Source organism: Ovis canadensis, chromosome X (assembly GCF_042477335.2).
Source record: "Ovis canadensis isolate MfBH-ARS-UI-01 breed Bighorn chromosome X, ARS-UI_OviCan_v2, whole genome shotgun sequence".
Taxonomy (NCBI): Eukaryota; Metazoa; Chordata; class Mammalia; order Artiodactyla; family Bovidae; genus Ovis; species Ovis canadensis.
The window spans coordinates 25,696,825-25,768,913 of NC_091727.1; the positions used below are offsets into that span (position 1 = coordinate 25,696,825).

At 43.6% G+C, this 72,089-nt stretch overlaps 3 protein-coding genes and 1 pseudogene across 3 annotated transcripts; all 4 read left to right on the forward strand.

The window, feature by feature from the left end:
• The first annotated feature begins 11,886 nt into the window (after positions 1-11,886).
• On the forward strand, positions 11,887-13,659 carry LOC138930635 (melanoma-associated antigen B18-like; annotated as a pseudogene).
• Positions 13,660-17,844: 4,185 nt separating this feature from the next.
• Positions 17,845-18,891, forward strand: LOC138930636 (melanoma-associated antigen B5-like). Its single transcript, XM_070291142.1, has one exon. The coding sequence runs from the start codon at positions 17,845-17,847 to the stop codon at positions 18,889-18,891; it is 1,047 nt and encodes a 348-aa protein (XP_070147243.1).
• A 15,834-nt stretch (positions 18,892-34,725) lies between these two features.
• LOC138930637 (melanoma-associated antigen B17-like) lies at positions 34,726-35,757 on the forward strand. Its single transcript, XM_070291143.1, has one exon. It carries the CDS (start codon positions 34,726-34,728, stop codon positions 35,755-35,757), a length of 1,032 nt encoding a protein of 343 aa, XP_070147244.1.
• A 17,822-nt stretch (positions 35,758-53,579) lies between these two features.
• LOC138930638 (melanoma-associated antigen B5-like) lies at positions 53,580-54,659 on the forward strand. The gene has a single exon (XM_070291144.1). It carries the CDS (start codon positions 53,580-53,582, stop codon positions 54,657-54,659), a length of 1,080 nt encoding a protein of 359 aa, XP_070147245.1.
• The last annotated feature ends 17,430 nt before the right edge of the window (positions 54,660-72,089 follow it).

The following is a 72,089-nucleotide window of genomic DNA, read 5'->3' on the forward strand; positions in this document are numbered from 1 at the left end:
TGCAGCCAGCCATCAGAAGGCCTCAATTTCCAGTCCCAGCTTTCTGTCCTGAGAGACCACAGGTAGATGTGGTAAGTTGGGCAACCTCCGCTTTCTTCTATTGGGTCTCAGAGAGTTGTGGGCCTTACTCTGAGCACATGTCCTCAGGTAAAGAGACAGAAGCTGCAAGACCTCCCAGCATTTCCCAGAGGACACCTGGTCATTTCTCCAGAGGAGCTTCAGGTAACCCTTGATGTGGCAGGGAGGACAGTTCTTTCATATGTGGGTCAGCTACTCTGTGCAGACTGATCTCCCCGGGCCTTTGTCCTTCCAATGCTCCATGATAAAGGGAACTGAAGGAAGGCCCCAAACCAAGTGACATGCCCCTCCCCTCAAGTCCTTGCTAGGAAAGTTTACCCTTGATGTTTCTGCACATGCATGACTGCTTCTTCCACTTGTTGGGAAGAAAATTGTTCACTAAATTCCAGACAATAGTCCAAGCTGGAGACCTTCATTTAGAAGGCTCCCACCAAGAGAAACGACAGCTCTTGGCTGGGGAAGCCTGTCTCCATATGACAGAGATAGAATAGCCTAGGACACATGTAGCTGTCCCAGGTGACTCTGTGGAAAAGAATCCACCTGCAATGCAGGAGATGAAGGTTTGATCCCTGTTCTGGAACATCTCCTGGAAGAGGAAGTGGCTACCCATTTGAGTATTCCTGCCTGGAGAATCCCATGGACAGAGAGGCTGGAGCGCTGCAGTTCATGGGGTTGCGAAGAGTCAGACATGAATGAGGGCCTGAGCACAGACACACAGACAGAGAGGTAGATCTAGAAGTCTAGGAGGGGAATAGAGATAGAGAAACCTAGGAACCATTGGTAGACCTTTGTAAGTTAACATTGTTGAAGAAAGGGATTAGAATGTAGTGGAGGAAGGCAGGTTTGTTTAAACATAAAGCCATAAATAATACAAGATATGTTTCCCAGGCCTTTAGGTAAAAGAGGAATGTCACGGCCCTTCTATCCATTTGAAGTTCTACAATAATCCAAGTTTGACCTCATAGGGTCAGATACTCTCCTGCTCCAAATGAATTGGGATGGAGTGATGTAAGCCTGACCTCTATCAGAGAAGGCAGTCTTTGCTAGTCCTCCACTTTCCATTGATTATAGAATGTATTCCACTTAATCCTCCAAGTAGAGCTCTGTCACCTGCCTGCTTGCATCTCTACAAGCATCCTATATAAATAAACATATTTATTGCCTAACATTTGCCTCTTGCTGAATTCCTTCTGTGCTGAGACACAAACAACCTGAGCCACCCTAAGTCCAGGTACCAGGTAAGTGATTCTAATTAAAAGACCATCGCTGAAGAGTTGCCCTTAGGATTCCAGTGAGGTCCCTTACGTCCAAGTCTTCCTTGCCTTTAGGAAAAACTCTGAACTTTGAAAGACTTGCCAGGGAGACTCTGCTGGCTTGGCAATGCTTAATTTGCCCACAAAAGCCCTCTCCCTTCTCCCGATGATACTAACCATCAGCCAGCCCCTGAGCCCTGTTCACAGGAACTCTTTCTGGGCAAAAGAGGGAGCCTCTTGGATCACAGACCTCTTCTTCACTATTCTCAGCATTGAACACCACTGCTCCCGGCCCCCACCACCAACGTTTTGCCCTCTAACCTGGGGCTCCAGACCTCCTTAGACTCTAATCACCTCAGGAAGTCATACGGCCCACCAGACTTCCATAAGAATCCGAGTTCCCCTCCCCATGCAAGATCTCAGTTGGATAAAACAAGATTAAGGAAAATTCTCAGATGACCCCAAAAAATATCTAGACAAGTTTAGACATCTATGACTTTTGAGTTAACCCAGAAGGACATTTATATCATCCTTGCTCAGACACTCTCTCAGGCAGAAAGGACAACTATATACAGATTCAGCCCTCAGCTCTGAGACAGCTATCACATGGCAAACGCCCAAACATTTCCCATGGGAATGATGGCTGTTCCCTGTTCAGAAACTCATTGGGAGTATACTACTTGAGCCAGGTTAGCAGCCAGGGATGCTCTGTCTTCCTCTTCCCCACCTGAACACTGGTGGTCAAAGCACACCCAGAGAGGCTCCCTGTTCTGCCCAATGACCACCAGTAGGTTTCCAGCCATGTCAGGACCAAGCAAGACAAAGTGCCAGCACGGGGTGGCACAGGTGCACCAAGACCTAAAAGGTAACTAATGTAACCCAGGGTTCACGATGCCATATTTATAAAAATAGCACTGTGGTTTCTGTCTTCCCTCCCACTCCATGGATTTTGCCTGGGTACTCATGGGTAATTGCCTGCACACTAGGAGAAAAGTTATATAACCTAAAGCTGTCCATCAACTTGTCAGTCAAATGACACAGGACACACATGACCCTACCCCATGGCAGGACCCCTTCTGGTTTCCAGACAGCCTGCTCTCATCCTTCTCAGGAGTGTAATTTTGCTCTGCTTCATAAAACTGATACTTAAAACTGCTCTGTTTCTCTAATGAATTATTTCTCTTTGCTAGGACAAAAGCAGGATATCAGTGTTCTGCTGGTGAAATATGGATCACATATTTATTACTGTTTATCAGGATCCAGTTAAAGTTTTTATATTTTATAATGCAATTTTAGAAACTTTTCATTCCTGTGTGATCTAGAACAAGAAAACACAGCAATGGAAGAGGAATTTCCATGCAAATTTGAAGAGACTCTGTGGTAAAAATAACTTAGGTCAAGTAAAAAAGAAAAGAGAAAGCAAATTTTGGTAACTTTTTGGTTTTGTTAAATTCTTTTAATACTCCTTTTTAGTAAAAGTATGTCCTTAGATTATTCAAGATTGTGGGAGAAATTAAATAGTAATAAAGTAGACACCTTTACCATTGTCACTCCTATTTCCAATTACTAATTGAGTATCTACTCCTTGGAATGCTCCATGGCAGAACTGGAGATGGTAATAAAAAGAAGCCTGAGTGACTGTCCATAGAAGTTCAGTGTCTACAAGTTGCCGCCATATCAAGCAGATGGTGAGGTACCCTTTGAGACCTAAACATGTGACAAGTTGAAACAAGGGATGAGAACAAGAGGAGGTTTCAGATTAGAGCAGTCAAAAGTAAATGCTTTGAGGCGAGGAATGTGGGCGCTTTAGGACACTGCAGTTCCCTTGAGGATGTAACTTGAAGTTAGGTGGGTTGGTGGGCTAAATGAGGCTGAGTGAATTGAGGGCAGGGAGTGACCCTGAAATAGGGGGTTTAAGTTAAGAAGCTGAAGAACCGAATGGAAGATTACCCTTGATTTTTACTTCAAGACTGTGGGTAAACAGACACTCTCCACCTGGGACAGGAATACAATGGGTTCTGTGCTCCTGCCCCAGTATAGGGAAACACAGTGCACAAACTGGGGATTTAACCCCACTGCCTCCAGGGTGTTTTCCAGAAAGAAGGATGGTATTTCCTTGAACTGAGATATCTCATACCCACTGTAACAGCACTCTCCACACTGGGGTCAGAGGCCACTATGTTACAGAGATGTTCTACTGCCTATTTTAATTTGGGGAACTTCAAATGAAGGCTGCACTTTTGGTACTGGTGAAATTAATGAAAATGGGGGGGGTGGTTTTGATGAAAACGCAACTGGAAGGGAAGATCTTCGTCCTTAACACAAATTCTAGAAGTTCTGAGTAGCATCCAGGCAGGAGAGATTCCTCTACATTCAAATGACATAATTACAAATGGGGAAATTTTATACAGTTTTAATGTTTAAGCAGAACTTTGTTCACCCCCAAAGTGTCACGTATTTCTGATATCTCATGCAATTAAAAAAACATTCTCCAACAGTTGATACTATGGTCTGTGGTCATAATTATCAGAGGAATAAATGTCATTCTTTGAAATCCATTAGTGCAAGAGCTTTATAAACACAGATATATTACAATAGTTCTACAAAATAGGGTTTAGAAGACTCACTTTGCAGATTATGAATTTGGTAATATTCTCAAGTTCACAAGACTTGTGACAGAGCTAGAAATAGACATTTGGTCTGCATATGTCGAGAGGCCACACTGTTCCACTCCTCCCAGCCTGAGGCAGACCTAGTGTCCTTCAGTTCTCCTTCAGGACTTCTCCTGAAGTTCTCATCTCACTACTCCAAACTATTTCAGAGGCTTCTGTTTCAAGCTGGCGGTGTAGCAGGATGTCTGTTCGTCTCTTCCTGCACCATAACTGCAACTAGCTGTTGGACAACTATCAACCGGAGGACGCTGGAACACACCGAAAATGATACCCCACGTTCAAAGAAAAACTGGAATTATGAAAGTTCTGTACCTCACATCAAGGAACCCAGCCTGCGGTTCTGACAAAGGGACTTGGAATTCCCTGGTCATCTGACCTTGAACGGCAGTGGGGTTTGATTACAGGACTCCTACAGAAGTAGGGGAAACAGACACACCACTCTTGGAGGGCACAAAGAAAGTCTCGCATGCACCAAGACCCAGAGAAAAGGAGCATTTACTCCACAGGAGACTGAATCAGACCTACCTCCAAGTGTTCAACAGTGTCCTGTGGAGGCATGGGTCAGCTGGGGCTCACCACAGGGATGGGGGCACTGGCAGAAGCAGTCCTAGAGGTCCTCCTTGGCGCAAGCCTTCTTACAGGTCAGCATTAACTCTGCAATAGAGACCACAGACCCATAATTCAAAAAGTGACAAGCTCTCTAATGTTCACTGTAGGGCTCTTTACAACAACCAGCACATGGAAGCAACGTAGATGTCCATCGACCGATGCAAGTATAAAGAACCTGTGGAAGGTACATGCGATGGAATATTGTTCTTGTTATTTTGTTGCTAAGTTGTATCTGACTCTTCTGAGACCCCAAGGACTGTAGCTCACCAAAACCCTCTGTCCTTGGGATTTCCCAGGTAAGAATACTGGGGTGTGTTGCCACTTCCTTCTTCTGGGTATCTTCCTGACCCAGAGATTGAACCCATGGCTCCTGCATTGGCAGGCAGATTTTTTACCATTGACCCACCAGGGTAACCCAGTGGAATATTTCTCAGTCATAAAAATGAACAAAATTGTGCCATTGTTAGAGAGGCAGATGGACCTAGAGAGCGACATACAGAGAAGGAAGTCAGAAAGAGAAAAACAAAGATTGAATATTAATGTATATGTGTGGGATCGAGGAGAATGGCACAGGGGACCCTATTTGCAAAGCAGAAATCAAGACAGTGATATAGAGACCAAACGTATGGTGCCAAGGGGGAAAGGGTTAGGGTGGGAGGAATTAGAATATTGGGATTGACACATACACACTACTGATACTATGTGTAAAATAGACACCTGTTGGGAATATACTGTATAGCACAGAGAACTCTCCTTAATTCACTGGGATGTCCTCAATGCAGGGGAAATCCAAAGTGAGAGGGTATATGTATATGTATACCTGATTACTTTTAGTATGGAATAGAAGCTAACAAAACATTGTAAAGCAACATACTGCAAGAAATATTGAAAAAAATAACAAGAGTTAGACAAATACCTTCTTTGTCTTTGCTGCCATTGACTCTTAACAGTGACTGTAAGTGTACTTTTATTTAAACACTCCTTGATTTTCCAAAGAACAATGCAAAGTAAATCAGATTTTTCCTTCATAGGCTATTATTTAACACAGTGTTTTTACATGTTAACATGTACCTTACAAAATGTAAATGTCATACAAAGGAAACTAGGATTAATGACTTTATAAATTTCTCTTCTTTACTGTATTTGTTTTTACTTTCCTAGTTAGTATGGGAGAGCAAAACATGCCATCTCAAAATGTCTCTTTTGATACACAGGTCATTCTAACTGAAAACAATCTAGGCCAAAAGATTCAGAAAGGAACTTGACCTTGGGCCTAACTGCCTAAAAGAACTTAGACACAGGTCCTGTTCCCTGAAGAGAACTATGACCAGAGATAGCTGCAAAGATTATGGGCAAGGGGTGGTGGCGAAATCTTGGCAGGGCCTAAAGATGAGAGTCCACTCTGTGGCCCGGGGTCTCTGCCTGGCACAGAAAACATTCATTTACCAACATTCCTTTCCCCTTCTCCATGTGAACTGCCTTCCTACCCTTTCAAGTCCCAAACAACTGCCATTAACATTTTCTTCTGTCTTTGGCTCTGGGCTTTGTTCATGTTGATGAGTTATTCAGTTTTCCTGGGTCTCTCTCATGTCTATGTGTTATTATACTTTTATTTTATCCTATTCATCTGTCTCACATCAATTTAATTCTTCGACCACCCACAGAAACCTAGAAGGGCAGAGGGAAATTTCATCCTCCTGCATATTAGCTACATCTCACATATTTCTTTCTGTGTTCAAAATCCTTAATGAAGTATTCAATAACAAACTAATGGCTATGAATGTCATGAATGATTTTAGTCATATTGATATAAGAACATATTTCTTTATGTTTTTCTAATTTTCATTTATTTATTTACTGAACATTACCCCCGCCCAACAGAGGAAGAGTCAGTTTTCCTCATAGCCAGTCCCTCCCATCAACAAGCTTCCACAAGCCTCTTAAATTCATTCTTCAGAGGGCAGACAGAAGACCTACAATGCCCTATCCTCTAGAACGAAAACCACAATCACACAAAGCTAACCTAAATGATCCCGTGGATCACACCTTTGTGTAACTCAAAAGCTACGGGCCAGGATTTGCAGGGCCACCCAAGGCGGATGGGTCATGGTGGTGAATTCTAACCAAATGCGGTCCACTGGATAGGAGAATAGCAAACCACTTCAGTATCGAGAACCCCATGAACATCAGAAAGGAAAAACAAATGATACCAGGAGATCATACCAGGGGGAGATACCTGAGCCCCGCAGGTCAGTACATGTCTAATATGGTATTGGGGAAGAGCCCAGTAATAGCTCCAGAAAGAATTAAGAGACTGGGCCAAAGTCAAAATGACGCTTAGCTGTGGATGTGTCTGGTGGTAAAAGTAAAGCTCGGTGCTGTAAAGAACAGTACTACATAGGAACCTTGAATGTTAGCTCCATGAATCAATAGAAATTGGTCAAGCAGGAGATGGCAAGACTGTTAACATTTTAGAAATCAGACACTAACATGGACAGGAATGGGTGAATTTAATTGAGATTACCATTGTATCTGTGGGCAAAAATCCATTAGAAGAAATGGAGCAGCCTCATAGTCAAAAAAAGACTGTGAACTGCAGGTACTGGGTGCAGTGTCCACAAGGACAGAATGATCTTGGTTCATTTCCAAGGCAAAGCATTCAGCATCACAGTAATTCAAGTCTATATTCCAAACACTGATGCCAAAGAAGCTAGAGTCCAGTGGTGCTATGAAGATGTACATCACAGCCTAGAACTAATATCCCCCCAAAATGTCCTATTCATAATAGGGGACTGGAATGAAAAAGTAGGAAGTAAAAGGAGTACGTCAATGATGTATATTGTAACCCTGCTTATTTAACTTATATGCAGAGTCCATCATGAGAAACCCTGCACTGGAAGAAACACAAGCTGGAATCAAGATTGCTAGGAGAAATGTCAATAACCTCAGATATGCAGATGATACCACCCTTCTGGCAGAAAGTGAAGTGGAACTAAAGAGACTCTTGATGAGCGTGAAAGAAGAGAATGAAAAACCTGGCTTAAACTCAACATTCAAGCAACTAAGATCATGGCATCTGGTCCCAACACTTCATGGCAAACAGATGGGGAAAAAGTAGAAACAATGGAAGATTTAAATTTCTTCTCCAAAATCACTGTGGATGGTGAAAGCAGCCATGGCGGTGTTGGTGGTGGTTTAGTCACTAAGTCGTGTCCCACTCTTGCGACCCCATGGGCTGTAGCCTCCCAATCTCCTCTGTCCCTGGGATTCTCCAGGCATGAATACTGAAGTGGGTTCCCATTTCCTTCTCCAGGGGATCTTCCTGACCCAGGAATTGACCCTGGATCTACTGCACTGCAGGCAGATTCTTTACCAACTGAGCTATGAGGGAAGCCCCAAATTAAAAGACACCATGAAATTAAAAGATGCTTTTTCTTTGCAAGAAAAGCTATGACAAACCTAGATCACATAATAAAAAGCAGAGACATCACATTGACAAAAGAGGTGTGTCTTGTCAAAGCTATGATTTTCCCAGGGGTCATGTGTGGATGTGAGTGCTGGACCGTAAAGAAGGCAGAGCACTGAAAAATTGATGCTGTAGAATTGTGGTGCTGGAGAAGACTCTTGAGAGTCTCCTGGATAGAAAGGAGATCAAACCAGTCATTCCTGAAGGGAATCAACCCTGAATATTCATGGGGATACCTGATGCTGAAGTTGAAGCTCCAAACTTTTGGCCACCTGATGGGAAGAGCCGACTCATTGGTAAAGACCCTGATGTTGGGAAAGATGGAAGGGAAAAAGAAAAGGAGGCAGCAGAGGATGAGAAGTTTGGATGGCATCACTGATTGGATGGTCATGAGTCTGAGCCAACTCCAGGAGATGGTGAAGTATAGGGAGCCTGGTGTGCTACGGATCATGGGTCACAGTCAGAGATGACTGAGCAACTGAACAAAAGCAACACAGAACTGCAAACCAGCAAAAGTAAAATATATTGTAAGCAATGGACAATAGTTAATAACACCATATTGATATGAGTTGCTCAGTTTTAACAAATGAACTTGTATCACTTGAACCAATCCAAGATGGTAATAACAGAAGATGCTAAGTGGGGGAAGAGACTGGCTCTATAGGAACTCTGTACACTATCTGCTAAATTTTCTGTAATCCTAAATCTGTTCTTTAAAAAAATGCAGATGCTCACAAGACAAGATGCTCACCACTCATCATGAAGAAATGCAAACCAAAGCTACAATGATGCATCACCTCACACCTGCCAGAAAGGCTATCATAAAAAAAATCTAGAAACAGTAAGTGCTGAAGTGGCATGGAGAAAAGGGAACCCTCTTGCACTTTGAGGGGGAGTGTAAATTGATATAGACACTATGGAGAAAAGTATGGAGAGTCTTTTCAAAACTAGAAATAAAACTACCCTATGACTCAGCAATCGCACAACTGGGCATACACACTGAGAAAGCCATGCGTGAAAACATGCATGAACCACACTGTTTATTGCAGCACTATTTACAATAGCTAGGACGTGGGCGCAACCACCTCAACTTCCACTGACAGATGAATAGATACAGAAGTTGTGGTAGCTATATAAATGGACTATTACTCAACCATAAAAAGTCACAAATTTAAGTCAGTTGTAGTGAGGTGAATGCACCTAGAGTCTGTTACAGGAAGTGAAGTAAGCCAGAAAGAGAGCAAAAAGTATTGCATATTAATGCATTTATATGGAATCTAGAAAATATCACTGATGAATCTATCTGCAGAGTAAGTATAGAGACACATGCAGAGAAAAGACGTGGACACAGCAAGGGATGGAGAGAGAGGGACAAACTGAGAGAGGCTGTGATGTATATACACGGCCATGTGTACCAGAGATAGCTAGTGGGGAGATGTTCTGGAACAGAGGCAGCTCAGACTGCTGTCTGTGACAACCTAGAGGAGTGAGATCGGGGTGGTGTGAGGGATGCTTATGGAGGCGGATATATGTATACTTATGGCTGCCTCATAGTGTTGTACAACAGAAACTAACACACTAAAAAGCAATTATCCTCCAATTAAAATTTTTCATAAATGCTCTACTGATTTAAAATGTAGAAAAAATCTGGACAAGGACACATAGCCAGTACAGAGTTATATACAACAATGCCAAATGAATAAGAACAATGAAAACCAAATGATAACATAAGAATTTATCCTCGAATTAAAACTCTTAGGAAACACGCACAGGAAATATTCAAACGTATAAAGAACTTCAGCTATCTCATATAAAATAGATCACCATAGCAAAATCAAGAGTCTGGCCTGGAAGAATCAACAATTACTTAGGTCAGGAAATAGAAAATACACCATAAATAAAAGCAACCATACAAAAAATGGACCTACAAAGAAACCTCAGAACAATGAATGCATTCCACATAGAAGCAACAAAAAGACCTTCCTGACAGCCTTAGGAGAAAGAAGTCTCAAACAGAATAGTATGTTCTGTGTATTCCTGAGGAGCACATATTGTAAGACTGTCGATGTTCCTTAACTCCTGTACAGATCTACTCCAGTCAGACCAGCTGAGACCACAATCAAACATGGCTGCTGTTTCCTGTACCCAGAATAAACCATGAAAAACTTATAAAAGGAATAAAGACAACTATTAACAGAAACAAAAACACAAAACTAAATAATTCCCGAGGCAAAGTAAGTCTCTAACGAACTTAACCCTATGAGTGCCAAGGTGAAGGAGTACTCAGAGACTGACAAGGGGTGTGCAGCCTACAAGGGAAGAAGACAACAGGATCAGCTGGAAAAGGCTTTAAAGTTCAGCCCTTGATTCTTCCACTGTGCCCTGGGGCCATGAATCGCTACAGCCTCACTGAAGGAATCTGAGGTAGCATCTCAGAGCTCCCATGCCAAGACCATGGGGAACAGAAGTTTGAGTTGGATGTGGCATATGGCCCAGAGGTCATGAAATAACCAGCACAAGCTTTGCTAATGGATGACAACTGGCCCTTTTAAGTGATCACCTTAATGGACTATCACACAGGGACTAAAAGAGAAAATGTAGTACCACAAAAGTTGTACCAAGGACAGAAATTCACCTCAGAACTTTCGAGCAATGCCCCTGCAGTCGACTAAGAGCCCACAGTGAGAACCGTCAGGCTAAGGAGCTCCTTCACTTCTCTACTGGGATTGTGTGGGGCATGGTTGGGGACAGAGGTGGATTCATACCAGAAAGGGAAGGATTTCCAGGCCCTGCCAGCAGTCAATATGAAGATCCTGAGTGAGATGTGAGGGGTTCCACACCACAGAAGGCAGTCTCCCATCCTTCCCTCTCAGCTCATCTTACCTGCAGCAGCCATTTCCTAGAAGCCTCAGGCAGAAGTGTCCAGGGGAGATGTACGTGCACTTCTCACCAGGAGTCTCGGGACGTGATGTCTTCGATGTGAGGCCTTGGTCTCAGGTCAGCAGATGGCACGTAGCCCACCACCTACAGGGGACAAGGGAAGACACGGAGATTGGACAGAGCATCACTCAGCCCAGACGACGGGGCCCGAAAGTGCCCTCACTGTCATTCTCAGGAGATCCAGGAAGCCAGTTCGGCCAGGCCAGAGACAATCCTGCTGGGGTGCTGACGGAAGCTAGAGCCTGGAAAGGAGGCCTGTAGACTCCACTCAGTACAGGAAAGGTCTCAGGATCTGCTGTGATTCAAGGAAAGGTGCACATGCCAATCCTCCGGGAAGCTCCCCTGGAACCCCGCCCACCCTGGCCCCGCCTCTGCTGTCCGCCTGGAACACAGAAGCACATGACAGGAAGTGACGACCACGCACACACGCTGCGGCTGCGAAGCCATCTTGGAGAGCTGATGTCGTCTTAGAGAACTGCCGTGCAGGGTGCCCAGACGGAGGACTCCCAGGTCTCACAAGGTGTCCAAATGTGAGGTGACGTGAGTTACAAGTGCGGGGACACACGTCCGGCACGACCAAGCCTTTCCCTCTGAAAAGAGGGGGCCGGACAACCCCCGGCCTTCCTGCCCCTGCTCTCCCCTGGAAGATTCGGGCCTGCATCTTAAGCCCCAAGTCCAGCCACGTCACCCAGGTGCTCTCCGAGAGGACGGCTTCGGTCCGGGGCTGGTGGACTCCAGTTCTGCTCAGTAGAGGGAAAGCCACTAGCCCTGTAGCTAAAGCAGGGACCCTCGGGGGGTACTGACGGTCTCCCCAGCCCAGAATGGCGGCCATGTGATACCCCCACCCCCCGCGACTTGGCCTCGGAGCATGCGGGTAGGGTCCGGGCAGCTCTAACGGCTGCGGGGCACCCTCATTGTTATCTCGGATGTGGGACAGTGACGGAGGAGGGGACCTCGGTCCGAGGGGTTGGTGGCTGCTCAGTACAGGGAGAATGTCAGGGCTTAGGAGGAGCCAGGGTGAGGACCAGCCTCCCTGACACACGGGCCAATCATGACCCTCCCCTGTGGTCAGCGCTTCCTCCCGGCTACACAAGGGGAAGGGAGGCTGCGGTCTGAGTGGGGAGGTTAGAGCTTGCTTACAGAAGGGCGGGTCCCGGGACCCTTAGGTGGGAGGCTGAGTGCTCCCTCCTCTCCTCCAGAGTCACAGGGAAGGTGGCAGCATCAGCTTCAGAGCAGAAGAGGGATCGGGGCGGGTGCTAGGGGGTCATTCCCCGTTTTTCATCCTAACTCTGAATGTGAACTGAAAGGACATGCCTCCCCTGCCAGCCCCCACAGGCCCCCGTCTAACGCCCAGGCAGGGCTGTCTGGCTACCCCCCAGGGCTCGCTCTCACTTCCTCCTTAGGGGTCTCAGGGGACAGGCTGACTAGGAGAACAGGACACATGTGGGTCCTAGAGCAGTGGCCTCAAGGCTCCCTACAAAGCGGACTTGGTTTAAGCCGGGAACGACTCTCCCTGGTGAAGGTGCTCACAACAGTTCTTTGTCCTTCCTCAAGGGGCCCTCGTTGCTTGCCTTCCTACGGCACGCCCGCCTGCGTTTCCTGACCTGTGTCATCATGCCTCGGAAGCACAAAAACAAGCATCATTCCCGTGGGAAACGCCATGAGGTCGAGGGGGACACTCAGGAGGCCCAGGCCAGTGCTGCAGCCCCAGGAGAGGAGTGCCTCTCCTCCCCCTCTTCTGTCCCTCAAGGTTCTCCCCGGGCTCCCCTGCTGCTGGCAATCGCCAGGAGCTTCAGGGAGCCATGGCCCCTAGCTCTCCTGATGCAGAGGCTTCCTGTGCAGGATCTGATCAAGGTGCCCAGGGCCCCAAGTAGGAAAGTGCAGATGCCGCCCGAGCAGCCCTGCTCGCTCGGAGCATTCACAAAGATCCTCTGATGGGGAAAGCCAGCATGGTGGTGGATTTCCTGCTGGAGAGGTACACCAAGAAGGAGCCCATCACACAATGCCATGCTGAATGTCATCGGAAGGAAGTACAAGGAGCACTTCCCGGAGATCCTGAGCAGAGCCTCTGAGCGCGTGGAGCTGGTGTTTGGCCTGGAGCTGAAGGAAGTCGACTGCAGCAGGAACATCTACGCCCTCCTCAACAAGTTCACTCTCGGGGTTGAGGAAGGTTCAAGTGATGAAGAGGAGCTGCCCAAGTCTGGTCTCCTCATGGCGCTCCTGGGCATCATCTTTATGAAGGGTAACCGTGCCACCGAGGAGGAAGTCTGGGATTTCCTCAATGTGTTGGGGATCTATGCTGGGAGGAAGCACTCCATCTTTGGGGAGCCCAGAAAGCTCATCACCAAAGATCTGGTGCAGAAGGGGTACCTCAACTACCGCCAGGTGCCCAATAGTGATCCTCCACTCTACGAGTTCCTGTGGGGCCCGAGATCTTATGCTGAGACCAATAAGATGAAGGTGTTGGAAGTTCTGGCCAAAATCCAGGATACGGTCCCGAGTTCCTTCCCAGACCTCTTATGACGAGGCTCTGAGAGATCAGGCGGTTAGAGCAGGGCTGAGAGGCATTCCCATTTCTCCAGCTATGGCTGAGGCCAGTGCCCCTTCCAGGGCCAAGTCCTACAGCTCCTCCCACATCTAGGGAGGGGTCAGGGCACTTTGTCCCCTTTGAGTTGGAAGAGAACAGTCCACCTCCAAAATAGCGCAGGGTAGTAGGGGTGGGGGGAACAAAACCCATGTGTTCTTTACAGTTTTAATAGTATGGGAGTTTTTTAACAAAATATGCATGTTTTCCTTTTATCCATATGAATACTATCTAGTCAAAAATAGATGATTTCGGTAGGTAGGTAGAGGTGTTTTATACAATTTTTAAATATTACTACTCTTCATAAGGTTTATTTTGCTTCAGAATCTAGGTTTATTAATGTCATGGAGTCATGTTTACTGCTATTAGGTTTATGACTAGGAGTTCGTCATTTGTAAACAAGCTGAAAAGACTTCAATATTTTCCCTATGGTCCAGAATGAGGTAATACAGCATTGGAATAGGATTTTACTTGGAAATGTGTAAGAATCCTAGAGATAAATATTTGGGATCAGAAAGCTTTCAGAGTAAACGCAGGTTTCTTCTTCATTTGTCTTATTTGTCCTCTTTCCTTGTAAAAGCTGATAACATGGACTTAGATTTGTGTAGCTTATTCAAACTGTATGACACTTAAATCATAATAAAATAGAGTCTTTGCTCATTATTTCTGTTTTCTGCCAAATGAATTAACCATCTTCTGTTTAGAAGGCTTTCTTATAGTACTGGGTTGGTAAGAAAATGAAGACCAAGCCACTGCCCATGGAATTTTGAGTCTAGCAGCAGGTACCATCTATGGAAGGTGGTGAGCTAACTCTAAGGAATCAACAAATCATAAAGTTAAATGGGGAAGGTGTGGAAGAGGAGGTTCCAGCTGAGAGCAAGCATGTCTAAGTTACCTGATTAAGGCAGCATTGGGTCTTGGGAAACGTCTAGTTCCTCGGTGGGAGGTCATTTTCAGTCCAGATGCATGATGGGCTAGATGAAGCTGTGGGAGTGATGCCAGAACTCATACCATGGTTCTCAGAGGTGATGCTGTAAACCTGGAATATATCTCAACCATATGTTCACCATTATTTGGGGATATCCGAAAACTATAGGGAATCTCAACTTAGGGAATGGAAGGGGCCCTGTGCACTTGAGCCAGGGGAGTGTACACTCACACTACATGGTTTCATCAAAAGCTGTTCAGACAGTTTCTGAGAAATAAGGGTGATACCCATTGGAGCGAGATGCCTAGATGTCACTAGACTGTCTCTCTCTTTTGGGGATGGGAGCACCAGAACTTGCTCTGTTAAATGGGCAGTTTAATTAGGTTGTGTTTAGTGTAATTTGGCTAACTTTAAGGGTGGGCTCAATTTTTTCTGTCAGTGGGCTTAATTTAGGGGTGGTTTGGACAAAAAACAGCACCTGAGAGGGAAGTTGTTGGTCCTTGAGACAAATGAACTTGTACTTTCACCCATGCGGAGAAGGTAACCCCAAACACATCGTAAAACAGGTGCTCAAATAGGGAAATACCGCTTAGTTTTACTTGCTTGGGAGCATTAGTGCTGATGTGGATTTGATTATTGTTTGGAGTTGCATATGCTCTAATATAGCCTGGAAATAAAATTATATGATGGAAGTTTGTGATCATTCAGGGTCAAAATCACCTTCGTAATAACTGCCATTCATTCAACGTACCAAAGCTTGTCTCATACTGTGCCAGGTGATTTACATACATCACATGTGTCTGTGGTCCTACACTATAGACTTTTTCAAACACAATTTGCAGATAAAGAAGCTCAAAATCAAAGCTCATAAATGATAGGAGCTGGACTGAACCCCGGCATTGAATTCCTCCAGAGCCCATACTGTGCCACTCCTCCAGGATGAGGCCAACCTTGGGTCACTTCCTCTTTGTGAACATAAGTCAAAAGAGGTATTTCACATGCTAAATAGCAGAATTTCATACCCCAAACACGATTTTGGAATTAAAAGCCCCAGAAATAAGTAACAAAAATATTAAAAGTGAAGTACGAATAAAGAAGGAGACAGCATTCAGTGACAATTTATCTACAAAGGAAATGTCAGTAAACCACAAAAGATCAGGGATGCACAAAATCATTTAATTCAGCCCCTTCCTTTCAGAGAGTAAATCTGTTATAGTGAAGGTTGTACAAGAAGCTGTGTCTGGTCAGTGAAGAGAAGGAAGAGATCAGTGTGTTTTCTCTGATAGCACACCACCTATGCTGGGGCCCCCTCCCGGACTGCAGCTTCCCCATCACGCCTGGGTATCAACCCATTCTCTGTGAGATTTGGTGCAGGCAGAGTAAGACTTTTCAAAGATGTGGCATTTCCCAAGAAGTCTTTCATAGAAGAGACAGGAGTCAAGGTAAAGACAGATGAATGAGGAACTGAAGTCACAGAGAGACTGGCCTGTGTCTGCTCTCAGAAGGCCAAGACAGGGCTGCCAGGCTGCACATTCCCTCACTTCTCTTCAGGGCTTGCAAGGACATGGACTTTGCTCTACATGGGTCACCTCAGGCTGAGAGAAAGTGGAAATCCAGAGTCCCCCAGGAGTCAAGGTGAGGCACCTGAGTCAGGTCATACCCCTACACTGAACACAGAGGGCCCCAAGAAGCCTCAATCCTGATGTCATCCCTAAAGGCACAGGTAGGAGCAGACTCGTGTGGCATTCCCAGACTTTCCCTCTCGGGCATCACAGGGAGGGAGGAGCTTAGTCTGAGGAGAGCTCCCTTATGTAAACAAAGGAGCCCCACACCCTGCCAGGAGTCAAGCTTTGGATGTATGAAAGCCCCTGACCTCAGAACTCTGAGGAAACCGCACAGAACCCTGCCCTTCCGGGCATCCCTTGGATACCTGCTCATTGTTGTCATGACATGCCCATTTCCTTCTATGATGTCACAAGGCAGGTGGGACATGGTCCAAGGGGTATAGCCTAGGGCCAGCAGTGGGATTATTTCCAGGTTTTCCAGAAACCAACTGAATACCCTGAAGACGAAGGGAACCACACACCCCATCACCGTATGATTCATCCTCTGTGCCTCAGAAGACCAGGGACGGGTATGGACAGACGAGGAGAATCTTACTTTCTCCTCGGGGTCTCATGGAGATGCTTGCCCTACTATAAGAAAAGTATAGTAGTAGAAGGGGTGGACCTAAGGGGAAGGGAGGGTAGAATTTCAGGCCACAACAGAGGTCAAAACAAGGACTGAGGGATCATCTACCAATAAAAAGAAGTGATAATCAATCCAGCCCTGTTCCTTATAGCCCTTGAAGAACCAGGGCAGAGTTATCAAGCTGAAGTTCCACCAACATTTACTTATATCAGGTGTGTCGGAGGTGAAACCCTTAGTATGAAGATGCAGATACCATTCCAAGAAAGGGGTGGGGACACCAGGCCCTATGGGGAACGAATGGCAGCAGCTGCTGCTGCTAAGTCACCTCAGTCGTGTCCGTCTCTGTGCTTTCCCATAGATGGCCCCCATGAGGATCCCCCGTCCCTGGGATTCTCCAGGCAAGAACACTGGAGTGGGTTGCCATTTCCTTCTCCAATGCATGAAAGTGAAAAGTGAAAGTGAAGTCGCTCAGTCGTGTCCGACTCAGCGACCCCATGGACTGTGGCCCACCAGGCTCCTCCATCCATGGGATTTTCCAGGCAAGAGTGCTGGAGTGGGGTGCCATTGCCTTTTCCGGGGGAACCAAAGGAAGCACTCTTAATTCGTGTTGAGGACTCCAGAGGCAGGGACAGAAAACTTCCCAGTGCACACTCAGTACTGCGTGATAACTACTGACTGAGGTGATGCGGTGAGGACCTCTTCACTTCTCAGAAATCCCAGGAAGCTTTGTGATGCCAACTACAGAACAGCAGAGGGAATAGGTCCTAGGACTGGCCACTAGTTGGGTTGGTGGTCTTGAATGTGAAATAACAGATGCCTCTGTGTAGGAGACTACCAGCCCCTTCTGTCACCCCAGCATGCCTGAGGCAGGGGTAGCAGGATGCAGCCTAAAGATCACTCTAATTTCCTTCAATATGTTTCCCAAAGGACAGGCTGATTAAGAGAATAGGAACCCTGGGGGTTTTCAGAACAGTGCCCTCAAGAAAACCACAAATGTAGCCTTCCTGATAACCAAGGTGGTATTCCCCTGCTGCAGCTTCACACTCATCCTTCGTCATCCTGTGGGCCCTTATCACCTGCCCTCCTACTCACACTTCTAATCATTGTCCCCCAGAGCAGTCATCATGCCTCGAGGTCAGTCTCATAAGCTCTGCATCCGTGAGAAACGCCACCAGGCCCGATATGAGCCCCAGAGTCACAAGGGAGTTCAGCCCACTGCAGTAATGGAAGAGCTTCCCTCTACCTCTTCTCTTTTAGAAGATAAATCACAGAGCTCATCAGCTACTGGGTCAAACAGCACTTCCCAGGGGTCTTTGGAAGCCCCATCTACTACCAGCACTTTTTCAACTACTGCTGACCCAACATCTGATGAAGAAGATACCAGTCAAGATGAGGAAGATTCACGTTCCTCATCTTCTACCGAAAACACCTACCATGATACTCTGAACAGCATGACAAGTTTGTTGGAGCAGTTCCTTCTGTGTAAGTATAAAATGAAGCAGCCCATCATGAAGGAAGACATGCTGAAGATTATCCACCCAAGATACCATGACCGATTTGCCGAGATTCTCAAGAGAGCCTCTGAACACATTGAGGCTGTCTTTGCAGTTGACTTGAAGGAAGTTGACTCAACCATCCACTCCTATGACCTCGTCAGCAAACTGAACCTGCCCAACAATGGGAGGGTGTGGGTTGGTAGGGGCTTACCTAAGACCGGTCTCTTGATGACAGTTCTGGGTGTGATCTTCGTGAAGGGCGGCTGTGCCACTGAGGAAGACATCAGGAAGTTCTTGAATAAGATGCAAGTATATGCTGGGAGAAAACACTTTATCTACGGAGAGCCCAGGAAGCTCATCACCAGAGACTTAGTGACGATGAAGTACCTGGAGTACCGTCAGGTTGCCCACAGAGATCCTCCATGTTACGAGTTCCTGTGGGGTCCACGAGCCCATGCTGAAACCAGCAAAATGAAAGTCCTGGAATTTTTGGCAAAAGTCAATGATATGGTTCCCAGTGCCTTCTCAATACAATATGAAGAAGCTTTGCGAGATGAGGAGGAGAGAGCTCGAGCCACAGTTCCAGCCAGGCCTGGCACCACTGTCCCTTCCAGGCATGATCCACTGCCATGTCCAGCAGCTTCTCCCACCCCTACCGAAGACGAAGACTTTTAAAAGATCATCCAGATAAGAAAATGTGACATCAAAATAGGGACTTTTGCCGAAATGGGAAGCAATCCCGCAATAAAAGTGCTGGGACAATGGAATGAAAAAATAAAATGAAACAAGTTTCAAAACATGATCAACCTTGATTGTTCTCCATCTTTTCGGTCTTCTGTTTTGTAAAATTAAATAATTTATACCTCGATATGCTTCTTGAAAAATGCAGGAGGTATTAAACCTTAACAAGTTAGACCTCTTCCTGTCTTCATTTACTTTTTGAGCACCTGCTCTTTGAAAGGCTCTATGCTAGTTCTGGTGAGGCTAAGATCAAAACCTAGCCTATCCCCATACAACTTTATAAAGAAGGAGCTGCAATCACATAAGCAAGATCTTGAGATAGCCTTTAGGAATGACAGGAAAGCAAAAAGACTATCCAGGTACAAATCTCTACCTGGGGTAACATACAGATCTGTTAGGCTCTCCACAACAAAACCCCACAGAATGGGTGGCTGAAACAAAGGAAATTTATTTTCTCAGAGTTCTAGAGGCTGCAAGTCCAAGATGAGGGCTGGTTTACCCTGAGGCCTCTCCCCTTGGCTGCCAGGTGGCTACCCTCTTCACTGGCATTCCTTTTGAGTGCATGTATCCCTGGTGCCTCCTTTTGTGTCTCAATTTCTTCTGATAGTTACACTGGGTTATGACCCACACTAATGACTTCATTTTAACTTAATCATCTCTTTAAACACCTTATTTCGAACTACAGTTGCATTCTGAAGTACTCTGAGTTATGACATGAATATGTATTTGTGGAGGGGACACAATTTGGCCCCTAACAGACAGAAATCTAAGGTGTCTCTGCTCTTATCTCAATGCAGGAGATTCCCGTGAACAGACTGGTATTCTACGCACATCATCTCCAGGGAGGTTCTGAGGTGTGAGAGTGAACTCCCTTGGGGTGTGTTGGGAAGAAAGACATTCCTCTCTTTACCCTTTTTGAATTCTTGTGGTTAGACCACTAGTAAACTTGACACAAGACAGGGTAACAGCAGACAAAGAGACAAATTGCAATTCATGTGCACAAGAAGTGTCATAGAAATGGGACCTAAGAAGTGGGCAAAGCAGGCAGCTTCTTTATTTAGTAGACAACAAAACAATTTGTGAGGAATTGACAGGACAAATCCACTTAGGTGTAGGGTACTCACCTAGTAAGGAATCTAAACAGAATCTGTACCCAGGGTAGTAAACTAAAGACTTAACAAGGTTTGTGTATACAGGCTTCTCTTCTCGAACTGCCTATTTCTGGTTAGAAGGGTTTCCCTCTGCCTCCAGATACAGGCAGTACATCCTTCATATGAGATGTATTTCCTGCTCTCAGGGATGCAGAAATTGGGGGGCAGCGGAATGTCCCTCCTCTGTTGGCTGTTTCATAAGTAACTTGAATTCAAAATAATCAATATGCCACTGTGGTATATTTGGGGGCAGAGTGCCCTAAGCCTTGACAGGTCCCTCCTCTGAAACTTGCCTGCAAGTCTCACATGATAAAAGCTGATCTGCTCACTGTGGAGAGAGAGAATGGACTAGTGGAGTCCTCCATTTCATGGCAGCAGTTGCATAATTCTGAGAGCAGGTCAGTTCATTTAAAGAGCGGTATCACATTTCAATAGGTGGTGATGCAGGTGGGCTCCCAAAGCCAGGCCTAGGGTGCAAGCAGTATCAGGTAGTTATTAATAAGAGGCATTTCTATGCAAACAAAAGAAAAGCAGACGTTAATGATTGGACTGGTTATAAACCAGTTTCTGTGCCCAGGGCGTAGTCAGTGAAGTTTTCTAGGTGTCAGGATTGAAGCAACTATTGCAGTTTGAAATGTCTCTATCACAGTTAGCAATATCTCTGGGTGATCAGGTTCACTTTTTGAGTGGCTCGTACAGCAACAGGCATGAAGTCTATTTGAACATGAGCTGTTGTGACAATTTCTCTGATCTTTGCATCAAGTCATCTAGCTTCACGTTGCAAGACTTCAGGAAAATGGCAATGTTAGTTCTCAGTGATTCAAGTCAAAAGAATGGGAGAGTGATCAGATCAAGATGGCAGAGGTGTATCGCTCAGAGCTCACTGTCTCACCACAGACACATCAAAAGGATGGGAGAAATTGGGAATTTTAGTAAGAAAGTCACAGGTAGATATGAGTGGATACTAGAAAAATTCAGGATCCAACCCAGTTTGCAGGTAAATAATAATACTTCAAGGAAAACGTAATATCACTAGAACCTAATATCCACACATGTATAGTACACCTTCTATGGAACCATTTTTTGCTGTCTATCATCTCCCTCATTTCTACCAAAGACAGGAAAACTAAGACCTAATTTGTTTGCAAATGAAGTCTACATTCAATTAACTTGGCCTGATTATTTATCTAAGTACAGTAAGAATAACGATTTGCCATATAGGCGCTTTTAAATCTGCTTTGCTGGAATGGTTTATAAGGAGTCTCCAGAAGGAAATTTTAATAGCCTCTTGAGGCTAGGGAGCCACAGCAAAGACTTGTTGTCAAACTTAGAGATCTGGATGAATTCTTCTCTTCCTGAAGTCCCCAAAACATCCTAAAGTTCCTGTGCCTGCCAGAAGTGATCTTCATTACACACTTGGTAATGCTAATGGGAATTCTGTCAGCAAGTTCCCAGGCTGTTTTTCCAATGGGTTTTTATGGCTCCATGGAAAAAGCAAGAGAGTTCCAGAAAAACATCTATTTCTGCTTTATTGAGTATGCCAAAGCCTTTGACTGTGCGGGTCACAATAAAATGTGGAAAATTCTGAAAGAGATGCGAACACCAGACCACCTAACCTACCTCTTGAGAAACCTGTATGCAGGTCAGGAAGCAACAGTAGAATTGGACATGGAACAACAGACTGTTTCCAAATAGGAAAAGGAGTATGTCAAGGCTGTGTATTGTCATGCTGCTTATTTAACTTATATGCAGAGTCCATCATGAGGAACCCTGGGTTGAAAGAAGCACAAGCTGGAATCAAGATTGTCGCGAGAAATAGCAATAACCTCAGATATGCAGATGATACCACCCTTATGGCAGAAAGTGAAGTGGAACTAAAAAGCCTGTTGATGAAAGTGAACGTGGAGAGTGAAAAAGTTGGCATAAAGCTCAACATTCAGAAAACGAAGATTATGGCATCTGGTCCCATCACTTCATGGGAAATAGATGGGGAAACCGTGGAAATGGTGTCAGACTTCATTATTTTGGGATCCAAAATCACTGCAGATGGTTACTGCAGCCATGAAATTAAAAGACACTTACTCTCTGGAAGAAAAGTTATGGGCGACTAAGATAGCATATTGAAAAGCAGAGACATGAGTTTGCCAACCAAGGTCCATCTACTCAAGGCTATTGTTTTTCTAGTGGTCATGTATGGATGTGAGAGTTGGACTGTGAAGAAGCCTGGCTGAGCACTTAAGAATTGATGTTTTTGAACTGTGGTGCTGGAGAAGACTCTTGAGAGTCCCTTGGACTGCAAAGAGATCCAAGCAGTCCATTTTGAAGGAGATCAGCCCTGGGATTTCTTTGGAAGGAATGATGCTAAAGCTGAAACTCCAGTACTTTGGCCACCTCATGAGAAGAGCTGACTCACTGGAAAAGACTCTGATCCTGGGAGGGATTGGGGCAGGAGGAGAAGGGGACGACAGAGGATGAGATGGCATAAAAAAGGTCAACACAGCAAAATCAAGACACTGGTCTGGAAGAATCAACAATACTTAGACCATGTAATAGAAAACACACCATAAACAAAAGCAACAATATGAAAAATGTAGCTGCAAAGAAACCTTGGGAAAATGTATGCCGTCTACAGGAAGGCAACAAGAAGAATTTCCTGAACCCTTTAGGAAAAAGAAATCTCAAACAGAATAGTATGTTATGTGTATTCATGAGGATACATTTTAAGAATGTCGATTTTCCTTAAATCATTTACAGATTTAGCACCACATCCAGAGTAGCTGAGACCACAGTCACGCGTGGGCGGCTGTTTCCAGTACCCAGAACAAACCATGGAAAACTTATACAAGGAATAAAGACAACTAACAGCAAAAGCAAGAACACAAAACAAATAATCCCTGAGGAACAATAAGTCTCCACTGAACTTGACCCTATGGGTGCCCAGGTGGGGGAGTACTCTGAAGCTGACACTGGTGTGCAGGCCACAGAGGAAACAGAGAACAGGATCAGCTAGAAAAGGCTTTAAACTGGAGCAGTTGATTCTTCCCCTGGGCCATGGGACCATGAGCCTCTACTGCTTCACTGAAGGAACCTGAGGCAGCATCTCAGAGCCCCATGCCACGATCATGGGGCACCAAAGTTTGGGGTGGACATGGCAATATCGCCCAGAGGTCATGCAATAACCAGCACAAGCTTTGTTAGTGAATGACAACTGGCCCTTGTAAATGGTCAGCTTAAGAGACTGTCACACATGGACTAAAAGAGAAAAGTTGTATCACAGTAATTGTACAAAAGGACAGAAATTCATCTCAGAACTTTCGTCCAATGCCCCTGCACTCGACAAAAAGCTCACAGTGAGAACTGTCAGGCTAAGGAGCCCCTTCACTTTCTCTGCTGGGATTGTGTGGAGCATCGTTGGGGACAGGGGTGGTTTTATACCAGAAAGGGAAGGGTTTCCAGGCTCCATGTGCAGTCAATATGAAGATCCTGAGTGAGATGTGAAGGGTTCCACATCACTGAAGCCATTCTCCCATCCTTCCCTCTCACTTATCTTACCTGCAGCAGCCATTTCCAGGAAGCCTTAGGCAGAAGCAATCAGAGGAGATGCCAGTGTGCTTCTCACCAGGAGTCTGGGGATTTGACATCTTCCAGGTGAGGCCTTGCCCTCAGGTCAGCAGACAGCACGTAACGTAGCATTACAGTCAGGGGAAGACAGGGATGGTGGACAGAGAGCATCACTCAGCACACATGTGCCCCAGAGTGCCCTCACTGTCTCAGCAGCTCCAGGAAGGCTGTCAGGCTCGGGCTCCTAAATTCTTCCTGCTTGGTTTACAGAGAGTACTCAGAGGCAAGGATTGAGGCCAGTTGACTGAGATCAGCAGGGACATCCCAAGAGCCACTATGAGTCAAAGAAGGGACCACATCCCCCCTCTTGCCTGAAACTCCCCCAGAACCCCGTCCACCCAGGCCCTGCCCCCGCTGTCCTCCTGGCGCCCAGATGCACATGATAGGAAGTGACGGCCCCCTATCCACGCTGGGGTGTGATGCCATCTTTGAGAGGGCTGCTGTCTTTGAGAGCTGCTGTAGCTGTGCCCAGAGGGAGGAGTCTGAGGTCTCAACAGGGGTCCAAGTCGGAGGTGACATGAGTTACAGGTGCACTGGATAGTTACAAAGATACGCCCTGGCACTCCCACACTTTTTCCATCCGAAGAAAAGGGGACATTACAGCCCCCCGGCCACCTCACACCTGTTCTACGCCTAGAGGCTCGGACCTGGCTCTTAGGTGCAATGTCCATCGGCTACACATGTGGGTTCTCAGGACATAACCTGGGTCCAGGGGTGGTGGATCTGGGTGTGGGTTTGCTGGACCCAGGCTCTGTTCAGTGGAGGAAAGTCTGGGATTCTGGAAGGAGGGACCCACAGGGGGACTGAGTGTTTCCACATCCCAGATTAGAGACCACGCCTAACCCCTTACCCCGTGTGACTTATCCAGAGAGCAACCAGTCAGCATCTGGACAGTTCTAAAGGCTGAGGGGCTCCCTGACTGCAATCGCCGACAAGGGACACTCGGGGAAGAGGGGACCTCATTCCGAAGGGCTGGAAGCCAGTCACCAGAGGGAGGATGTCAGGGCTTGGGAGGAGTCAGGGTAATGACCATCCTCCGCATCACATAGCTGACTCAGGACCCTCCCCTGTGGCCAGCACTTCCTCCCAGCCAAACACAGGGACAGATTGGTGGTCTGTCAGGGTAGGTTGCAGCTTGGTTGTGAAGGGGCAGCCTCGAGACAGCAGAAAGGCAGGTCCCAGATCCCTTCATTGGGGGCCTGAACACTCCCTCCTCTCATCATCTGGGTGACAGGGAAGGTGACAGTGTCAACTTCACAGCAAGAGAGGGAACAGGGTGGGTGGGTTTGGGTGCGGGGGGGATATGAGGGAGTCTTGCCCCAGTTTTCATCATGACTCTGAAATGTGAACTGAAAGGACCTGCCTCCCCTGCCAGCCCCCACAGGCCTCGCTCTAACGCCCAGGCAGGGCTGTCTGGCTGTGCCCCAGTGATCACTCTCACTTCCTACTCAATGGTCTCAAGGGAGGGGCTCACCAGGAGAACACGAGACTTGTGGGTCCTAGAGCACTGGCCTCAAGGACCCCTCAGAGGCGGCCTGGGTTCAAGCCAGGGAGGACTCTCCTCACTGCAGTTGCTCACAACATCTGCTTGTCCTTCCTCTAGGGGCTCTCCTTCCCTGCCACCCTGCCTGCATGCGCCTGTGATCCATAACCAGTGTCACCATGCCCCAGAGGCACAAGAACAAGTAGCATGTCCGTGTGAAATTCCACCAGGTCCAGGGGGACACTCAGTATCCCCAGGAGGCCCAGACCAGTGCTGCTGCAGCCCCCAAAGAGAAGTGCCCCTCCTCTCCCTCCTCTGACCCTCAGGGTTCTTCCTGAGCTCCCCTGCTACTGGAGATCACCAGGAGCTTCAGGGAGCCATGGCCCCTAGCTCTTCTAATGTAGTGCCTTCCTGCACCGGATCCGATGAAGGTGCCCAGGGCCCAGAGGAGGAAAGTGCAGGTGCCTCCAAGGCAGCCCCTGCCACTCAGAGCACTCGCAAAGATCCTCTGACCAGGAAGGCCAGCATGCTGGTGGAGTTCCTGCTGGACAAATACACCAAGAAGGAGCCCGTCTCGCAGCACGCCCTGCTGAAGGTCATTGGCAGGAAGTACAGGCAGCACTTCCCTGAGATCCTCAGGAGAGCCTCTAAAGCACATGGAGCTGGTATTTGGCCTGGAGCTGACGGAAGTCTACCCAAGCAGGAACATCTACGCACTCATCTACAAGCTCAACCTAGGCGGCGATGAAGGTCTGAGTGATGCAGGGGGTGGGGGGTGGGGGGGGTCTGCCCAAGTCCGGTTTCCTGATGGTGCTCCTGGGCATTATCTTCATGAAGGGTAACCACACCACAAAGGAGGAGGTCTGGAAATTCCTCAGTGTGTTGGGGGTCTATACTGGGAGGAGGCACTGGATCTTTGGAGAGCCCAGAAGGCTCATCACCAAAGATACGGTGCAAAAGAAGTAACTGAAGTACCGACAGGTGCCCAATGGCGATCCTCCACACTACGAGTTCCTGTGGGGCCCGAGAGCTTCTCTGAGACAAATAAGATGAAGGTGTTGGAGGTTTTGGCCATGATCCATGATACGGTCCCGACTTCCTTCCCAGACCTCTATGCTGAGGCTCTGAGAGATCAGGCGGAGAGAGCAGGGCTGAGAGGCACGCCCAGGGCTCCCACAATGGCTGAAGCCAGTGCCCCTTCCAGGGCCAAGTCCTACAGCTCCTCCCACATCTAGGGAGGGAGACCCTGACACTTTCTACACTTTTGTGTTGGAACAGAGCTGTCAAGCTCCTAAATAGTAGAGAGTAGTAGGCTGGAGGGAACAAAACTTGTATGCTCTTTACTGTTTTATGTACTAAGGGAGTTTAGGTACAACTCATTTTTTTTTAATATATATCTTTTTTCCTTTATCCATAGGAAAAATATCTAGTGAAAATTGATTTAAATTAGACTACGGAAATCAGGGAGGAGTTTAGTATTTTCAAATGTTAATTACTTTTCATAAGGTTTGTTGTGGTTCAGAATACAAATGCATTAATCATATAAATCACATCGTTTGTTGCTTTAAAGGTTTGAAAGCCACTGGTTGGGTATATGTAAAACACATTGAAGGTATTGAATATGTTGTTCACCATCTACACAAGGTGAGATGACAATGGAACAGAATTTTCTCAAAGAGTAGTCAAGCTGCTAGAAAGTGCAGGTTAGTAGGGGTCAAGCAAACCAAGTTTAAATCTCTATTTTCTTCCTGATTTAAACTAGTAATTTCTGCATATTATCTATCTCATTTTTATCAAATATTTTTACTTCTAGCAGATTCCTTTTCTTCAGAATATTGGCTTGGTAATGATATTCCAGTTTTATTTATTGCTGTTTTAGGATTTTAAAGTTACAGTTTCGGTAGATGTAAAAGAAATTCATGAACCATCTGTATGTCTTTATGATCTGGAAGTAGGTAATATGTTGCTGAAAGAGATTTTCATGGTAATGTGAAACGCGACCACAGAAAATATTGAGAAACCAAAAAACAATTAAGCAAATATAAAGGAAAAAGCTTTTAATTTGTAGTTTGCCTTATTTCCTCTAACCCTTTTTTTTGGTAAAAATAAAATATCCTTTGCCTTAATTTAGCTCATTTAAGAGTATTTATTTCTTTTGTCCCAGTGCACTGCATAGTCTTTGCTCTCTACTGGATAAAAAAACCTCAGATAGGAAGGTGGTATTTTGGAGGTGCATAATAAACATAACTTGCATTAAATTAAAGTCCAGTATTTCTTAATCAGTATGACTCTGCTTTATATGTAGAACATGCATTCCAGCATTCATGCAGGATAGGATTTAGCAGACTCCATTTATAGATGGATAACTTGCAATTGTCTCAAGTTCACAAGACTGGTAAAGTGACCTTTATCAGACAAGTCCTCTGATGTGCACTAGTTCAGAGTCCTTCCCTTTCTTTGCAAGAGCAAGAACTGAGGAAATCTCTTTTCACCAGTGACATATTTGGTACTGTGCTAGGATTGCTGCCATGGTGACCTCAGTGGCCTTGCCCAAACTGCTGGCTGAAGACTCTTGACTTTCACCCTATCTCTCCCATGAACACTTGCTTCCTGTCACTCTCTGCTTGGTTCTCTTTCCATGACCCACAGGGCAAGATCTGGGTCAGCTCACTGTGTCATGGCTCCCCTCAGTTAAGAGCTGCAATGAGGACGCCCAGGCTGTGCACCCCCAAAGAACGCTTGGGTGGCAGTTGACACTGTCCTTAGGCCTGGTAGACACAGAATTTCCAATGGTGAAGGCGCCCATTGAGGCCAAGACTTTTCTCCTCTCATCTTTGTCATTTCCTCTATGGCCCTATCCATTCTGATGTGAGAAGTTTAACTGAGAAAACTGCATGACGTTCAAAATAAGACCAAATAAGTAATCAGGGACTTGATTGGGTGAGTTTCTTCTCTGTAAGTCCTCTAGTCCAATTCCCTCCCTACACGTTCTTAATCCGAGTGTGTTTCCAGGACCAGAACTGCATCAGAGGCCAAAACTGGGGGACGCTGCATCCTTCTCTAGATTTTTGGCATACCTCACCACACCACAACCTTACACTGTGGGCGATCCCCTCCTTTCTGTGGATCTCAAGAAGACGTTACCTATAGAAAGGGCAATGTGTCATGGAACTGCAAGCTGAGGTTAGGAACAGAGAAATGCAAAAACTATTGGCATGAACAACTCTGTCCAAACATCTGCATTGAGAACCTTGACTGACCTCTAGCATGGTTTCTAACAGCACCCTAAGGCCACATTCTAGGACAACTTGGCTACCCCAGAGTTCCTGTTTAGAAAATGTCAAGGCTACCAAAGGAATCTGTTCCACCCAAAATCTGACATGAGCCCCTCATCTTTCTTTACCAAGAGTGTCTATTTAAAACAAAGACCAAAACAAATCAAAACAAAACAAAAAACCCTCACAATTACAGGAAAAGTGTGACATAAATGAACTAGAAATTGATAACAAAAAGACAGCAAGAAAGATAAAGATTATTTGCAGAGTAAACAATAAACTTCTAAATAACACATGGGCCAAAGGAAAATCTAATGAGAAATTTTAAAATAGTTTTACAAAATGAAAAAATAATTATAGCTTATCAGAAGTTAAGTGATACAGCAAAATCAGTAAAGATGTATACACAGCATTGAGTGCCTATAACAAAAAACCCTACAATTAATAACTTAAGCTTCTATATTAGTAAACTTGTAAAAGTAAAGAAAAAGCAGAGGAAGAATAAATCAAAGCAGAAACCACTGACACTGAAAAAAGGAAGGTAATGCAGAAAAAGAACAAAATCCAAAGAAGTTTCTTTAAAGATACAAAATAAAAAGAAGATAAATTTCTCCCCAAGCTAAATAAGAACAAAGGGAGAAAACACAGATTAAATTACTAATAGCAGGAATGAAGGAAGGGCCATTACTACTGATTCCATGCACATTCAAAGGATAATGAGTGAATATTATAAACAACTCTGTGCCTACAAAAATGAAAGGTTCAATTGAGAAACTGCTTGAAGGGATATCTTAGCACCACTTTCACAAAGAAAAATACATACTCTGAATAGGTTTGTATCTATTAAAGAAATTTAATCTATAACTAATAAGCTTCCAATAAAGACAGTAACGGACTCAGAGGTTTCCACTGATGAATTCTATCAAAGTTTTAAGGAAGAAATGATAACAATTCTCTACAATCTCTCCCAGAAAATAGAAGCAAAAGGAACACCTCCTAATTCCTTTTCTATGAGATGAGTATTATACTCGAATATCAAAATCTCATGAAGAAATTAAGAGAAAAAAATTGAACACAAATACCTCCCATAAACATGGAAGCAAAATCCTCAACAAAATATAAGAAAAGAAACCTAACAATCCATAAAGGAATTACATAATATATCTAAGTTGGATGCATTTCAGATGTGTAACATTTGAAAATCAGTGATCATAAATCATAATAACAATAGTCTAAGGAAGATAATCACAAGATCAGATCAAGAGATGAAGGAAAAAAATCATCTGATAAAATCCAACACCCATTCATCATCAAAATTCTCAGCAAACTAGATACAGACAGGCATTTCCTCAGCTTCATATACAACATCTGAAAAGAAATACAGGTAAAACATCATACTTCAGAGTGCGAAGACAGATGCTGTCATACTAAGGTGAGGAACAAGGTGAGGCTATCCCTTCTCACCATGTCTATTCAACACTGTACTGAAAGGCCTAGCCAATGCAATGAGATACAGGAAGGAAGCAAAAGATACAGATATTTGGAAAAGAAAAATGGAATTATAATCATCAACAACAAGAAAACTCCTGGCATTAATAAGCCAGGAGTATATGTTAACAAGTTTAATATATTATCAATATATAACTATTATATAATTATATATTAATAAGGTTAATACATAATAGTCAATTCTTTTCCAATAAAGAGATGAAACTTGCAATTAAAAACTTAACACCATTTACATTACCACCAAAATATATTAGAAATAATTCTTTAAATACATGTATAAGATTTACATGAGAAAAACTCATAAACTGCACTGAAAAAAATTAAAGAAGATCTAAATAAATAGACACACCACGTTCATCGATAGGGAGATGCTGTATTGTTGAGATGTCACTTATTTGCAACATAACTTAATATTTAATAGAAGCCTGTTCAAAATTCCAGCAAGTTAGCTTGTAGATAGCAGCCAACAATTTAAATTTTATGTCAAAAATGAAATGATCCATAATACCCACTGAAGTCAATATGAAAGTTCAAAGTCAGAGAATTGATATTACTGGATTTCAAACTTACTTTAAAGCTACAATACTCAAGACTGTATGCTATTAACAGAATACTAGACAGATCAATGGCACAGAACAGAAAATCTAGAAACAGACACCCCAAACACTCAATCGACCTTTAACAAAGGCGCAAAGGCAATTCAATGCAAAAAGACAGTCTTTTAAACTTACAGTCCTGGGATAACTAGACATCCATATCTAATAAAAATGAATCCACATACAAACTCTAAACCTTTCAAAATAATTAACTCAAAAGAAATCACAGACCTAAATGAAAAACTCACATTAAAAAAAAAAAACTTGCAGGGACATCCCTGGCAGTCCAGTGTTAAAGACTCAACACTTCCACTGCGGGGGGAAGAGGTTTGATCACTGGTCAGGGACTAGGATTTCATATGCCATATGGAATAGGCAAAAAAATCTAGAAGATAAAACGGGGGCAAAACTTGAGTTTGGTAATGAGATTTTAGGCACAACACCAAAAGCACAGTCTATGAAAGAAAATGATAAGCGGAACCTTGTTAATATTAAAAACTTCTATCTGCAAAAGATACTATTAAGAGAATGAGAAAGAAAGGCCACAAAAGGGTAGTTACAAATCTATCTGCAGGGCAAGAATGGAGACACAGACCTAGAGAACGGGGGTATGGACACATCGGGGGAAGCAGACAGTGAGACGAATTGAGAGAGTGGCATGGACAAATGTGCACTACCATGTGGACAACAGGCATGTGGGGGAAGTTTCTGGGGGACACAAGGATCAGCTCTGTGATGACCTCGAGAGGTGAGGTCGGGGGTGGGAGGGAGGTTCATGAGGGAGGGGATATATGTATACTAAGAGCTGTTTCATAAAAGAGAACCTGACACACCATTTAATTATCTTCTAATTTAAATAATTGTTTAAAAAAATCTATGAATTTAAAAACTAGAAAAAAAATCTAGGGAAGTACACATAGCCACTAGAGTTACATACAACAATGCCAAATGAATAAAAGTCAGAAGTAATGAAAAGCAAAAGATCACAGTAACAATTTGATTCTCAAATTAAAATTCTTAGAAAACAGGACAGGAAATATTCAAACATATAAGAGACTTCAAAAATCTTGAATAAAAAAAAGATCACGACAGCAAAATCATCCAGTTGGTCTGGAAGAATCAACAATTACTTAAACCAAGTAACAGAAAAGACACCATAAACAAAAGCAACCATAGAAAAAAATTTACCTACAAAGAAACTTCAGAAAAATGTATACAGTCTTCATGGAGGCAACAAGAAGAATTTCCTGAGAGTCTTAGGAAAATGAAGGCTCAAACAGAATAGTATGTTATGTATATTCACGACAAGCAGATATTGTAAGACTGTCAATTTTCTGTAACTCCTTTACAGAGTTAGTACCACATTCAGAGTAGCTGAGACCACAATGAAACACGGTCTGCTGATTTTTGAACCCAGAAGTAACCACGGAAATCTTATGGAAGGAATGAAGAAAACTATTAACAAAAGTGAAAACATAAAAGTAAATAATCCCTGATGGACAGTAAGTCTGCACTGGACTTGACCCTATGTGTAATGGTAAATAATCCCTGATGGACAGTAAGTCTCCAGTGAACTTGACCCTATGTGTGCCCAGGTGCGGGAATACTTAAAGAGACTGGCACAGATGTGCAGCCTGCAAGGGAAGCAGACAACAGGATCAGCTGGAAGAGGCTTTAAACTTGAGCCCTGGATTCTTCCACTCTGCCCTGGCATCATGAATCTCCACTGCTTCACTGAAGGAATCTGAGGCAGCACCTCCGAGGGCCCATGCCAGGACCATGGGGCACCAAAGCTTGGCTTGGATGTGGCAGTACAACCCAGATCATGAAATCACCAGCACAAAGTTTGGTGTGTGTGTGCTTAGTCACTGAGATGTGTCCGACTCTTTGCGACCCCATGGACTGTAGCCCACCAGGCTCCTCTGTCCAAGGGGAAACTCCAGGCAAGAATACTAGAGTGGGTTTCCATGCCTTGCTCCAGTGGGTCTTCCCGACCCCTGGATTGAACCCAGGTCTCCCGCACCGCAGGCAGATTCTTTAGTGTCTGAGCCACCAGGGAATGCTAGTGGATGAGAACTGGCCCTGTGAAATGATCACCTTGATAGACTATCACCCAGGGACTAAAAGAGAAAAGTTAGTATCACACGAATTGTCCAAAACGACAGAACTTCATCTCAGAACGTTTGAGCAACGACCCTGCAGTTGACTGAGAGCCCACAGTGAGAACTGTCAGGCTAAGGAGCCCCTTCACTTACTCTTCCGGAATGGTATGAGCATGGCTGGGGACAGGGGTGGACTTATACCAGTAAGGGAAGGATTTCCAGGCCCTGTCAGCAGTCATATTGAATGAAGTTTCTGAGTGAGATGTGAGGGGATCCACACCTCAGAAGACAGTCTCCCATCCTTCCCTCTCAGCTCATCTTACCTGTAGCAGCCATTTCCAGGAAGCCTTGGGTAGAAATGGTGAGATGAGACGTATGTGCATTTCATACTGGGAGACTCGGGGGTTCACATTTTTGATATGAGGCCTTGTCCTCGGATCAGCAGATGGGACGTAGCCCAGCATCTACAGCGGTAAGGCAAGGCATGGAGAACGACAGAGCATCGCTTACTCCAGAAGAGGGAGCCCAGAGCGCCCTTGCTGTCAGTCTCATGGGCTCCAGGACGGCTGTTAGGCGTGGGCTCCCCAATTCTTCCTGCTGCGGGTGTTGACACAAGTGAGAGGCATGGAGTGAGCCAGCTGACAGTTCAGGACAGGGACGTCCCAGGACCCCTTAAGAGTCAAGGGAAAGTCCACGTGCCAATCCCAGGAGAAGCTCCCCCGGAACCCCGCCTGTCCAGGTCCCGCCCCTGCTGCCCTCCTGGAGCCCAGATGCGCATGACAGGAAGTGACGTCCTCTTAAGCATGCTGGGGGAGCGACGCCATCTTTTACAGTGCTGTTGTCTCTGAGAGCTGCCGTTGACGGAGGCCAGTGTGTGCAGTCCCAAGTGTCATCGTGTGTCAAGATCAGACGTGACGTGAGTTACAAGTGCAGAGACCCGTCTCTGCACCCCGAATCCCTTTTCTATCTGAAAAGAGGGGGGCACACAGCCTCCGGCCACCCTAGCCGTGCACTCAGACCAGAGGATCCAGCCTAGCTCTTAAGCCCCAAGCCCATCCACTAACCCCTAGGGGGTGTCGAGAAAGAATGCCTCAGTCAGGCTCTGCTGGATCCCTGCTCTGCTCAGTAGAGGGAGAGCCACGAGCCCTGTGGAGTGAAGGAGGGACCCTCGGGGGAATGAGTGTCTCCATACACCAGAACGGCAGCCATCTGTAACCCACCACTCACCGCGATTTGCCTGCGGATCATCCAGGCAGCCTTTGGGAGATCTAAAGGCTGAGGGGCTCCCTCACTGCGACCTCAGACATGGAACACTTGGAGAGGAGGGGACTTGGGTCTCAGGGGCTGGCAGCTGGTCAATAGAGTGAGGATGTAAGGTTCGGGAAGAGTCAGGATGAGGACTATCCTCCCTGCCAAAGGGTGCCTCAGGACCCTCCCCTGTGGTCAGCATTTCCTCCTGGCCAACATCAGGAAGGGGGCCGGTGGCCAGAGAGGGGAGCTTGGAGCCTGGTTGTGAAGGGACAGCCACTAGAAAGCAGAAGGAAGGTTTTGGGACCCTTCACTGGGGGGCTGAGTACGCCCTCCTCTCCTCGTGTGGGGTGACATGGAAGGTGGCAGTGTCAATTTCAGACAGGAGAGGAAACGGGCTGAGTGCGGGATTGGGGGCGTTGGATATGGGGGTGTCTCTCACCAATTTTCATCCTGACTCTGACTGTCAGCTGTGAGGACCTGACTCCCCTGCCAGGCCAAGCTGCCCCAAAACATCTAATGCCCAGTCAGGACTGTCTGCTGCGCCCCAGGGCTCACTCTCCCTTGCTACTCAGCGGTCCCAGGAGACAGGCTGAGCAGAACAGAAGCCCTGTGGGACCTAGAGCACTGGCCTCAAGGACCCTCAGAGATGGCTTCCATTCAAGCCAGGGAGGAAGTTCCTTGCTGAAGGTTCTCACAGTATGTCTTGTCCCTCGTCCAGGTGCCCTCCTTGCCTGCTTTCCTGCCCGCATTCCCACCTGCGGCCCCTGACCTGCTGTCAGCATGCCTCGGAAGCACAAGAATAAGTCCCATGGTCGCCTGAAACGCCACCAGGTCTGGAGGGACACTCAGGAGGCCCAGGCCAGTGCTGCTGCAGCCCCAAAGGAGGAGTGCCCCTCCTCCCCCTCTTCTGCCCCTCAGGGTTCTCCCCTGAGCTCCCCTGCTGCTGGCGATCGCCAGGAGCTTCAGGGAGCCATGGCCCCTAGCTCTCCTGATGCAGGGCCTTCCTGTGCAGGATCTGATGAAGGTGCCCAGGGCCCAGAGGAGGAAAGTGCAGGTGCCTCCCAGGCAGCCCCTGCCACTCAGAGCACTCGCAAAGATCCTCTGGCCAGGAAGGCCAGGATACTGGTGGAGTTCCTGCTGGAGAAGTACACCAAGAAGGAGCCCATCACACAGAATGCCCTGATGAAAATCGTCAGCAGGAAGTACAGGCAGCACTTCCCTGAGATCCTCAGTACAGCCTGTGAGCGCCTAGAGCTGGTCTTTGGCCTTGAGATGAAGGAAATCGACCGCAGCAGGAACATCTACACCCTCATCAGCAAGCTCAACCTCGGGGGAAACGATTGTCTGAGTGGTGAGGGGGGGCTGCCCAAGTCCGGTCTCCTCATGGTGCTCCTGGGGGTCATCTTCATGAATGGTAACCGCGCCACCGAGGAGGAGATCTGGGAATTCCTCAGTATGTTGGGGATCTATGCTGGGAGGAAGCACTGGATCTTTGGGGAGCCCAGAAGGCTCATCACCAAAGATCTGGTGCAGAAGGAGTACCTGAACTACCGCCAGGTGCCCAATAGTGACCCTCCACGCTATGAGTTCCTGTGGGGCCCAAGAGCTTGTGCTGAGACCAGTAAGATGAAGGTACTGGAGGTTCTAGCCAAGTTCCATGGTAGGGTCCCTAGTTCCTTCCCAGACCTCTATGAGGAGGCTCTGAGAGAGCAGGCGGAGAGAGCAGGGCTGAGAGGTGCGGCCATGGCTCCAGCCATGGCTGAGGCTAGTGCTCCTTCCAGGGCCAAGTCCTGCAGCTCCTCCCACATCTAGGGATGCAGGCAGGGCCCTTTGTTCCCTTTGTGTTGGAAGAGAGTAGTCAGGCTCCTAAATAGTGCAGAGTAGTAGGGGTGGAGGGAACAAAACCCATATCTTCTTACAGTTTTAAATGGTAAGTGAGTTTAGATCTAGTTTGTTTTAACAAAATATACATCTGTTTTCTTGTGTTCATATGAGAAATACCTAAGGAACAAAGATTTAAATTGGAAAGGTAAAGAGGTGAAGGAGGTGTTTAGTATTTTCAAATGTTCTTACTTTTGATAAGGTTTATTGTGTTTCAGAATTCAAATGTACGAATTATATAAATCATAGTTTCTAGCTGTTTTAATGTTTTAAAATGTTTAAAATGTTTGGGTATTTGTAACACACACTGAAAGTACTGAATATATTGTTGACAATGCAAACAAGATAACATGACATTAGAAGAGAATGTTTCTTGAAGAGCAGTCAAGCTTCTAAAGAGTGCATGGTAGTAGAGGGTAGAACACATTTATTTCCATCATATTTCTCTCTCTGTTTCACACGAGTAACTTCTACATATTATTTGTTTCTTTTTCTTCAAATATTTTTACTTCTAAGAGGTTGTTTTTCTTCAGAGTATTAATTTGGTAATGGTACTGCTGTTATATTCACTGCTGTTTAAAAGTTTTAAAGGTACAGTTTTGGTAGACATAAAAGACATTTAGGAGCCATCTGTATTGTCTTTCTGATCTGCAAGTAGGTAACATAGCACTGCAAGAGTGATTTTCATGCTAATGTGAAGGAAGACCACAGAAACTATTGAGAAACAAAAAGAAAATGGAGAAAAGAATAGAGTAAAAAGTCTTTAACTTGTGGTTTTACTTATTTCTTTTAAACTTCCTTTTAGTAAAAATAAAAAATACTCTGACTTATTTAGCTCATTTAAGAATATTTGTTTCTTTTGCCCTAATTCACTGCATATTCTCTGCTCTCTCCTGGATTAAAAATAAACTCAGATGGGAAGGTGATATTTGAGGGGTTCATAGTAATCATACCTTCCACTTGTTAAAAACCAATACTTCTTCATCAGTATGCCACTGCTTTATATGTAGTACACGCATTCCAGCATTCATGCAGGACTGGATTTAGCAGACTCCATTTGTGGATGGATAACTTGCCAATTTCTCAAGTTCACAAACTGATGAAGTGACCTTCCTGGGACAAGCCCCCCGATCTGGATTAGTGGACATCCCACAATGCGCCACTTCTCCAGCCTAAGCCAGACATTATGTCTTTTCATTCATTTTTCCTCTAAACACTCCAAAAAATGTGTCTCCTTGGATACATAGGGCCCTGTCCCAAAGAACTGTTTTGGAATAAAGTTTAAAAAATGGTGATAAATGAATGGTATGAAAGAAGACAGAACTACTCAGGGACAAGGTGGTCATGTACACATGCAATGTCAGATACCCTGAAAAGATCAACATGCCCTCATTTATCCTTCCTGATTCTCAGGGACATACAAGCCTTAGCTTAAGCGCTGTGTCCTCAGGTCAATGGATGGAAGAGTCCCAGCCTCTGATAGTTATCAAGGGGAAGATTTTAGAACACTAGGGGTCCCACAAACTATATCCTGCTTCTTGCCTTGTGTGGCCATGGGGAGAGCAGTCTGTCTGAGGTGCACCTTCCTTTCCTGCAGGGCAAGGGTGGAGGGGTTCTCAGGGAGTTGAACACCTTGGTCTTGCTGCAACAGCTCCAATTCTGCCCAAGATGGAGATCCTAACAGGCCTTCATATTATTTACAGTGAGGATACTGGGTGCTGATGAGTGGACCGCCACCACCCTCCATAACAAGGGGGATGGCACAGAGCGACAGGCAAGGGTAGCCGGGGAGTAGCTCTCTCCCCTCCCCTTCTCTTGTCTTAAGAAAGCCTTGGCCACAGGCCAGCTTATTCAACCAGTAGAGAGCATGGATTCCGATATGCTACCGGAAGTCAAGGTAAGAAACCTGATCTAAGACTGGGGGACCACTGACTCCAGAAGAGAGTGGAGCCCTAGAATGTTCTTCTCCTCAGAAGGCCCCAGTAGCTTTGCACACCTCTGGTTCATCCTGCCTTCCAATTCAGAACTTCCAAGAAAGTAATGCCTTTGTGCTGAGGAGCACACCCTGAGGTGAGTGGAGGATGCAGTCTGGGTCTGGTCAGGAGTGAGGATGAGATCCCAGAATGAGGGGCAAGAGGACCACTCAGCCCAGAACATCGGAGACTGTGGAGGCAAACCCCTGATGTCAGCCCTATGACACCCAGGAGAAAGCTTTCCGGCTGAAGTGCTTCTCTTTCTGCTGGAGTGGTCTCAGGGAGGTGAGAGCCTTGGTCTACTGGGAGAAGCCTCACTTCAGTACAGAGTGGAAACTACTGACTGCAAATGACGATAAAGGGACTGCACCTAGAACACAGCCCTGCCCATCTATACCTTGCACTGGCAAATTTGGGGATGTGGGCATGATGCACCCCACACATTTCCTTTTAGAGCATCTCAGGAGGTTAGGCTCTGGGGCTCAGGGGTCAACCTCAGGAGGAACTCCAGGTCATGCCAAGAGTCAAGTAGAGGACCATGGGGACTAAAGGAACCACTCACACTATACCACTTTTATAGAATCCCTCCCCTAGGGTCAGCCATGAGTGACCACAGGTTGGCAGCCCTCACATCCTCCGAGGTGGTCTCAGGGAATTTAAGGCTGTAGCATGAGAGGACAGGTCTCATTAGGAGATGGGAAGTCAGTGTGAGGACCTGGAGAGAGGACAGTAATAGTGAAGAGAGGGAGGAAATACAGGTCTTCCTAGGAGCCTGACTGAGGACAGGTGCAGCCAGCCATCAGAAGGCCTCAATTTCCAGTCCCAGCTTTCTGTCCTGAGAGACCACAGGTAGATGTGGTAAGGTAGGCAACCTAGTTTCTTGAATGTTGAGTGTTTAGACAGAATTTCTCTTCTAGACAGAGTTTCCTGACATGTTTTTACTCTCTTCTTTCACTTTCATCAAGAGGCTTTTTAGTTTCTTTTCGATTTCTGGCATAAGGGTAGTGCCATCTACATATCTGAGATTATTGATATTTCTCCCAGCAATCTTGATTCTAACTTGTGCTTCATTCAGCCTGGCATTTCACATAATGTACTATGCATACAAGTTAAATAAGCAGGGTGACAATATACAGTCTGATGTACTCCTTTCCCAATTTGTCATCAGTCCATTCTTCCATCCAGTTCTAACTGTTGCTTCCTGATCTGTATACAGATTTCTCAGGAAGGAGGTTAGGTATTCTGGTATTCCCATCTCTTAAGAATTTTCCACATTCTATTGTGATCCACACAGTCAAAAACTTTAAGGGTAGTCAATAAAGCAGAAGTAGATGCTTTTCTGGAATTCTCTTGGTTTTTCTATGATCCGATAGATGTTGGCAATTTGATCTCTGTTTCCTCTGCCTTTTCTAAATCCAGCTTGGACATCTGGACATTCTTGATTCATGTACTATTGAAGCCTAGCATGGAGAATTTTGAGCAGTACTTTGCTAGCATGTGAGATGAGTGCAGTTTTGTGGTAGTTTGAACATTTTTGGCATTGGCTTTCTTTGGGATTGGAATGACAGCTGACCTTTTCCAGTCCTGTGGCCACTGCTGAGTTTTCCAAATTTACTGGCATATTAAGTGTAGCACTTTAGAGCATCATCTTTCAAGAGCTGCAAAAGCTCACCTGGAATTACATTACCTCCAGTAGCTTTGTTTGTAGTGATGCTTCCTAAGGCCAACTTGACTTCGCATTCCAGGATGTCTGTCTCTAGGTGAATGATCACTTCATCGTGGTTATTGGATCATTATGATCTTTTTAGCATAGTTCTTTTGTGTATTCATGCCACCTCTTGTAAATAGCTTCTGTTTCTGTTAGGTCCACAATGTTTCTGTCCTTTTTGAGCCCAATGTTGCATGAAGTGTTCCCTTGGTATCTCAAATTTTCTTGAAGAGATCTCTAGTCTTTCCCATTCTGTTCTTTTCCTCTATTTCTTTGCATTGATCGCTGAAGAAGGCTTTCTTACTTCTTCTTGCTATTCTCTGGAACTCTGCCTTCAGATGCTTATCTTTCCTTTTCTCCTTTGCTTTTTACCTCTCTTCTTTTCACAGCTATTTGTAAGGCCTCCTCAGACAGCCATTTTGCTTTTTTGCATTTCTTTTCCATGGGGATGGTCTTGATCCCTGTCTCCTGTACAATGTCACAAACCTCATTCCATAGTTCATCAGGCACTCTATCTATCAGATCTAGGCCCTTAAATCTATTTCTCACTTCCACTGTATAATCATAAGGGATTTGATTTAAGTCATACCTGAATGGTCTAGCAGTTTTCTCTACTTTCTTCAATTTGAGTCTGAATTTGGTAATAAGGAGTTCATGATCTGAGCCACAGTCAGCTCCTGGTCTTCCTTTTGTTGACTGTATAGAGCTTCTCCATCTTTGGCTGCAAAGAATATAATCAATCTGATTTCGGTGTTGACCATCTGGTGATGTCCATGTGTAGAGTCTTCTCTTGTGTTGTTGGAAAAGGGTGTTTGCTATGACCAGTGCATTTTCTTGGCAAAACACTATTAGTCTTTGCCCTGCTTCATTCTGCATTCCAAGGCCAAATTTGCCTGTTACTCCAGGTGTTTCTTGACTTCCTACTTTTGCATTCCAGTCCCGTATAATGAAAAGGACATCTTTTTTGGGTGTTAGTTCTAAAAGGTCTTGTAGGTCTTCACAGAACCGTTCCACTTCAGCTTCTTCAGCGTTACTGGTTGGGGCATAGACTTGGATTACTGTGATATTAAATGGTTTGCCCTGGAAACGAACAGAGATCATTCTGTCGTTTTTGAGATTGCATCCAAGTACTGCATTTTGGACTCTTTTGTTGACCATGATGGCTACTCCATTTCTTCTGAGGGATTCCTGCCCACAGTAGTAGATATAATGGACATCTGAGTTAAATTCACCCATTCCAGTCCAGTTTAGTACACTGATTCCTAGAATGTCAACGTTCACTCTTGCCATCTCTTGTTTGACCACTTCCAATTTGCCTTGATTCATGGACCTGACATTCCAGGTTCCTATGCAATATTGCTCTTTACAGCATCAGACCTTGCTTCTATCACCAGTCACATCCACAACTGGGTATTGTTTTTGCTTTGGCTCCATCCCTTCATTCTTTCTGGAGCTATTTCTCCACTGATCTCCAGTAGCATATTGGGCACCTATTTACCTGGGGAGTTTTGCCTTTTCATACTGTTCATGGGATTCTCAAGGCAAGAATACTGAAGTGGTTTGCCATTTCCTTTTCCAGTGGACCACATTCTGTCAGACCTCTCCACCATGACCCGCCAGCCTTGGGTTGCCCCGCTGGCATGGCTTAGTTTCATTGAGTTAGACAAGGCTGTGGTCCTAGTGTGATTAGACTGACTAGTTTTCTGTGAGTATGGTTTCAGTGTGTCTGCCCTCTGATGACCTCTTGCAGCACCTACCATCTTACGTGGGTTTCTCTTACCTTGGGTGTGGGGTATCTCTTCACGGCTGCTCACAGCAAAGCATAGCCGCTGCTCCTTACCTGAACGAGGGGATTCTCCTCACCACCGCCCTTCCTGACCTTCAACGTGGGATAGCTCCTCTAGGCCCTCCTTCCCCCTGCGCAGCCAGCGCTCCTTGGTTGTTGGGTTGCTCATCCCAGAAGCCACCCCTAGCCTTAGGCATGATACTAAGTGACAAATAAATGAAGTTTTGTTGCAGGTGTTCAAAGTGTCCAGGGAAAGGAGGTCTGAGACCTCGGTGGCAAAAATCTGTTTTCTTTTCCTTTCCAGAGTTATGGACCTGGCAGGATAGACATTGCTGGTAGACTGTTTGCACAATTTTATAAAAATCTTCCTACCAGTGTCTATAATTTGAGTCATTTTAACTGATGGTCAGGGAAAGAGTTGCTAGAAAGCTGGGAGGAACCAAGGGGTCATCTTGAATTTCTCATAGCCCCAACTATTTATTTCATTTAAAGCTACTGTTTACGCACTTACTTTCTCCAGTTTGGGAGCTGCTGCTACTGCTGCTGCTGCTAAGTCGCTTCAGTTGTGTCCGACTCTGTGTGACCCCATAGATGGGGGCCTACTGTCTCTGGGATTCTCCAGGCAAGAACACTGGAGTGGGTTGCCATTTCCTTCTCCAATGCATGAAAGTGAAAAGCGAAAAGTGAAGTCGCTCAGTCATGCCCCGACTCTTAGTGACCCCATGGACTGCAGCCTACCAGGCTCCTCCATCCATGGGATTTTCCAGGCAATAGTACTGGAGTGGGGTCTGACTGGTGCCATATTAAATAGACATCAGGATGACAAAAGTCTGGCAATGAAGGGTCAATTTTTTTGGCAGAAGCAAAATGGACTTTATCTACTCGTGCCACAGTGTTCACAGATTCTTTTGTTGTTGCTGCCTGTACATAAAAGTCAGCTTCAGTGTTTCTCTGATACTTGGGTTTAGTCCTTTTAGTGTGAGCTTCAATTTTGATGACAGACAACATTCTACTACAGGACATATAAGACTTCCAAAAGTTTATAATAATTCCTGAAACACTTATAATGCACACCTATACAAGTCTGAAAGTGTGAGTTGCTCAGTTGTGTCTGACCCTTTGCGACCCCTTGCCCTGTAGCCCACCAGGCTTCTCTGTCCATGGAATTCTCCAGGTAAGAATACTGGAGTAGGTAGCCATTCCCTTCTCCAGGGGATGTCCCTGACCCAGAGATCGAAGTCAGATCTCTGGCACTGCAGGCAGATTCCTTACTGTCTGAGCCACCTGGTAAGCCAGACACAATGTAAAAAAGGCTTAACATTACTTCTTATTTGGCAATGCTTCCCATGTAATTTAACATAACCAATATTCTTAATTAGTTTAATATCTCTCTTTTTATAAGGAGAGAGAACAAATCTTTGAGATATTTCAGGGGCCCTCTGAAATAACGTATACCTCAAAGCTACTTCTAAGTCAAAAAGACGTGTAGAATTTGATTTGGAAGAAGCTTGTCAAAAATATCAAAGAGGCTTTAAAACATTTAGTCACATAGATCACTGGGAAAAAATGCTTAGTTATCCATTTAACCAAAATAACAATTAAAGACTTCATAGGCAAATATAGGTTATATGGTTCTGAATAAAATTTAGCTCTTTTAACATCCAGAGGACTAGGTTTACTTAAGCAATCATGTTCTGATAAAGATAAAACAAGATACTATATATATATATGTATGTATATGGTCAGATTCCTTCAAGGTAAAGAAAAACTTTCGTAATTTCTTCTTACCAAGAACAAACCCATAGAAAAAAGACAGTTTGTCCTTTGAACAGAGATAAAACCAAATTCCAATTTTATACCAGGTTACTTTTGATACTTAAACTCATTTACTTAATTAAATTGATTCCAATTTTATTTATTCCTGACCACACATAAAATTCCTTTCCAAAGATTTAGTTTTTCACAAAACTTACAATTTTCTATGTTCATTTTAGTTTGTGCCTTTGTTTTCTTTCCCATTTGGGAATAATCAGCCTTACAAAAAACTACTTTCTTTTTCCTTAACAAAAACATCTCCATACCATATAACTTTTATTACCACCAAACACATTCTATTTCTGTTATTATATTCAGTAGCTTTAACCACATATTAAACTTCTTAATCCTTTTAATTTTAATTTTTTAGTGAAAATAAAGAAGTAAACAATTCTTCATTGTATTAATACTTTGTGGCTCGGCAAGCTTAAAAATACACTGTATAATTTCTAGAAATAGAATAATCTTTCAATAAAGCATAAGGTACATTTATTAATAAACCAAAACATACTTAGTCTCTTGTAGTAAGAGATGAAATATATGCAAACTTAGACTTGTTCAACAATGAATGTTTTAGTATTTTATCTTATTTGGGAATGACTAAACAGTCAACAAATTTTCATCACTTAATTTAACTTAGCAAAACTCTAAGAGTATAAATTACCAAAGAGATTTAGGAAACAATTTGAGTAGACATATGACAAAACGATTATTTTTAAAAAGTTCACCTAAAAACTCCTATCTCATTTATATCTATTTAATTCTTTTGTCCTTAATAATCATACTTAGATTACTCATGAAAACTTCATTAAAGCATTTAGTCATTATCTTAAGACCTTTTGACTCTTTTTTGTTTGTTTGTTCCAGACAAATGTTGCAACAGAGACATTAGTTCATTTGACTAGTAAACCCAGTAGAACAAAAGTTGGTTATCCATATTTTATTTTATGCTAACTCTGAAGATATACCCATATTAATCCAGTAAGCTTAAATTTAGCTTTTATTTACTGAAGATTTTCTAGCTCATGTGAACTCGAAAAATATCTGGTATCTGGGTTGGTGTTTATTAAACTTTTAAGAATTTTTATATAAGCACTAATTTTTTTAAGACAATTAAATAGAGCTTTTTTACAAATATGATTTTGGCAACGTAATCTGGAAGTAGAAAGATCCCATATTTATAGTGTATACATATAGACATACAATTAGCTCAAAGTTTTCACCGTAAAACTTTAGTCATGAATCAGGTACAGTACAAAACTCACTGGTTTATAAAAGCAACTGGAATTAATTAAGTATACTCATTCAGATGGGTAAAGTATTTTTCTTTGTTTGTGGAGAAGACTTTTAAGATCTGTATTTTCCCTTGACAAGCAATTTTAAAGAGACTGTTTAAGCAAGGGGGTGTTTTAGCAGTATGAGGTCCATTTTCTATTTTTATTTTTAATTCTACAGACTAAGCTAACCCAGACTCATTCTCAGGTGCTGTGACCTGTGTTAACATTTGAAAGACATGATAGAATTTATAACTTCGAGGGGCAGAGAAAAAAAATGTGAGTTTTCTCCTAGGAGTTTTGGAGCATATCATTCTATTGTCATAAATATTTGAGTAATTACTATTAATTTTTTTCTTAAGTAAAGGAAAATTTTACTCTAATACCCTGATTATTTATAATATCTACAAGCATTTTAGTAGGGATGGACAAAGCCTTGGGACTTGTCAAGTTAGGTGTGTTTTGACTTGCTTCTAGAACTGTATTTCTGATTTTATATTTACAAGACAAAGACCGTTGTTTTTGTTAGCCTTTGGCTCCAGCTGATTTGTTCTGAGATTACGTGTAGGAGGTCCTGAAAATTTACTGAGGAAGCAGGATTATTTTTAAGGAGAATTTTGTTGGATTTCTGTTTAAGTTCTTTCATCATAATAAGGAATATCTTAAGGGCAGTCATTATAATTTTTTTTTCCTTTCAATTTGATCCTCATGTAAGTATCAATATGACAGATGTTTATGATGACAGCTCCCACAAAATGTTTTCCTTTTAAATACAGCCAATTTAAAGGATCCATCATCTGGCCATTGGCAAGTAGGCTCTTATATTACTTTCAAACAGCAACTCAAACCAGTAAGTTTTTTTTTATTATTATTGCTTAACCAAAGATGCAAGAAACATATAACAAGAGAGTATTTAGCCTTCACAAGATCCAGAAAGTTCATTCCCAGAGTTAGTCAAAAAAGCAAAAGCCTTTTTGTTGCTACAGGTGGTATGAATGATGTAGTGAAAACAAGCTCTCTAGTGTCCCACAAAATGTGGGGCACTCTAGCCATAAGCTCACTAATTCATGACACCAGGCAGGCACTATTGGCATGAGGCTTTCCAGTGCTAACAAGAAACACAAGCTGAGATGACAAATGCCCCTTATGGACCAGGACCCCTTATGACAACCCCCCCTGAGAGCTGGCCCAACCAGACAAAGGGAGTGCTGCTGGTGGCTTCATGTCTTGGAACTCCAGTCTATTCAACAAGCCACCAGATATACCCCAGTAAATGTACCTCCTGGATGGCAGAGATCAGACAGAATATTCTCACTGGACAAAATGATGAGCTCTCAAGATATAAAAGAAGATGGAAAGTATAATCTCATCTGGTTTCTACTTATGGGAACTACAGCAAAGTTTGTCTAAATAGACACAGGTCTGATGAGAATTGCTGACTCACCACTCTGTGAGGCTGGTTGGAACAGCAGGCTTATAGAGCCTATCCCTGCTGTACTGCCCTATGGTTCTTTCTCCTTATGACAAATGACACAACAGACAAAGTAAAACAGTGACCATGTTTGAGAAGAAAAGAATCCCTAAGTCTCCCCAAGTCCAAGGAACTAGCTACACAAATATTACCTCCTGCTAATCTAAATTTAGAGAGAAAAAAAGGGACTCTGACTACTTTCCCTCGCATCAGAGCGTGAAGGCAGAGATCTGGGAGACTGGCATGATAAGACATCTTACCTTCTGTGGCCTTTGTCAGATGTCCCAGGATCTCTCAGTAGCAGCAGTCTCAGGATGAGAAACCTCCTGGCTGTCTTGCCAGCTGTCAGGGAGGGAGAAATTTATGCCTCTGTGCCTCTTGGGTTCCTGTGATTGGACTAATAATAAAATTGACACAGACAGGTTAACAGGAGAAGAAGAAACAAATTGTAATTCGTGTGCATGAGGGTGTCCTAGAAATGGGACCTAAAGAAATGGCCAAAGCAGGCAGCTTTTATATGTTTTAGACCTAGAAACAATACGTTTTTGAGGAATGGACAGAACAAATAAACGTAAGTTTTGAGGGCTCAATTAGTGAAGAATCTAAACAGAATTTGAGCTTAGGGTAGTAAATTAAAGACATTTGTGTATACAGACTTCTCTGACTGAATTCTCTATTTTTGGCTATAAGGGTGTTCTTCTACCTCCAGATGGAGGCAATGCATCTCTCATATGACAGACTTCTTTCCTGCTTTCAGGGAGACAGAAAAGAGGGTCAGAATATCACTCCTGCAATGGCCTTTTCTTAAGTAACCTGACTACAAGGTAATCAATATGTCACTGTGGCATATTTTGGGGCAACCTGCATTGAGCCCCAACAAGTGAGATGCACAAGAGCCACTCTGTTGACACTTTCTGCCTTGAACAGGTAGAGCCAAATCCCAATGCACGAAAAGAGCATTTTAATTGGGTTATCTTGAGTACTTTGGCAAATTCTAAGAGCGGGCTAGATAAATTTGGTGGGGAAAAAACAAATAAAAACAGACATGGTTTAGATAGAAGGGAAACTGGACTAAAAGAGTTGGTACATGACAAAATTCCAGGAAATTTGAGTTGCTTCCAGGTTGGGGGGGGGGACCTCCACACCAAACTTAAATAATAAATCCTCTAACATGGAAAAGATACTTAATTTTATTTGCTAAAGCAAAATTTTGACTGATTTGGTATTGTTCTGTCTGAGAGTGCTGCGTTTCCCCTGACTTATTCTGGATTTAAGAAAACATTCCTACACAGGAAGGTGATATTTTCTAGGTAAAAATAATAACTGCCATTCATTAACCATCCAATTTTTGCCAGGATTTTGATGGGTGGCTTATACACAATAAATACATTCCCACAGTCATACAGTTCACTTCAGTTCAGTCGCTCAGTCGTGTCGAACTCTTTGTGACCCCATGAATTCAGCATGCCAGGCCACCTTGTCCATCACCAACTCCTGGAGTTCACTCAAACTCACGTCCATCGAGTCGGTGAAGCCATCCAGCCATCTCATCCTCTGTCGTCCCCTTCTCCTCCTGCCCCAAATCCTTCCCAGCATCAGAGTCTTTTCCAATGAGTCAACTCTTCGCATGAGGTGGCCAAAGTATTGGAGTTTCAGCTTTAGCATCATTCCTTCCAAAGGACACAGTCATACAAGATAGGGTTTATCAAATTCATTTGGTAGATGAAGAACTTGCATTATTCTCATATTCACAAGGTGGTAAGTAACAGAGCTAGACTGGACTCCTGGTCTGAGCATCTCTAGGGCACACTCTTTTCTACCACTCCCATCCTGAAGTTGACCTTGTGTATTTTTACTCACTTTTCTTCTCTCTGTTCTGGAATATATCTCAGGTGATTGAAGAAACAATAAAAATAAAATGCAGTGTTTGCCCAAAATACTGCATTGAAATACATAAACAGGGGAATAAGAACCCAAATAATGAGGGGTATGAATAATGAATAGAAGGTTACAACCTGGTCACAATATGAAAAATTATATGTGGAGTGTCAGTTAACCATGAAATGGGGGGGTCTCACGAAATTATCAGGCTCCCCCAATTTCTGTAGTATGCAAGTCTTATAGAACAGAAGCTGTACCGGAAGCCAAAAATGGGTGGTAAAGAGAAGAAAGAAATCAGAATGTTTTTTGATTTTCTCTCTGAAAGCTCAACTCCTATCTAAGTCCTCTACCTGGCACTTCAGCTTCCCTATCTTACATCATTCCTGGGACACAGAACCATTGCCCTTAAGACTCATAGTAGAGATAGTACTTAGGAGTTTGCACGGATGTGGCTTTTACAAGGAAGTTCAGTTCAGTTCAGTCACTCAGGCGTGTCTCACTCTGTGAACCCATGAAACGCAGCACGCAAGTCTTCCCTGTCCATCACCAACTCCCAGAGTTCACTCAAACTCACGTCCATCGAGTCCGTGATGCCATCCAGCCATCTCATCCTCGGTCGTCCCCTTCTCCTCCTGCCCCCAATCCCTCCCAGGATCAGAGTCTTTTCCAATGAGTCAACTATTCGCATGAGGTAGAAAAAGTACTGGAGTTTCAGCTTTAGCATCATTACTTCCAAAGAAATCCCACGGCAGATCTCCTTCAGAATGGACTGGTTGGATCTCCTTGCAGTCCAAGGGACTCTCAAGAGTCTTCTCCAGCACCACAGTTCAAAAGCATCAATTCTGCAGCGCTCAGCCTTCTTCGCAGTAAACTCTCACATCCATACATGACCACAGGAAAAACCACAACCTTGACTAGACGGACCGTAGTCCGCAAAGTAATGTCTCTACTTTTGAATATGCTATCTAGGTTGGTCATAACTTTTCTTCCAAGGAGTAAGCGTGTTTTAATTTCATGACTGCAGTCACCATCTGCAGTGATTTTGGAGCCCAAAACAATAAAGTCTGACACTGTTTCCACGGTTTCCCCATCTGTTTCCCATGAAGTGATGGGACCGGATGCCATGATCTTCGTTTTCTGAATGTTGAGCTTTAAGCCAGCTTTTTCACTCTCCACTTTCACTTTCATCAACAGGCTTTTTAGTTCCTCTTCACTTTCTGCCATAAGGGTGGTGTCATCTGTGTATCTGAGGTTATTGCTATTTCTCGCGACAATCTTGATTCCAGCTTGTGTTTCTTGCAGTCCAGCGTTTCTCATGATGTACTCTGCATATAAGTTAAGTAAGCAGGGTGACAATATACAGCCTCGATGTACCCCTGTTCCTATTTGGAACCAGTCTGTTGTTCCATGTCCAGCTCCAACTGTTGCTTCCTGACCTTCATACAGATTTCTCAAGAGGCAGGTCAGGTGGTCTGGTATTCCCATCTCTTTCAGTAGTTTCCACAGGTTATTGTGAAGCCATTCGTTAAAGAGACAGGAGCTGAGACAGGACTCGGGTGCAGGACTACTGAGGAGAACACCACCCGATCGTGTAGGGAGTCCTGCAGGGACAACCCTATACCTACTCTTAGACCTGTGCCATCAGGCAGCTTCCTGCAAGGAAAGTCTCAAGTAGGTGAGGACCTCGTTGTAAGGACAGTGACAGAAGGAGGTGCCCAAGGTCCGGGAAGGAGTGTGATTGAGAAGCTTATGTGAAACTGAGGGTGCCCTCCACTCCCAGAGGGGGCGCCAGAGATCGAGGCACTATCTATGGTGAGGCGCTCACTTCCTCCTAGGTAGTAGCTAGCACTCACTCCTTGCTAGGCGGCTAAGGAAGGAGAGCAAGTTTGCCTCTGGCGGTGGTGCGTGTGCTCAGGCGTGTGAGCATTTGCAGGCGCCAGCAGGAACCTAGTCAAGGTGAGGAGCCTGAATGACGAATGGGAGACACCCCCCAAACTCCCAACCTCCCCCACCCCGTGTCGCCCGGCCCTCCCGTCCGTGCCTTGTCCCCAGCTCCATGCATCGTCCCCGCTCCCCGGTGTCTCGCCTCCCCCCCCCCCCAACATCGTGCCTCGAGCCCACAAAGCCCTGACGCTCTGGTGGAGGAAGATTCCTGCCCAGAGGCTCTCCGGGAGGTGAGGACCTTGGTTGAAGTGGGTGGCCCCAGTTCAGAGGGGGAAGAAGACCCTAACAAGGGTCTGAGAGAGGAAACGCAGGTGGAAAGTCCGAACAAGGCCCTGCTTGTTGCTCAGAGGACCCAAGCATGGCGGTCAGGTAGAGGCGAGCCTTCCTTTTCTACAGGATGGATTAGGAGCTCGACCGCCTTGCCCTGAAGGAATTCGAGGGCGCAACTCTTGAGTGAGGTCTGAGGGGACCTCACCCCCAGAACAGTGAAGTGGAACAGGACTTGTGTTTCCGGTCAAGCTTGGCAGGACCCGAACATGGGGATCAGCCTGACTTCTTTGAGGAGGGTCTTGGAGATTGTGAAGGTGTTGACTTTTTTAGGGGAGGGGCCTCAAGGTAGCAAAGGAAAGCATTCTCGGGTGGCCAGGGCTTGGGATGAGGACCCTCTGTGAGGACAGAGGGAATTCCTGCCCTGCTGGCAGCCTGGCGTGTCTGTGCAACTGGTGATGTGATGACTGACACTGATTTTCTCTTAGGGTATGGCGAGGATAGAATTGTGAAGGGATGCGGGGCGGGGGGCGTGGGGCGAGGCAGGAAGGCCGCACGTGGGGCAGGTGAAAGATTTTATTTATAAGGAGTAGTTTATTCCCCCACAGTAGAAGGATTTCCAGATCTCCCCAGGAGTTGTATGGGGGTACAAAAGAATCCATCCCCTATTCTCAGCCTTAGAGACCATGGGAAAGTGGGAGAACCCTCATACGTTACTGGGTTGTTGTCTCAGGAGAGGCTGGCAGGAAGACAGAAATCCCAGACCGTGCAAAGGGTCAAAGGAAAGATTGAGAGGACTACCAGTCATCGAATCAGTTCAGTTCATTCTAGTCACTCAGTCATGTCTGACTCTTTGTGACCCCATGGACTGCAGCATGCCAGGCTTCCCTGTCCATCACCAACTCCCAGCACTTAATGAAAACTCATGTCCATCGAGTTGGTGATGCCATCCAACCATCTCACCCTCTGTCGTCCCCTTTTCCTCCCGTCGTCAATATTTCCCAACATCAGGGTCTTTTCCAATGAATCACTTCTTCCCATAAAGTGCCCAAAGTATTCACCTTCAGCATCAGTCCCTCCAATGAATATTATTCAGGACTGATTTCCTTTGGGTTTGACTCGTTTAATCTCCTTGCAGTCTAAGGGACTCTCAAGAGTCTTCTCCAATACCACAGTTCAAAGCATCAATGCTTTGGTGCTCAGCTTTTTTTAATAGTCCAACTCTCACATCCATACAGTCCAGTTCAGTCGCTCAGTCATGTCCGACTCATTGCGACCCCATGAAGCACAGCATGTCAGACCTCCCTGTCCATCACCAACTCCCAGAGTTCACTCAGACTCAGGTCCATCGAGTCCGTGATGCCATCCAGCATCTCATCCTCGGTCGTTCCCTTCTCCTCCTGCCCCAATCCCTCCCAGGATCAGAGTCAACTCTTCGCGTGAGGTGGCCAAAGTACTGGAGTTTCAGCTTTAGCATCATTCCTCCCAAAGAAATCCCAGGGCTGATCTCCTTCAGAATGGACTGGTTGGTTCTCCTTGCAGTCCAAGGGACTCTCAAGAGTCTTCTTCAGTGTTTGCAAAGTAGTATCTCTGATTTTCTATATTCTATCTAGGTTGAGTGTAACTTTCCTACCAGGGATTAAGCGTGTTTTAATTTCATGGCTGCAATCACCATCTGCAGTGACTCAGAGCCCCCCAAAATAACATCTGACACTGTTTCCACTGTTTTCCCATCCATTTCTCATGAACGATGGTACCAGATGCCATGATCTTAATTTTGTGAATGTTGAGCTTTAAGCCAACGTTTTCACTTTCCTCTTTTCCTTTCATCATGAGACTTTTTAGTTCGTCTTCACTTTCTGCCATAAAAGTTTTGTCATCTCCATATCTGAGGTTATTGATATTTTTCCTTGTAACCTTGATTCCAGCTTCAGCTTCTTCCAGCACAGATTTTCTCTTGATGTACTCTGCATATAAGTTAAATAAGCAGGGTGACAGTATTCAGCCTTGATGTACTCCTTTTCCTATTTGAAACCAGTCTGTTGTTCCATGTCCAGTTGTAACTCCTGTCCTGACCTGCATACAGATTTCTCAGGAGGCAGGTCAGATGGTCTGGTATTCCCATCTCTTTCAGAATTTTCCACAGTTTATTGTGATCCACACAGTCAAAGGCTTTGGCATAGTCAATAAAGCCAAAATATATGTTTTCTGGAACTCTCTAGCTTTTTCGATGATCCAGCAGATGTTGGCAATTTGATCTCTGGTTTCTCTGCCTTTTGTGAAACCAGCTTGAACATCTGGTAGTTCACGGATCATGTACTGCTGAAGCCTGACTTGAAGAATTTTGTGCATTACTTTACTAGCGTGTGAGATGAGTGCCTTTGTGAGGTAGTTTGAGGATGTTTTGGCATTGCCTTCCTTGGAATTGGAATGAAAACTGACCGTTTCCATACATGACTACTGGAAAAACCATAGCTTTGAGTAGATGGGCCTTTGTCAGCAAAGTAATGTCTCTGCTTTTTAATATGCTATCTAGTTTGGTCATAGCTTTTCTTCCAAGGAGCAAGCATCTTTTAATTTCATGGTTGCAGTCACCATCTACCATGATTTTGGAGCCTAAGAACATGCAGTCTCTCACTGTTGCCATTGTTTCCCCATCTATTTGCCATGAAGTGATGGGACTGGATGCCATGATCTTAGTTTTTTAAATGTTGAGTTTTAAGCCAACTTTTTCACTCTCTTTCACCAAGAGGCTCTTTGGTTCTTCTTTGCTTTCTGCCATAAGGGTGGTGTCATCTGCGTATCAGAGTTTATTGATGTTTCTCCCAGCTATCTTGATTCCAGCTTGTATTTCATCCCCCGCGGCATTTCATATAAGTTAAATAAGCAGAGTCACAATAGATCACAAAAAATCTAGGCCCCACGTTTTTCATTCAGAACTTGCAGGCTCAGGGCAGGACTGTCAGGCTGAGGCTGACAATCCACATCAAATCTGAGAGAGAAGAGTATGAGGTTAGTATGCCGTTGCAGCCACCATTCAGCAGAGGGGAAGCATACCAGGTACCTCCTGGCGACCAGGTGAGCATCCTTAATGAGAATTGAGGACCCAAGCAGCCCTCGAAGGAGTGGGTTCCACATAGCTCTCAGTTGGCTATCCTCCGACAGAGAGAAGGGCTAAGGAACACCTTCACTTCCTCCCCTGGGGTCTCAGGGAAGTGCTGACTTTGGTTTCAGGTGTCATCTTCAAAGCATCAGAAAAGAGGAGGCTCTAGACCTGCCAACAATTGACTATATGACTATGATGACCCTGACTATAAACTGAGAATACCCTCAAACCCAGATCAGAGGCTCCCTACTGGCAGCCTCTGCTGTCACCCTTGAATACCCCTAGCAGGGTTGGCAGGCTGCATTCTAAGGCTCTAATATCCTCCACAGTTTTCTCAGGGGACAGGCTGATCGAAACAGAAGCCTTGAGAGGTCCTCGACCTGTGCCCCAAGGACCCTGCAATGGTGGCCTTGGTTAAAGCCAAGGTGGCATCTCCCTGCAGAGGTGCTTACAGCATCTTATTCTCCTTCCTCCAGGTGTCCGTGTCTTCTGAGCTCCTGTCTATACTCCTTCCTGCTGTCCCTGACCATGCCTCGAAGTAAGAAGAGTCAGGCCCGTGGTGGTGATAAATGCCCTCAAGCCCAAGGCCAGACCCAGAGTTGTGGGGGTGCTCAGGCCATAGCAGCAGCAGAAGAGGAGTCAACTACCTCCTCTCTTCAGTGTGAAGATACTACCCAGAGTCTGCCTGGTGCTGAGTCATGTAGCACTTCGCAGGAGCCTCAAAGAATACCAACCATCACCACTGCTGCAGTCTTTTCTTACACTAGATCTAGTGAAGCATTCGATGGCCAATATAAGTATAGGGCACTTGCCTATGAGGTCCCACCCTTCACTGAGACCCCAGGAACTGACTGTTTAACCAGGAAAGCTAGCTTGTTGGAGCAGTTCCTTCTGTACAAGTATAAAATGAAGCAGCTCATGATGAAGGAAGACATGCTGAAGATTATCCACCAAAGCCACCATGACCGATTTGCCGAGATTCTCAAGAGAGCCTCTGAGCGCATTGAGCTAGTCTTTGCGGTAGAGCTGAAGGAAGTCGACTCAGTTGTTCCCTGCTATAATCTGGTCAGCAAATTGAAACTCCCCAACAATGGGAGGGTGCGTGGCGGAAGGGGTTTACCCAAGACTGGTCTCCTGATGAATCTCCTGGGTATGATCTTCCTGAAGGGCAACTGTGCCGCTGAGGAAGACATCTGGAAATACCTGGGCACGATGCGAGTATATGCTGGAAGAAAGCACCTTATCTATGGAGAGCCCAGAAAGCTCATCACCAAAGATTTAGTGAGGCTGAAGTATCTGGAGTACCGCCAGGTTGCCAACAGTGATCCTCCACGTTATGAGTTTCTCTGGGGCCCAAAAGCACATCTTGAAACCAGCAAGATGAAAGTCCTGGAATTTTTGGCAAAGGTCAATGATGCTGTTCCCAGTGACTTCCCCGCTTATTATGAAGAAGCTTTGCGAGATGAAGAAGAGAAAGCCCAAGGCATGCATGCAGCCAGGCCTGACACTACTGTCAAAGTCAGTACACCTCCCAGGGACATGCTCAATATTATCATCCCACCCGTCAGGAAGTATGTGAAGTTTTTACCCCCAGACAGGAAAATATAACATCACAATAGGGATTATATTCTTGGAAATGTGAAAGAATCCCATAGTAAAATATTTAGGATAATGGAATAGAAAACAAGTAAAACATGGTCAATGTTAGTTTTTCTTGTTCCTTTTAGTCTTTAGCTTTGTTAAAGTAATTGATCTGTAGTCTGAGTTCCTTAGCTTCTTCAAGAAAGTAAGAGAAATAAAGTGTTACTAGTGTAGACCTTGTGTTTATTGGCTCTTTTATTCATCAAACGTTGAGAATCTGCTCTTGGGAAGGCTCAGCGCTAGTACCGGGGATGCTAATGTAAACAAAACCCAGCCTCTACTCACAGAATTTTAGAGCTTATGAGTTACACTCATATGAGTAAGATACTGAAATATTCTCTATGACTTATAGGTAAAGTAAAAAGAATGGTTGAAGTGGAGGGTATTCCTTATGATGGCCCTGCCTGCCTGGCTGCTCAATCACTTAAGTCATGTATGACCCCATGGATGATAGCCCACCATGCCCCTCTGGTACATGGAATTTTCCCAGAAAGAATACCAGAGTGGGTTGCAATGCCCTCCTCCTGGCGATCTTCCCGACCCAGGGATTGAACCCACGTCTCCTGTGCCTCCTGCATTGCAGGAGGATTCTTTGCCACTGGGTGATGGCAGTTAAGTGTAAATTTCCTGAGTAAGGCAGTTTGGAACTTTAGGAAACTATGAGTCCTCAGTGGAATGTAATTGTCATTTCTGTTGTGTGGTGGGCTAGTTGAGGTCCTGAAGTGGTGAGTAGAGGCCAAACCTTCCAACAGTTGATAGAAAAAGCCCTATGTTAGTCTGCTCAAGCTGCTGTAACAATACCATAGATAGGGTGGCTTAAACAACAGACATTTATTTTTCACAGTTACAGAAGTTGGGAAGTCCACAATCAATGTGCCAGTGGATTGTGTTCCTGGTTCCTCTCTTTCTGGCTACCTTCTCTCTTTCCTCATATCATGGAGAGAGAGAATTCTGGTCTCTCTTGCTCTTCTTCTAAGATGCCTAATTGCATCATAGGTGCCCCATCCTCATGACCTCATCTAAACCTAATTATCTTCCTAAACTTCCACCTTCAAATACAATTACATGGACACGGTGGGAAGGAGGAAGGGGTTAGGGCTTCAACACATGTATTTTGCCAGGGACACAAACATCTAGTCTATAATGGAAAACTGCTGCCACAAATTATTTTGGGATTGTGGGTAAACTATAGAAAAATCTCCACCAGGGGCAGGAGAGGAAGGTGTCCTTTGCTCTCGTTCTAGTGCAGATGAACACAGTGTGCAAACTAGGTGTTCTACGCACATCATTTCCAGGGAGTTTCTGAAAAATAATGGAGATGTTCCCCTTAGATGAGATGCCAAGAAACCACTGTGCTGGTACTGTTTGCCCCAAACTGGGACAGTCAGGGTCTGATCCATTATAAAGGCATTTTAACTAGGTTATCTTAAGTAGAGTTTGGCAAACTCATGAAGGATAGCTTTTTTACGAGAGTGTAATAAATGTAAACAGAGCTGGTTTGGATGCAAGGACACCTGGAAGGAATGGTACGGTAATCTCCTAGATAGATGACATCTAGGAGCTTGAGCTGTACCCAGCTAGGCACAACAACTCCATACCGAAATTAAATGATAGAGGCTCAAATGGGTAAAGTTAGTTTTGCCAGCTAGAGAGACTTTTTGGTTGATTCAGTATTCTTTCTCTAAGAATATTACATATTTGAAATTTCCTGAATTAAACATTCCAAGGGAGGTAAATGCTATCATCTGAGATGAAAATAATATAAATTACTGCTATTCTTTAAATATTGGGTGATATTTGCTGGTCCTCTTGCCATGTGATTTATATATGGTACATACATTTCAACCATCTTACAAGATAGGGCTTAGCAAACTCAGCAGATGAAGAACTCACAGTTTTCTCAAGTTCACAAGACTGGTTATAAGCAGAGCTGGGAACAAACTCCTGGTCTCAATTTATCTACAGGCCATACTGTTTAATTCCTCCCAGCCTGGGGCAGACCTGTCTCTTAATTCACTTTTCTTTGCACTGTGTATCTCAATAAAAAGGCCCTTGAAGTTAAAGTGCTAAAAGCAAGTCTACTGAAGGGGAGAGTGAATATGAGAATAGATCAGTATGTGGGAACTGTCCCTGGGTTTCATTTGCCTAGGATCCTACCGAGAGCTAGCTCTGTCCAGAAGCTAGTATTTTGTTCAGCTCCAGTTCTTTCCACCATTACAGCATCCTCTCCTCTCCTGACCCCAGACTTTCCCAGTGTGTCCTCCTTCCAGCTCTGGAACCTGACCTCCTGCTGACCAGTTCTCTGCAGCCTCTTGTGAGGGCTACACTCTGCTCTCAGTGGAGTTGACAGTCCATACCTTCTGCTGTCCCCCCCCTGCCTTAGAGCATCTCAACTCCCTGGATATCACTTCCTTTATCATTGATGTGTACCATCTTTATTTTCCAATTTATGTGATAATTTGGAGATCTTTTTTTCTCTAAATGTTTCTCTGTATCACTGTCTCTCTTTGTCTCTTTTCATTATTTTTCAAATATTGTCTCTTTTAGTAGAGGGGTTTTTTTTTTTTAGTTGTTTTTTTTTAATTTTAAAATCTTTAATTCTTACATGCGTTCCCAAACATGAACCCCCCTCCCACCTCCCTCCCCATAACATCTCTCTGGGTCACCCCCATGCACCAGGCCCAAGCATGCTGTATCCTGCGTCAGACATAGACTGGCGATTCAATTCTTACATGATAGTATACATGTTAGAATGCCATTCTCCCAAATCATCCCACCCTCTCCCTCTCCCTCTGAGTCCAAAAGTCCGTTGTACACATCTGTGTCTTTTTTCCTGTCTTGCATACAGGGTCGTCATTGCATTCTTCCTAAATTCCATATATATGTGTTAGTATACTGTATTGGTGTTTTTCTTTCTGGCTTACTTCACTCTGTATAATCGGCTCCAGTTTCATCCATCTCATCAGAACTGATTCAAATGAATTCTTTTTAACGGCTGAGTAATACTCCATTGTGTATATGTACCACAGCTTGCTTATCCATTCATCTGCTGATGGACATCTAGGTTGTTTCCATGTCCTGGCTATTATAAACAGTGCTGCGATGAACATTGGGGTACATGTGTCTCTTTCCATTCTGGTTTCCTTGGTGTGTATGCCCAGCAGTGGGATTGCTGGGTCATAAGGTAGTTCTGTTTGCAATTTTTTAAGGAATCTCCACACTGTTCTCCATAGTGGCTGTACTAGTTTGCATTCCCACCAACAGTGTAGGAGGGTTCCCTTTTCTCCACACCCTCTCCAGCATTTATTGCTTGCAGATATTTGGATCGCAGACATTCTGACTGGTGTGAAGTGGTACCTCATTGTGGTTTTGATTTGCATTTCTCTGATAATGAGTGATGTTGAGCATCTTTTCATGTGTTTGTTAGCCATCCATATGTCTTCTTTGGAGAAATGTCTATTTAGTTCTTTGGCCCATTTTTTGATTGGGTCGTTTATTTTTCTGGAATTGAGCTGCATATGTTGCTTGTATATTTTTGAGATTAGTTGTTTGTCAGTTGCTTCATTTGCTATTATTTTCTCCCATTCAGAAGGCTGTCTTTTCACCTTGCTTATATTTTCCTTTGTTGTGCATTAGTAGAGGGTTTAAATAGCTTCTGAGTACATTTATGAATCACTTATTTATATATTTATTGCTGTGTTTGCAAGTAGGAAATTTACATTTTGTGAATCAAAGTGGGACATTTTCATTTTTTTTTTTATTTTTCTACTTTACAATACTGTATTGGTTTTGCCATACATTGACATGAATCCACCACAGATGTACATGAGTTCCCAATCCTGAAACCCCCTCCCACCACCCTCCCCATATCATCTCTCTGGGTCATCCCAGTGAACCAGCCCCAAGCATCCTGTATCCTGTATCGAACCTAGACTAGTGATTCGTTTCTTACATGATAGTATACATGTTTCAATGCCATTCTCCCAAATCATCCCGCCCTCTCCCTTCCCCACAGAGTCCAAAAGTCTGTTCTTTACATCTGTGTCTCTTTTGCTGTCTCACATACAGGGTTATCATTACCATCTTTCTAAATTCCATATATATGTGTTAGTATACTGTATTGCTGTTTTTCTTTCTGGCTTACTTCACTCTGTATAATAGGCTCCAGTTTCATCCACCTCATTAGAACTGATTCAAATGTGTTCTTTTTAATGGCTGAGTAATACTCCATTGTGTATATGTACCACAGCTTTCTTATCTGTTCGTCTGCTGATGGACATCTAGGTTTCTTCCATGTCCTGGCTATTATAAACAGTGCTGCGATGAACATTGGGGTACATGTGTCTCTTTCCATTCTGGTTTCTTCGGTGTGTATGCCCAGCAGTGGGATTGCTGGGTCATAAGGCAGTTCTATTTGTAGTTTTTTAAGGAATCTCCACACTGTTCTCCATAGTGGCTGTACTAGTTTGCATTCCCACCAACAGTGTAAGAGGGTTCCCTTTTCTCCACACCCTCTCCAGCATTTATTGCTTGTAGACTTTTGGATCGCAGCCATTCTGACTGGTCTGAAATGGTACCTCACTGTGGTCTTGATTTGCATTTCTCTGATAATGAGTGATGTTGACCATCTTTTCATGTGTTTGTTAGCCATCCGTATGTCTTTGGAGAAATGTCTATTTAGTTCTTTGGCCCATTTTTGGATTGGGTCATTTATTTTTCTGGAATTGAGCTGCATAAGTTGCTTGTATATTTTTGAGATTAGTTGTTTGTCAGTTGCTTCATTTGCTATTATTTTCTCCCATTCTGAAGGCTGTCTTTCATCATTCTTATTTTTTGATTCAGAATGGGTAACATGACGTTGGAATAGGTGTTACTTTAGAAAAGTAAAATGTCACCAGAAAAATTGTCGGGATCAAGAAATAGAGCAAAAGAAAGTAAAAGACTGTCACTTCCTGTCTTCCTTATCTTTAGCCTGTTGTACAGTAAAAATTAAATGACATACCTGCATTTGTTTAGCTGAAATTAAATCTTAATAAATTAGATAATATGCTCCGGGCTCATTTATTCCCTTAACACCAATTGGGCATCTGCTCTTTGGAATACACTGTGTTATTTCTGGGTGCTAGGATCTGTGTGTCTAACAGCAGTAATCTTGTAATGAAGATGGTAAGATATGGTAAACCAGAGGGCAGTTAAAAAGAGAGTGAGGGAGTAGAGGTCTAGATAAATGCAATGAAGTGGAAGTTAAGTTTAAATGCTCCAAGCTACATTCACTTGGGAAATTGCAAGCTCTTCAGACTAAAGTTTAAGTTTAGTTATGTCCTGGGGAGTTTAGTGGGAGTGAGGAACAAAGGACAGCTCTTTGCAAGATGTATCTCAGAATGGAGAGACTTAAGCTTGGAGCACAATGACACCTTTATCACCAGATATAATCACACCTTTTATCATTATGTAATTCCCTTCTTAATCCCTGATACATTTCTGTGCTCTGAACTCTGCTCTGTCTGTAATTAGTACAGCCACTCCCACTTTATTTTGATTAATGTTACCAAGGTATATCTTTCTCTGTTCCTTTAATCTGTGTGTCTTTGTATTTAAAGTGGGTTTCTTTCTTTAAACAACATACTGTTGGGGTTTGGTTTTTGGTCCACACTGATAATCTCTGCCTTTTAATCAGTAATTTTAGACTGTTGATATGCAAAGTAATTATTGATGTGATTGGGCTAATATCTACCATATTTGTTACTGTTTTGTATTTGTGGCCTTTTTTTCCCCTATTTTTTTTTTGTTTTATACTCTTTTTGCTCTGTTTTGGTTTTTAGGCTAATTAGCATGATTGGGGGAATCATTTCACAATGTACATATATATCAATATCACATTTCACACCTTAAATATATGTAATGTTTATTGGTCATTCATATTAATACCTCACTAAAACTGGAAAAAATTAGTTGAGCATTTATGTGATTCCAATTTCTATACTTTAGCATATCAATTATTTTTAAGAATTTATTTTCAGTGGTGGCCCTAATGTTTGTAATACACATTTAGACCTAATTCAAGTTCACTTTGCAATAACCCTCTATTATTTTACGTATAGTGCAAGTAGCTCATAATCACAGAGGAGTCCTAATTATTCCCTCCTGTCCCTTGATTATTTCTCTTATTCACTTTGCTTATACATAGGCCATGATTGGACTTCCCAGGTAGCACTAGTGGTAAACAACCCACCTGTCAATGCAGGTTAGATGTAAGAGATGCAGGTTTGATCCCTGGGTCGGGAAGATCCCCTGGAGAAGGGCACAGCAATCCACTCCAGTATTCTTGATTGGAGAATCCCATGGACAGAGGAGCCTGGCAGGCTACAGTCTATAGGGTCCAACATGTTGGACATGAGTGAAGCAACTTAGCACACATGCAGGCCATAATCATCTAAAACATTGTTGCAATTATTGTTTTGAACAAACTGATACCTGTTAGATCAATTATGAATGATAAAAATGTTTTCTTTCACTTCCATTTGTTCTACCTCTAGTTCTCTTCTCTTTAGGAGGATTCAATATCATTTTCCTTCTTTTTGAAGAATTTCCTTTATTTCTTACAAGGTTGATCTACTAGTAACAAGTCTCTTCAATTTTTGTTTGTCTGGGAAAGTCTTTATTTGTTCTTCCCTTTTGAAGGATAATTTTGCAAGATAGAGAATTCCTATATTTTTTCCCTCTCAACACTTAAATGTTGAGAGGAAAAAGTACTCTCCTTTTTCCTGGTCTGTATGGTTTCTGAGAAATAGTTAAATATAACTCTTATCCTTGCTCTTCTGCAGATAGGCTGTTTTAAAGTTTATCTTTATCTTTGATTTTCTGCAGTTTGATGTGTGGGTTTTTTTGTTTGATTTTCTGCAGTTTGATGTGTGGGTTTTTGTGTTTGGTTGTTTTTTTTTTTTTTTTTTTTGTCACCATCAAGTGGTTCTCTAATTCTCAGCAGACAGTGAATGTTCAGTTCAGTTCAGTTCATTTCAGTCTCTCAGTTATGTCCGAATCTTTGTGACCCCATGAATTGCAGCACGCCAGGCTTCCCTGTCCATCACCAACTCCCAGAGTTCACTCAGACTCGCGTCCATCGAGTCAGTGATGCCATCCAACCATCTCATCCTCTTTCGTCCCCTTCTCCTCCTGCCCCAATCCCTCCCAGCATCAGAGTCTTTTCCAATGAGTCAACTCTTCGCATGAGGTGGCCAAAGTACTGGAGCTTCAGCTTTAGCATCATTCCTTCCAAAGAAATCCCAGGGTTGATCTTTAGAATGGACTGGTTGGATCTCCCTGCATTCCAAGGGACTCTCAAAGTCTTCTCCAACACCACAGTTCAAAAGCATCAATTCTTTCGCACTCAGCCTTCTTCACAGTCCAACTCTCACATCCATACATGACTACTGGAAAAACCATAGCCTTGACTAGACGGACCTTAGTCGGCAAAGTAATGTCTCTGCTTTTGAATATGCTATCTAGGTTGGTTGTAACTTTTCTTCCAAGGAGTAAGCATCTTTTAATTTCATGGCTGCAGTCACCATCTGCAGTGATTTTGGAGCCCAAAACAATAAAGTCTGACACTGTTTCCACTGTTTCCCCATCTGCTTCCCATGGAGTGATGGGACTGGATGCCATGATCTTCATTTTCTGAATGTTGAGTTTTAAGCCAACTTTTTCACTCTCCACTTTCACTTTCATCAACCGGTTTTTTGGTTCCTCTTCACTTTCTGCCATATGGGTGTTGTCATCTGCATAACTGAGGTTATTGATATTCCTCCCGGTAATCTTGATTCCAGCTTGTGTTTCTTCCACTCCAGCGTTTCTCATGATGTACTCTGCATATAAGTTAAATAAGCAGGGTGACAATATACAGCCTTGGCATACTCTTTTTCCTTTTTGGAACCAGTCTGTTGTTCCATGTCCAGTTCTGTTGCTTCCTGACCTGCACACAGATTTCTCAAGAGGCAGCTTAGGTGGTCTGGTATTCCTGCAAATATAACTCAATTCTGACACTGTCTACCTGGAGAATGCATCACAGCCCCCAGGTTAAAGGTTCAGTCCTACAAGACTGAATCTACTTCAAATGGCAGTCACAGGTCCCAAGTGGCTACTTGTCCTTCTGACCTACTGGCTACAAAGTTCACAAGCGATTCACAGTCCTACACCTCTCTTAAACTGGACCAGATGGCTATGTGGAATTGGAATTATTTCCCTTGTCCTGTATAGAAGGATAGAGAAGGCTAGAGTTGGGTATTTTATTTCTCCCAAGCTAATTCGGCTCTGATAAAACTTCAATAGATTAGACTCTGATAATATAATTTCTCCTGAGGGCAGGTTTTGTTAAGGACAGAATGTTCTGGCATATGTAAACTGATTACTTTTTCCTCTCCCTGCAGGAATCCCCAAAAGATTTTTTTTTAGTCTTAACTGTGAGAATCTGGTAACACTCCTGGATGTAAAATTCACAAAATGTACAGAATTTTTAATGCTCAGACTTTTCCACAATGAGCTGCCTAGAAATTTCTCAATTATAGTTTAGATTTTCCTACCCTGGCACTGGTTCCCATTGAGGTTTCTGTTTGTTAAGTTCTGATTCTCTGTATTGACCTAACAGCCCTTCCAATTAGAGGGGCAGCAGTTTTCTCTGTGGTCTCACCTCTCTGGCTGATGTAACAAGATTTATTGATTTTTTTCAGCTTTTTATTTGTTGTCAGGATGGAATGACAACTTCTAAGTTCCTCACATGCCAGAGAGGAAACTGTAACTTTATTATTTCAATTATTCTTTCTGCCCTTTTCTCTCCTCTGAAACTCTTATTATATGTATGATTTCATAACTGATGATGTTCCAAAAGTCTCTTAGGCATTGCTCATTTTCCTTATTATTTTATTTTCTGTTCCTCAGATTATATAATCTCAATTGACCTGTCTTCTGGTGAGTCTTTCTTTGGCCTGCCCGAATCCCCTACTGAATCCTGCTAATGTATTTTTATTTCTCTTACTGTACTTTAAAACTCCAGAATTTCTATTTTGTTCATTTTAATATTTTTAAATCTTGGTTGATAGTCTTTATTGGGGAAACACAATTCTTAGTTTCCTTTAGTTCTTTGTACATGGTTTCCCTTACCTCTTTGGTAATATTAAATGGCTGATTTAAGGTCTTTGTTTAGTAAGTCCAATATCTGGGCTTCCTCCTGTACAGTTTCTATTAATCTCTTTTTTCTCTACTTTTTTTCATTGCATACCTCATGAGTTTTTCTTGAAAACTATACATTTTGAATATTAGAATGTGTTAACCTTGAAATCAAATTCTTCCCCCATTCACGGCTTATTTTCGCTGCTTCTTGTGGGTTCTGTTTGTTTGCTTCATTAGTTTCCTGAACTCACTTTTTAAGATTCCTTGTAATGAGTGGCCACTGACTCTGTTCAATTAGTTGATTGATCAGCTAGTGACTTGACAGAGATTACTTAATGCCTGAAATAAAAAATATAAATCACCTCCATTCTTTGCAGATGGGCTTTATGTGTTTGTGTTGGAGCATGCCTTCTACAATCAGTTGGGCAGTTTGCAACTTTGCTTATACTTTTGCTTGCACAGAGTCTAACTGTGAGCCTTAGGTAAGAGACTAGGGCCTTTCAGGTATATATATTTTTAGCATTACCTAGTTCTGGGCATTCATATGATACTCCAGATTCTCAGAAATATATAGTAGCTTTAGAAAGCTCCTTTCCCCCAAAGCGTCTCATTGTTTACCTTTCTTCCCATGCCTTTTGGTTTGTTTATGATTTGTTCCAATTGTTATCTTTCAGGCACCAGTGGCTTATACATTTAACTCTAAATATTTCTGATAAACATTTTGCAGTAAAATGCTTCTTCCCTGGGAGAGTTTAGAAAAATAAAGGAGTCCTTTGAACGCATCCTTCAGGGAGCCATTGGATAGGCCAAAACAACCACAATTCCCTCAGAACAGGCCACTTTTCCCTCTCTAAAATAAGGAACCCATATCTGGAAAATTGGCTCCCTTCCTTAAGGCCAGTACTCATTGGAGGAGCCAGGTAAGAGGTAGGTGAAAATTCCATAAAGTTTGCTTATCAAGATTCAGGCTCCCCCTTTTTTTTCTAGTCAATGATTTTATCTTTTTTTTTTTATAGTTGATTTACAATATTGCACAATGTTGTGGTTTCTGCTGTATAGCAAAATGATGCAGTGATACATATATATATATATATATATATATATATACACACATATTCTTTTCCATTATGGTTTATTATAGGATATTGAATATAGTTCCCTGTGCTATAATGGTAGGACCTTGTTGTTTATCTATTTCATATATAGTAGTGTGTATCTGCTAACCCCCAAATCCTAATTTATCCCTCACCTACCCCTATCCCATTTGGTAACCATAAGTCTGTTTTCTGTGTCTGTGAGTTTGTTTTCATTTTGTAAATAACCTCATTTGTGTCATATTTTAGATTCCATATATTATATGGTAATTGTCTCTTTTTCTAACTTATTTCATTAAGCATGATAATCTCTAGGCCATCCATGTTGGTACAAATGTAATTATTCATTCTTTTTTTAATGATTATGTAATTCCCTTCTTAATATTATACATTGGATCCACAGTTGCATAGCCTAAAGTATGATGAAATCATTAATTTTCCTTGGAAGGCTTTAGATACACTGACAGTGTGACCACAGACAGGTTATGCAAATAAAGTAACATATCCACAATGTCACATGCATAATTATTAGAAAATAAATATGTTAAAAGAATAATTTCAAAAAATGGAAATATATCAACTATTTTGGCATGCTGGGCTTATGCATGCAGGTCAGATAATAAAATACTAACACTCATTCTTACAAAGATGCATACAGTGAATACGGACAGGAGATCCCTGAGAATTGATATGTACAATTGTTTTCACTGCATGAAAAGAAGTTCGTAAAAATTGAAATTTAACCCATAATACTAAAATAGTGCCTGGGTCCAGGGCACCTGCTCTCCATGAATATTGATCTTAAAGCAATATTTGGAAATTAGGAGTTTGGCATAGAAGTATTATAGAGATAATGTACATTACAGCAACTGTTTAAACAAAAGAAAACCTTAATGTGACTATTTCATGATATGGTCCAATTGTGTATAAAATTTCTTCTATAGAACCAAAGAGTGTTTTTGGAACAATGTGTAAAACACAAGCTAAAATTTCCTCCTTTGCTTGCCAGTCACGTGACTATACTTATTAAATAGTCTTTCAAACTCTCCAAATACTTTAGTTTTTACAGATGGAGTTATTCATTTTGCAAAGAAGTGATACTCATTTCTTTTTTTTTTAGTTTTTTATTTTTTAAATTTTAAAATCTTTAATTCTTACATGTGTTCCCAAACATGAACCCCCCTCCCACCTCCCTCCCCATAACATCTCGAATTATATGTCGTGAGGGGAGGGGGATTCTTAAACTGCAGCAAACTAAGTAAATTTCTTAACAAAATCTTTAAAATAAAATGCCACACTATGCTTTGCAAGATAAAAGTACTATATTATATAACTTATTTTTGTCAAACCATACCAAACACAGAGCACAAATTTATGTAGATTAAAATGATTACACTTATCTGTAACTGAGGGACAATTTTAATCCTAGTACTACCTCATACCAGTCAGAGTGGCCATCATTAAAATGACTACAAATAGCAAATGCCAGAAAGAGTGTGGAGAAAAGGGAACCCTCCTACACTGTTGGTAGGAATATAAGTTGGTACAGTCACTATGGAAAACAGTATGGGGTTTCCTCAGAAAACTAAAAATAGAATTACCATATAATCCAGCAGTCTCACTCCTGGGAATATACCAGGACAAAACTATAATTCTAAGAGATATATACACCCCTATGTTTGTAGCAGCACTATTCACAATAGGTAAAACATGGAAACAACTTAAACGCCCATCAACAAGGGAATAAAGAAGATGTGGTACACATATACAATGGAATACTGCTCAGTCGTAAAAAATAAAAGTAAAAAAATTAAAAATAAAGTGAAAAAAGCCAAAAAATAAAAGTAACTGGAAAACTCACAGTAAAGGGGTTGGGGAGGATCCAGAGGGGTTCCTGAATCTAATTAGGGGGATCTTTCAGATCCATGACCTCACCAGGCTAATATCCAGAGCCTCCTCAATGTACTCCTAACAGGGAAGAAAAAGCCATGGTCTTTTCAAAAACCTGAGATGAAGCAGAGAAAGAGAACAGAACAGAAACAATGCACATGGTGCTATTTTCAGACTAGGGGATCAAGGGCTCCCAGATAATGGACCCAATTGGGACCACCGAGACAAAGGAGAAGGGAGTGGAAGAGTGGAAGACAGAGGCTGACCCGTTATATAATTATGATCCTAAACAGAATCCAGGAAGCAGAAAAGAAACCCAGCAAGTGGAATAAGATAAAGGAAATTGATCAGAGCCAACTGAAAACCCTTTGGCATTCCTAGAGCCTCAGGGGATGCCTCTGAATCTATGCTATTGATGATTGAGCCTTGGAAGGAGAGGCAACCCTGAGATGCTATTTCTCATTTCCCAAAGTGCTTCAACATTAGGCATAAATTTCAGAAAGTGGAAATAGAACCAGATAGCCCCACTTTTCATCTGAACAAGGTTGCCTACCAGGTATTTAATAAACAAGATACAGAGGAGGAAATGGAGAAAGAAATGGCAACGCACTCCAGTGTTCTTGCCTGGAGAATCCCAGGGACAGAGGAGCCTGGTGGGCTGCCGTCTATGGGGTTGCACAGAGTCAGACACGACTGAAGCGACTGAGCAGCAGCAGCAGCAGCAGCAGAGGAGAAGTCAGAGGATAAAAAGGCCCAGAGACCCACCTACTGGCTATTGCTCTCCGATGTCAGTCAGCACGAGAATTTGGACTAACTACCCACAGAGACTTCTCTGGTGAGTGACCCCGGGCCCCATGGAAAGATAGAAAGCCAAGGGAACTGGAACCCAATAAGTGCACCATAGTTAAACAGGAGGGACATTGGAAGAGAGACTGCCTGAAGGGGGATAGAAATCGCATATCCCAGTCACTACCCTGGAAGGCAGACTGTCCAAGTAGAAAAGGGACGACAGGGCCTAAGCTGGCACTCCAGCTACCCTGAGGAGCCCTGACTGACTTCAGACAGAGTGGGGAAGGCTGTTGAATTCTTAGTCAACATCAGTGCCACTTACTCGGTTCTGAACACCAGATCATGCAAACTCAATTCACATGAGTTGTAAAATTAGAGTATCAGGGAAGGCCCAAGAATGGATATTCACAGAATCATTTGAATATAAATTGGGTGAACACACACTTATCCATTCCTTTCTGTGTGTCCCTGAATGCTCTATACCCTACTAGGAAGAGAGATCTTATATAGATTGGGGGCTACTATCCACCTAAAGGGAGACAAATTGGAGTCTGGGGTCCCCTTAGAAAAAGGGTGTATGATCACAGTGTTAATGGCTGAGAATATACCTCCCCGGACAGAGCAAGTTGATCTTTCCAGAGTTATCCTGAGGCATGGGCCCAGGGATGGGTGGAACAAACTGTAGGAGCCAGTGCCATGATAGTCCGTCTAAAACCTGGACAGACATGTCCCAGTAGAAAACAGTATCCTTTTCTACAGGAGGCCTTGTTGGGCATAGCCCCTGTTATACAGGGCCTAAGTGACCAGGGCCATATTAGGCCATGACAATCAGCCTGTAATACCTCCGTTCTTCCTATATCTACAAGTGACAAGTGTTAGTTGCTCAGTTGTGTCTGACTCTTTGTCGTCCCATGGACTATAGCCCATCAGGCTCCTCTGTCCATGGGATTCTCCAGGCAAGGATATTGGAGTGGTTTGCCATTTCCTTTTCCAGGGGATCTTCCTGGCCCAGGGATCAAACCCAGGTCTTTTCCATCACAGGCAGATTCTTTACCATCTGAGCCAACAGGGAAGCCTCCATTCTCCCTATAAAGAAATCCAATAAGGAATACTGGATGGTACAGGGCCTCAGGGCAGTCAGTGAAACCACTGAGGATATACATCCAGTAGTCCCTAATACCTGTACCTTGGTGGCTACTCTATTGTCCACCAGGACTTGGTATTCTGACTGGATTTAAAAGATGACTTCTTTTGTATTCCATTAGCTCTAGAGTCACAAGAAATTTCTTCTCTTGAGTGGCAGGATCCAAAAGCACAACAGAAACATACTAGAGACTGAGAATGGATCAAGTTGGCAGAGTAGAATATGGAACTCACCTCCCCCCACAAACACATCAAAAATACATCTACATGTGGAACAATTCTCACATAAAACTAACCAGAAACTGGCAGAAGAACTTCTATACAACCCAAGATTATAGGCAAGAAATATTTCCACGTAACCAGGTGGGACAGAAAAAAAGTATAGGGTCAGGCCTTCCCTCCCTGGAAGGATCTGAAAGGAAAAGAAGAAGACCCTCACCATGGGAGGCAAGTGTGTCAAGCCACAGACTGGACATCCTATGCAGAGGAGGCAAGCCCCTCTGATGGCTGGGAAATGTATTGGGGTAGGTAGAAAGTCTGGAGAAGCCTAGATTCTTCTCACAAGGAGTGCACACATGCTAGCTTGTTAACAATCGGCAGAGAGCAAATAGGACCTAATTAAACTTCAAAGGTTTGCACAGCAGAGGAAACCAGCACCAAAATGTAAAGACAGCAAACGGAATGGGAGAAACATATTGGGTTGGCCAAAAAATTCATTCAGGGTTTCCTTCCCATCTTATGAAAAATCCAAACGAACTTCTTGGTCAACTCAACATTTGCCAATGAAGCAACTGACAAAGGCTTAATTTTCAAAATATACAAAGAGCTCATACAAATCAACATCAATAAAACAACCCAATCAAAAAATGGGAGAAGACCTAAATAGACATTTCTCCAAAGAAGACATATAGATGGCCAACAGGCACAGGAAAAGATGTTTGAAATTGTTAATTATTAGAGAAATGCAGATAAAAAAATGAGATTTCACCTTGTACCTTTCAGAATGGCTATAATAAAAAAAATCTACAGATAATAAAAGCTGGAGATGGTGTGGGGAAAAGGGAACCTTGCTACACTGTTGGTAAGAATATAAATTGGTGCAGCCACTATAGAAAACAGCATGCAGATTCCTTTAAAACCTGAAAATGAAGCTACCATACAATCCAGCAATTCCATTCCCATGTATATATCTGGAAAAACAAACGTTTTAATTTGAAAAGATTAATGCACCCCAATGTTCATATCAGTTCAGTTCAGTTCCGTCACTCAGTCGTGTCTGACCATTTGCAACCCCATGAATCGCAGCACGCCAGGCCTCCCTGTCTGTCACCAACTCCCAGAGTTCACCCAAACTCATGTCCATCAAGGTAGTCATGCCATCCAGCCATCTCATCCTCTGTTGTCCCCTTCTCCTCCTGCCCCCAATCCCTCCCAGCATCAAGGTACTTTCCAATGAGTCAACTCTTCGCATGAGGTGGCCAAAGTATTGGAGTTTCAGCTTTAGCATCAGTCCTTCCAATGAACACCCAGGACTGATCTCCTTTAGGATGGACTGGTTGGACCTACTTGCACTCCAAGGGACTCTCAAGAGTCTTCTCCCACACCACAGTTCAAAAGCATCAATTCTTCGGCACTCAGCTTTCTTCACAGTCCAACTCTCACATCCATACCTGACCACTGGAAAAACCATACGCTTGAATAGACAGACCTTTGTTGGCAAAGTAATGTCTCTGCTTTTGAATATGCTGTCTAGGTGGGTCATAACTTTCCTTCCAAGGAGTAAGCGTCTTTTAATTTCATGGCTGCAGTCACCATCTGCAGTGATTTTGGAGCCCAAAGAAATAAAGTCTGACACTGTTTCCACTGTTTCCCCATCCATTTCCCATGAAGAGATGGGACCAGGTGCCATGATCTTCGTTTTCTGAATGTTGAGCTTTAAGCCAACTTTTTCACTCTCCACTTTCACTTTCATCAACAGGCTTTTTAGTTCCTCTTCACTTTCTGCCATAAGGGTGGTGTCATCTGCGTATCTGAGGTTATTGATATTTCTCCCGGCAATCTTGATTCCAGCTTGTGCTTCAGCACTATTTCAATAGACAAGATATGGAAGCAATCCAAGTGTCCCTCAACAGATGATTGAGTTAAGAAGATACACACACACACACACACACACGCACACACACACACGCACACACACACACACAATGGAATATAACTCAGCTATAAAAAATAAAATACTGTTATTTGCATCAAAATAAATGGATCTAGAGAATATCTTGCTCAAGGCAACAAGTCAGAGAAAAACAAATAGTATATGATATCACTTACATGTGGACTCTAAAAAAATAATATAAATGAATGTATGTACAAAATAGCAGTTGACTTATAGAAAACAAACTAAGGTTACCAAAGGGGTCAGGGGAGGAACAAATGAGGAATATGGGATCAATAGATACAAATTATAGACATAAAACAGATGAACAATAAGGAGTTATATATACATTAATAACACAAGGAATATTACCTAATATTTTATAATCCTCTATAATGGAACATAATCTGCAAAGAAAGCCCTGAGTCACTTTGCTGTACAACTGAAACCAACACATTATTGTAAATCAACTCTATTTCAATTAACAACAACAACAAACAATCCCCAAGAAGGGAATTCTCTGATGATCCAGTGGTTAGGACTCTATGCTGTCACAGCCGAGGGCCTGGGTTCAATCCTTCATTGGGGAACTAAGATCGCATAAGGCATATGGCAAAGCCAAAATGAACAGACAAACAAAAAACAGTACTGCTGGATGTTTCTGCTCCCAGTCTCCAAAGGGGAAGAAAAAAAACTGCCCCACCATTTTTGGGGAAACTTTAGCTGAAGACCTTAAGGAAACCTCCTCTGGTATGTAGAGGGTATTCTAACCATGAGCCCTAAGATGGGCATCTGGTCCCATCACTTCATATAAATTGATGGGAAAACAGTGGCTGACTTTATTTTTCTGGGCTCCAAAATCACTGCAGATGGTGACTGCAGCCATGAAATTAAAAGATGCTTACTCCTTGGAAGGAAAGCTATGACCAACCTAGACAGCATATTAAACAGCAGAGACATTACTTTGTCAACAAAGGTCCATCTCGTGAAGGCTATGGTTTTTCCAGTGGTCAGGTATGGATGTGAGAGATGGACTATAAAGAAATCTGAGTGCCAAAGAATTGATGCTTTTGAACTGTGGTGTTGGAGAAGACTCTTGAGGGTCCCTTGGAGTGCAAGGAGATCCAACCAGTCTATCCTAAAGGAGATCAGTCCTGGGTGTTCATT

Coding starts and splice junctions, on each gene's coding strand:
- LOC138930636 (XM_070291142.1), top strand. CDS start 17,845: ATGCCTCGAGGTCAGTCTCATAAGCTCTGCATCCGTGAGAAACGCCAC.
- LOC138930637 (XM_070291143.1), top strand. CDS start 34,726: ATGCCTCGGAAGCACAAGAATAAGTCCCATGGTCGCCTGAAACGCCAC.
- LOC138930638 (XM_070291144.1), top strand. CDS start 53,580: ATGCCTCGAAGTAAGAAGAGTCAGGCCCGTGGTGGTGATAAATGCCCT.